This window comes from Rhineura floridana, chromosome 15 (genome assembly GCF_030035675.1).
Source record: "Rhineura floridana isolate rRhiFlo1 chromosome 15, rRhiFlo1.hap2, whole genome shotgun sequence".
NCBI classification, from domain to species: domain Eukaryota; kingdom Metazoa; phylum Chordata; class Lepidosauria; order Squamata; family Rhineuridae; genus Rhineura; species Rhineura floridana.
In genome coordinates this window covers 31,762,971-31,814,228 of record NC_084494.1, presented here as the reverse complement: position 1 = coordinate 31,814,228, position 51,258 = coordinate 31,762,971, and the positions used below count along the sequence as shown (strand labels likewise).

The 51,258-nt window shown below is 48.1% G+C and overlaps 2 protein-coding genes across 10 annotated transcripts; both read left to right on the top strand.

Annotated features, from left to right (window-relative positions):
- Nucleotides 1–10,916: 10,916 nt before the first annotated feature.
- LIPE (lipase E, hormone sensitive type) lies at nucleotides 10,917–34,124 on the top strand. 8 transcript variants are annotated; one of them, XM_061597098.1, is made up of 12 exons: nucleotides 10,917–11,057; nucleotides 15,601–15,664; nucleotides 19,109–19,191; nucleotides 19,343–19,875; nucleotides 21,135–21,225; nucleotides 21,903–22,048; nucleotides 22,810–22,995; nucleotides 24,213–24,507; nucleotides 25,974–26,201; nucleotides 28,229–28,399; nucleotides 31,269–31,633; nucleotides 32,703–34,124. In XM_061597098.1, the coding sequence occupies exons 1-12, from the start codon at nucleotides 10,964–10,966 to the stop codon at nucleotides 33,231–33,233; spliced, it is 2,787 nt and encodes a 928-aa protein (XP_061453082.1). In that variant the 5' UTR covers nucleotides 10,917–10,963; the 3' UTR covers nucleotides 33,234–34,124. The 8 variants fall into 8 exon arrangements, with proteins under 8 accessions (XP_061453082.1, XP_061453083.1, XP_061453087.1 ...); XM_061597100.1 differs by having other exon boundaries at nucleotides 11,022–11,057; nucleotides 15,601–15,739; XM_061597101.1 differs by lacking the exon at nucleotides 10,917–11,057 and adding an exon at nucleotides 11,064–11,152 and having other exon boundaries at nucleotides 15,601–15,739.
- A 5,736-nt stretch (nucleotides 34,125–39,860) lies between these two features.
- On the top strand, nucleotides 39,861–45,058 carry LOC133370967 (zinc finger and BTB domain-containing protein 26-like). Of its 2 annotated transcripts, XM_061597967.1 has the most exons (3): nucleotides 39,861–40,113; nucleotides 43,053–43,177; nucleotides 43,292–45,058. In XM_061597967.1, exons 2-3 carry the CDS (start codon nucleotides 43,064–43,066, stop codon nucleotides 44,240–44,242), a joined length of 1,065 nt encoding a protein of 354 aa, XP_061453951.1. In that variant the 5' UTR covers nucleotides 39,861–40,113; nucleotides 43,053–43,063; the 3' UTR covers nucleotides 44,243–45,058. The 2 variants fall into 2 exon arrangements, with proteins under 2 accessions (XP_061453951.1, XP_061453950.1); XM_061597966.1 differs by having other exon boundaries at nucleotides 39,862–40,113; nucleotides 43,053–45,058.
- The last annotated feature ends 6,200 nt before the right edge of the window (nucleotides 45,059–51,258 follow it).

Below are 51,258 nucleotides of genomic sequence, written 5' to 3'. Positions count from 1 at the left end.
GCTGGCTTGTGCAGCTGTGGCAAGCTGAGCAGGCCCTAGCCAGCTGGGGAGGACTAGTCTCAGAGGGAGGCAATGGTAAACCCCCTCTGAATACCGCTTACCATGAAAACCCTATTCGTAGGGTAGCCATAAGTCAGGATCGACTTGAAGGCAGTCCATTTCCATTTCATGAATGGCTACTAACTCTGATGGCCATGTTCTGCCTCCACAGCTGGAGTCAGGATGCTTCTGAATATCAGTTGCTGGGAATCACAAGTGGGGAGAAGGCTATTGAACTCATGTCCTGCATGTGAGCTTTCCATAGTCATCTGACTGGCCACTGTAAGAACAGGATGCTGGACTAGGTGGGCCACCGGCCTGATCCAGCAGGCTCTTCTTATGTTCTTGTCCTTCATGAATTTGTCTTATCCCCTTTTGAAGCTGTCTAAATTAGTAGCCATTACTACATTTTGTATATTGTGGCATTGTATATTCTATAGTTTAACCATGTGCTGTGTAATTTAAGGAGTTATCCTTTTTGTAGTTTGTGAAGGATGCTGAGAGTTGTTAAGGAGACCCCTATTCCCCTCACAGAGCTACAATTCCCAGAGTTCCACATTTGCAAGGTGAACCTAGAGGCCCAGAGTTCCAGGAAGTAATACAATACCTTTTATTTGGTTTGACAAACATCTCTTTGGACTCTCGCTCTGATTTGGCTCTGATGAAGTTGGCAATTCATACCTTTTGCAGACCGCAACTGTCAAGTACAAAAGGCATGTGTGTGTGGTGGGGGGTGTATGTGCGGGGAAGTTCACCTTTCTCACAGGATGTATCTCCTTGAAACTTTTGAAGAGCTCTCCAAATAGCTCTCCAAATAAATAAAGGTAAGGTTACAGGAAAGTGTTTCTGCACCAGCTACCGTGGTGATTGCTCTGAATTAATCCTTTTCTTCTCTAACCCTTCCTGTAAATGACATCAGGCGAGAGACTTAAGGAAGCAGCCCAAGCCGTACCACAAGTGGAGGAATCCCTCATTCTCTAAGGCTGGGCATCACAGACATTTGTGGATGAGGCTGCTGCTGCCATGCACAGATTCCGAGCCTTGACCCTTCTGCTGTTGTCACTCAGCATCATTTACTGCTTGGCTAAGGAGAAAGGTGAGCAGGAAGGGTGGGAGTGGGAGAAGGAGGAATCGTGGCACCGGTTCTTCCCATTTCGTGGAAGACAGGCACATCCAGGTCTGATAGCCACACGCCCATCTCTCCAAGCACTGAACTTTCAGGGGTTCCAGTTAGGGCTGATGGGAGGTGTAGTCCAAAACATTTGGAGGGCCTCAGGTTGGTGACGCCTGTACTACCATGATGGGAGAAGCTATACTTTGCATGCCGGGGCCCTACGAAGATGAAAAAGAGCTGGGTGAGTACACAGGAGACATGAACAGTCCATCAGTTGAGCGGTGGTTAGCAGTTTATTGGTCTGCTTGACGGAGAAAGGAGCATCATGGCAGAGCATATGTTTTGCATGCCAAAGGTTCCAGGCTAGTCCCTTGCATGCCTGCCTAAGAAAGGCTCTTGGGTAGCAGGGCTTGGGGTATGCCTCTACCTGAGGCCTTGGAGAATTGCTGCAGGTCACTCAGAGTACACCAGCCTTCCCAACCTGGGGCCCTCCAGATGTAGGACTATAATTCCCATCAGCCCCAGCTGACAGGCTGAGGCTGATGGGAATTGTAGCCCTAAACATCTGGAGGGTCCCAAGCTAGGGAAGGCTGTGGTAGACACTAGCCTTCCATCTCCTTTTGATATTTGATGCTCTATATATTGCAGAAGTGGATAAACTTTATCAGTCGATGGTCACATGCTCTGGCGGAGAACCTTCATGAGGGCTACATGTTGACAATGGGCAGGGCCAGAGCAAAAATCAGATATTTTTTCTATACACTCTATATGTGCCCACTTGGCTGCTTAGATCTGCTGAACTGGCACTTTCACGAGCACCACAGGTTTGTTTGTTCCATGCCTGCCTGCTGATATTTGGCAAACGCCTTCACTCCATTGTTTTTGGTGCCTGCTAAAACCTTTCTTGTTCCAGGAAGCCTGCTTGAGCGTGCAATTTTAGCAGTGTTCAGAAATTACAGATTTTGTTTTATATTTTCATTTCCCCCCCCCGTGTACCTTGTTTTCAATGTTTGTTTCTTATTGGTATTTTTAAATAAATAGTTTAGACAGTCTGTTCTAGACCACATAGAGATCTTTTGTTCTAGTAAGTGGCGTATACATTTTCTTAAGAAAAAAAAATATCACCATCCTCCACCAAGGCAAGGAAGAAGCATTACCATGGTTCAAAGAGACATACCAGCCAGGCAAAATCACTCAAGGAGGGCGTTGAGCAGGATCAGTGAGAGGCATTGCCTGTGGAAAAGGAATGGCCTAGGAAGAGTCTTGAGGGCCACATCTGTCCCCTGTGTCTGAAGTCCCCACCGATGATCTATTAGAACCTAAGGGCCCATCCATACGACTGTATAACCTGCTATGTATTAGCTTTGTGTCCTCGTTAATTCACTGTTGTCCATATGATGTTGCAAGCTAGTACGGATTGTCAGGTTCACAAATCTGCATTAGAAATAGCACCAAAAACCAGATATGCTTTCCTAAACTGATAATCAGTTGCATTAACATCCATGCACCCGGATGCAATGCTGCAGACTTTCCTGCAATAGGCAGTCCATGGGTGTTCCCCCCAATCATTTCCCAAGCCCCTTGTCTCCTTCCCATCCAATAGCACATCCACAAACCATGCATGGGAATTAAAAAAAAAAAGATATACGTTTCGGGGCTCTTCCAAAAAAGCGCGCAAAAAGCAAACGACTGTTATGGACCGATCACTGAAAAGGGATGGACTTAGGGGAGTAGCCAGTGCTAAAGCAATTCAGACCAAAAAACCCCACACCCCAACGTATGGATGCTTGATGATTGGGTTTTCACAATAATCCGACCACAAACAGGACATGTATGGATCTTGAGACCATCAACCGAATATGGAAAATGCAGATTTTGCGGTTAGGTATGAATGGAGCCTACCTAAGATAAGAAACTTTACAGAAGGAAAATGTCTTGTCCGCTTCTCCCCCCCTCTGCAGTCACCTATACCCCTCTCAAAACCTTTCCAGAGGGTCATGTGGGGGAGGCTCCTATTCAATGAGAGATGAAGCATTAGAAGCTGCTGTGATAAGGTGAGGAACTTCAGAGAAGTTAAATTTTCCATCTCCTCCTCCAGCAGGCCGGGAGCCCCGACCCGCACATTGTTCAGGAGGGGACCTTGACCCTCCAGCAACCTTTTTCAGAGGGCACGGGGGGGGAGGAGGCAGGAAACACTCTGTAAGTGACCCTCTTTAAGTTCATGTCTCAGGATCTAAATCATTATGTAGAAATAATTTGCCTGAACTCCTGAAATACCTGTGTTGCCTGTTTCACATGCCATGCATGCACCATACATTTAAAGCACCTTTAAAGTCCATAGCTGTCTCCAAAGAATCTTGGGAACTGTAGTTTACCCCTCAGACAGCTACAATTCCCAGCACCCTTAACAAACAGCAGTTCCCAGGATTCTTTGGGGGAAATCATGTGCTTCGAATGTGCTTCAAATGTATTTATTTAACAAAAAGTGTATACCACTTGATTGTAATGAAACCTCTAATGCAGGGGTTCCTAAACTGTGGTCTGTGGACCAGCAGTAGTCCACTAGCTTTGTTCAGGTGGTGTGTGGTCTGTCTTTGAAGAATGGTGGAGCAGCAGCTGTGAACGGTGGGGGCAGTGACTGCTCCGTCATTCTTAGAACCCAGCAGTCCAGTCCAGTCTGCTGGCTGCAAGATGAGCAGGATAGACTGGAAGCGACGTGGGGTGGTGATGGTGGAGAAAGAGGCACTTGGAAAAGGTTCTGTGGAATTTCAATTGTAACACAATAAAGTACAATATACAAGAAAGAAAAGAAGAAACAAATACATTTAAAAACCAAACAGCATCTATCACAGTGCATTACAACTGCTAACAACAGGCAGAAAAATCATTAGGGCTGCAATCCAATACACACTTTCCTGGGAGTAAGTCCCACTGAACCCAGTGGATCTTACTTCTGAATGTACTGGATTGCACTGTAAGTGGTCCGCCAAGACCATCAGCAATTTTCAAGTGGTCCCTGGGGGAGGGGAGGGAAGGATAGGAAGGATAGGAACCACTGCTCTAATGTATGGCAGGGTCAGAGCTGTTCAGCTGGTCATTCTTTCCCCTTTTCTCTTTCAGATGGTGGTTTCCATTTAGGCCGCAAGGAGAGGGAGCTGAGCAGACATCAGCCAGGCCGGCATGGGCATGAACCCTGCAGTTGCGCTGGTGAGACTGTTTCCCCACAGTTGCAGTTGAGCAAAGGGAGGTGGAGGAGGAAACTGCCCCATGTTCTGCTTTCTGTTTCCTCCACAACAGCTGGCAGGATTTGTTAGTCATTGAAGTGTAGCACTCAACTCCTCCTACAGGTACCTCTTGCGTAATATTTGGTGCCAACCATTATGTGAAAGTCACAAATGAAACTGGAACCGCACCCCCACCCCACTGCAATCTGATTCTAAAATTTTCCAGTGTAATAAAGTGAGGCCATTATTATTATTATTATTATTATTATTATTATTATTATTATTATTATTATGTTGGTAATTAATATTGTCACAATGATTAAGAAATGGCTAGTCACTGATTAATGTACTATTTAATGCCGAAACAGGCTTCTAAGTGGTTCACAAGCATAGAAACCAGTGACACAAGCATTGAAATGTACACATTCATAATTCAAATACAACATGAAACAATCCCATTAAAATTAAAACAGAAAGCCTCCATAATTAAAAATTGCAACAGAGCTATTCCATGAAAGCAACACAGGAATTAAAGCAGGAGACTTGGGTGCAGAGATCAAAGGAATGCCTGTATAAACAGGTAAGTTTTCAAAAACCAGTGGATTCAACTAGGGGTTTTTCTAATTGCCATTAGTGATTGTGACAATAGATCCAGCATGGTGTGCTCTGGATTAATTCAGAACATAAAGGTATGGCCTTGTCCCAAGCCAAGGGAAGGCGATACTGTTCCTGCTATGGAGAACTATCCTTGGCAGCAGCTAACCTCTGGCCCTTCAGGTGTTGCTGGACTACAGCTCCGATTGTCCCTGACCAGTAGCCATACTGGCTGGAGCTGATGGGAGCCCAAGTATATCTGGAGAGCCAAAAGGTACTTCAGTCACAGCATGGAGAATTAGGAAATGATTTTGGGGGTGGGATTGCATGTGGTCTGGCTAGCTTGCATGACCCATCTCTGCAGCCTGCTACCCTAACCCTTGCTGGTTAAGCCTGGGGGAGGGCACATAAAAGGTCACTCCCCAAATCCAGCACCTGCTTCTTCCCACTACCACACATACATACGCTCACCCTCAGGGTGGCTCATGTCATTTCAGACTTGCGTGGACCCCAGAAACAAAAGAAACATGGGCACATGTGTCCCTGTGACGGCATCAGTAACAATTTATCTCTGCCAGGTAAGAAAACGTCATTAGGCATGGCTGATGATGAAGATAAGATGAATGGGAAATATCTTTCCCCCCCCCCTTTTAGGGAGGAAGGATAATTTATTTTTGTATCCTAGACAACTGGAAGGTCATTGATGGGAGGGAGAGAGCAGTGGTCATCACTTGAGTTCCCTGCCAAGATCACCCTCTCGGCTCTGCAGGGCATGGGCTTGCATCCTGTTTGTTGTTCTGTAGGCTTAAAGCAGCCGTTCCTAACCTTGGGAAACAGCCATAGCTCATTCGTAGAGCATCTGATTTGCATACAGAAGTTGCCGAATACTAAGCTTTATATGGAGTCACACCATTGGTCCAACTAGCTTGTCTGCACTGAGTGGTGGCTGTTCTCCAGGGTTTCAGACAGGAGATGTTCCCTGCCTTACTTGGAGATCCAGGGATTGAGCCTGGGACCTTCTAAATGCAAAGCAGACACTCTACCACTAAGCTACAGCATCAGAAGGGGAAATATAAACTGGCCTGTTTTCTTCTTCTTCTGTAGAACAGCCCCATCCTCATCGCCATGGCAAGACCAAGCGGCACCATAAATGGCACCAGTGCCAGATGTTCCTGAGACACTGCTATCTGAAGCGGCTCCACATTCCGCTGTAGCTATCTCTGCCCCCAAGCGGGGGATTAACTCTGTGGGTTATCATTAAAACAAATCCCTCTTCTTGGGGTGAAAGACTTTCTGTTGTTTGTCTGTATGGGGTTCAGACCAGAGGCATTGCTAGGCACTTAAAAGATTTGGGGCACACACCCATGATATGCAAATTTGCATGAAATTTGCACGTGCAAATTGATATGCATAGATACCCTTTGGCAAATTTTTATTGAGCATTATTTATGATTTGTGCTCACGATGTTACTGGAAAGATTACAGTATAAGGGATCACGCATTCAGTGCCATTTGCACCTGCAAAAGTTTTGGGGCAGTCGTACCGCTGTGTTTGTAATAGGCACTTGTCTTGCCGTTTCCTGATGAAATCTTGTAACTTTTTATATCACAAATGTTTTTGGGGGTGGGGAGAGGTTGTCCTGCTCTTGTTGCACTATAGTGGGCTCCTGCTGGGAGGAAGGGTGGGATATAAATATAAATATAATAAATATAATAAATATAATAATAATAATAATAATAATAAATGCCCCTCCAAACAGCAATGATGGGGTAACATTGGGGAAGCATCACCGAACTAATAAAGCAGAATGATGTGCGGACGGCCCTGTACAAATCCAACAAAAATGCACTAATATTGCATCAGTGACATGTTGCAGAATACACCGTTTAAAAAAAAAAAACCCTTTGGAGGGACCCAACATTTTTAAAGTTTTTTTTTTTAAGTTTTAAGAAATGAGGGAAAGGGACAGAATACACACACACCTTCCTGTGTGTTGAAAGAGCTACGGGCCACGCCAGCTAGTTCTGTAATCTTGTCATTCACCCACTCCGTAGCTACATCCCACATTTGGCCAGCTCTTATGCACATACAAAGCATAGTATAGGACCATACTGGTTGTCAGCCTGCATGATCCATGCCTACAGGCTCCTTCCTTTCAAGCAGGGAGGCTTTAAAGACTGCCAGAAGACACAAGTAACATTTTATTGTGGGGCCCCACTGATAACACTGAATACCAGTTGCCTGGGAGAGATCTATTGCAGGGGTTCCCAAAGCATGGTCCGCATACCACCAGTGGTCCAAGAGGTTTGTTCAGGTGGTCTCTGAAGAAAAATGGGAGCAGCAGCTGTGAACAGCAGGTGCAGCAGCAACGCCGCCATTCTTAGAACCTGATAGTCTGCCTGGAAGGTGAGCAGGAAGGAGCAGAAATGAGGGTGGGGGTAGGCACTTGAAAGGAGAGGAGAGGATTAGCAGTCAAATGGGAGGCTAGAATTAAGATGTTTCTGTTGTTGTTGTTATGTGCCTCCAAGTCAACTACGACTTATGGCGACCCTATGAATCAGCGACCTCCAATAGCATCTGTCATGAACCACCCTGTTCAGACCTTGTAAGTTCAGGTCTGTGGCTTCCTTTATGGAATCAGTCCATCTCATTTGGTCTTCCTCTTTTTCTGCTCCCTTCTGTTTTTCCCAGCATTATTGTCTTTTATAATCTTTTATGAAAGATTATTATTATTTTTTATAATCTTTTATAAGACATTTCATCTTGATTCAATTAAAAACCATTCAGCATCTAGCACAGTGCATTACAATTGCTTCAGCAGGCAAAAAAGTCATTAAGTGGTCTGCCAAGACCCTCAGTAATTTTCAAGTAGTGGTGGTGGTGAGTTTGGAAACCCCTGGTCTATTGCCTTGCTGTCTGGTTGTGAGCTTACCGGATGCGTTTGACTGGCCAGGGTTGGACACAGGATGCTGGGTTTGAAGAACATAAGGAGAGCCCTGCTGGATCAGCCAAAGGCCCATTTAGTCCAGCATCTTGTTTGCACAGTGACCACCTAGATGCCTGTGGGAAGCCCACAAGCAGGACCCGAGTGCAGCAGCGCTGTCCCCACTTGTGATTCCCAGCAAATGGTACACAGAGGCATATAGCTTCTGATATGAAGGGCCTTTACTCTGATCCAACAGGGCTCCTCCAGCAGCATTGTGGCATACTTATGTGCAGGGCTGGATTACCCATTAGGCCCCTGCATTAGTGCCTATGAAACTCCTACAGGCCTACAAGAAAGTTTGGGTTCTACAAAATAATTTAATTAATGCAAATTATTGTCTGATGTAGCAGTTTACTCAGCCTTTACCCAATGAACAAAAAACATATGTCTTAAGTAAATGTAGATTAAAAACTCATTTTGCAGCTGTTGTTTTTAGCAAAATCACAGATTACAATAGAGGAGCACAAGCCAAGATAGCCATGAAGCATTCTCAGTACATGAGATTTTGGCGTGAGGGACAAAATGATAAAATCTGACAGCGAAGCAGTTTGCTTCTCTTCAAGATACCCAGCTTATAAATGATGAGTAATAAAAGTAGAGCTCAACCCACAAAAAGAGTGACTGGACAACCAGCCAGATGGGCGACTAATAAATTTAATAAATAAATAAAATAAAGGCAAGGGTTATAATCTACGTTTTGAAATCATGACCCCATGACTTAACCACGGGAAATGGTGAAGTAGTAAAACTGGACCTGCAACCTTTAGCTGCTTTTGTAGGTTGATTAATGGACTGACAAGGGCAAAAAGAAGTGAACTGCTACTCTGGGGCTAGGGAATTTGTGGCCTTCCACACTTTCCTAGACCCCATCATCCCTAAGTATTGGCCATGGTGGCTGGAGCTGATGAGACCTGGGGTCCAAGGGAGGGCTACAAGTTCCCCATCCTGTATTAATTTAGGGCAGCCCAGCCTAAAACTCTCAAGGAGGTGCCTTGTGATATAATTATTGCCCACGAGGAAGGGATTTTGTCACAATGCTCCAGGCAGTCTATTTTATGTCACCAGGCCAGGTTCAAGGTTCTTGTATTTATTTACAAGGCCCTTAACAACTTCAATCCAGGATAAGAACCATCTGATCCCTTACGCTCCTGCCCGATCACTGAGATATTTGGAGGGAGTCTCTGTTGGTGGTCCCCCATGACTCAGATGCACGGCTTGTAACTACTGGAAGCCGTGTATTCGGTGTTGTGGGCCCAAGCCTGTGGAACTCCCTCCTGAGTCCTGACTGAGATAAAACTATGGAACTTCCAACTGAGATTAGACAGGCACTCTCCTTGCTGAAATTCAGGCACATGACTAACACTTTCTTTACTTCTCTGGCTGACTTAGGCTGGTTCAGCAGCTGCAGCCCTATCTAAAGAGAAGCTTCCTAGCCACAGTGATGCATGCCTTCATTATGTTCAGGTTAGATTACTGCAAACTGCTCTACATGGGGATGCCATTGAAGATGGTTCAGAAATTGGTACTTGTGGGAGCTGGGGGCTCAGATTGCATAACATTTATTATATATTGGTTCAGTGAGCTGCCTGTGCATTTCCAGGACCAGTTCAAGGTGCTGTTTTTCACCCTACATTTGCCCTACATTTATATGAGCCTGCCCAGCCGTTGATATCAGGGGCTAATATCCCTGGCATGTTAGCAAGACCTTTTAGACTGGTGAGTACGAGGGCTTTTTCAGTGGTCAGCACTTACCTTTGGAACTCCTTCCCCAAGGAGATCTATATGGTCTCATCACTGCTGATCTTTAGAAAACCTTTAGAAAACATCTGAAGACATATTTATTTAACTCTGTGTTTGGCTGTACAGGAGAAAAAACTTTAGCTGGGGATTTTCTTGGCTGTTCATTTATTTTTGTACTTGTATTGTTATGTGTTTTGTAAGCTGCCTTGTGAGGACGAGGTGGCCTGAAATGTGAGTTCACCAGATTCCAGCTGATTTGCACTTACTCCGCCAGTAAGTCCCATTGCAGTCAATGGGGACTGACTTTCGAGTGTTATTATTAATTGCATTTATATACCACATTTTCTCCAAAGAGCTTAAAATGGCATACATCTCCCTCTCCTCATTTAATCCCCACAATGACCCTGTGAGGTAGGTTAGGCTGAGAGGCAGTGCCTAGCCCAAGTGAGCTTCATAGCCGAGTGAGGATTCAAACCCGGGTCTACCAGGCAGGGATGGAAAGATCTGTGTGTTTCAGTTCTCTGTTTCTCATTTTTCCAATGTTAAATTCAGTCCTCTACATTTCTACAGAGATCTGTGATTTTTTTAAAAAAAATCCTCATGAAAATTCTCCACCATTTTAGTGTGAATTTCTCCAAATTAAGCAAATTTTTGTAGGCCATTTTGACAAAGGTGCACATTTTTGCAACCCATTTCTCATCACGTCATGCCTTTTTGCCTGTTATTTTCACTCATATATTCCTTTTTATGCCCACTTTCCCCTAACATATGCATTTTTGTAAATGTTGTTTAGTTGGCGAACTGCATCCCAAAATTCTAATAAATGCGAATTTCAAAGGAAGGCACTGTTTCGGTTCTCATATTGTTTCAGAAATTGTGGATTTGATAAATTCTGCTTGAAACGCGAACTGAATCGAAATTTTCACCCATCCCTACTACCAGGTGGCAGGTCCTAGTCGGTCCTAGTCCAACACTGTTAACCATTACACCACACTGGCTGCAGAGGATTGCACTGTCCATATATCAAAACACAAACGGAAAAAGAAACCAAACACAGGGATATATCAGGTGGAGGAAGACGGGAAAATAGTTGAAGTTACTCCGAATTCAAACTCCTCGCGCTCTCTGGCCCAACCCACTCCGAGCACGGCCGGAGACAAGCGGAAGTAGGGAGCCAGGACGCCGTTACCTTGGGAACCGCCTGGGTGACGTTACAACGGAACGACCCGTCAACCCCATCTTCGACTCATTGGTAGGCGCCTGTCATGTGGCGCTTCCGAGCGTTTGTGCCGAGGCGGAAGCCGGTTTGGAAAGGGGCTAGTAGGGGGCCTGCGGGAACAGAAGACGGAAACTCGTTGGGTAAGTGAAGGGCAAATGGGAAGAGTTGTCTGACGCACTGACATCCCCCACTTCAAGGTGTAATGGTTGGGGCTGAGTCCATTCTACCTCCTCCGGTGAGCGGGAGCTTCCATTGAGGAGTGGGGAGGACTAGTCATATACCTCTGAAGACGTTAAGTTAGAGGCCGATAAGGGTGTGTGTGTGTGTCTCTCTCTCGGTCTATCACGCGAACCTGTGGAGAAACGTAAGAGGAAGAGGTGTTAGCCTAACTTACAGGGGTGGGGGAGAGACAACAAAGAATCTTGTGATACCTTAAAGATTAGCTCATTGTGTTACGGCTTTTATGACAGTTTCATCGGCTGCGTTGTTGATCTAGGTAGGGCTGAGAGAGAGGGAGAGCGACTAGCCCAAAGTCCCCTGACATAGGAAGCTGCCTTATACTGACTCAGATCAGTGGTCCATCTTGCTCAGTATTGTCTACACTGACTGGCAGCAGCTCTCCAGGGTCTCAGATAGGAGTCTCTCCTAGCCCTACCTGGAGGTGCTGGGGATTAAACTCTGGGCCTCGTGCATGCCAAACATGTGCTCTGCTACTGAGCTAGACGGGTTTAACCGCTGGAGTCGGGACTTGAACCCAGGTCCCTAAGTCCTAGTCTGGCACTCTTAATTACTACAGAGCTGATGCATGGAGTATTATCCTTAATGGAGATTTATACACACCGGGTTGTAACGGGTGAGGGAGTTGTAAACAGTATGGTCAGAGGCAAATGAAATGCAAGAAACACAGGGAGTGATAATTCAGTTAGAATATGCACAAAATAAGCACAGTGACCCTTTACAGCAGCAAGGATGGGTAATAAGCAAGTTGGCTATGCTATGAGGAGACGGGATCCCAAAGGCAGTAGGTGGTTAATATACATACACCTTGGCCAGGGTAGTAGGTGGGAGAGATTCTGTGGAGACCTCCTCTGATGGAGGCCTTTCATCAGCAGTGGGATGGGGGGAAGAGGATCCCCAGGGTGCCTCAAGTCCTTTTTGCTGGAAGTGTGTCAGTGATCAGTAGTATCTTGGGAGAGGGTTTTTTTATGATATTGCATTAATATCCTAAGACACTGGAGCTCCAAGGGAGGAACTTTGTGCGTGCATTATATTTGCTTGTGGAAATTCTCACTTGGATTCTCAAATATCAGCTGAGCATATCTGACAATCCAAAGGGATGGAGGTGAATTTAAACTTTGATATTGAGGCTTTAGGAATCACTATGTAAGCTTTCAGGTTCTGAGATAGATTTAAGCTGCTGGCCATCTGTGTGCGTGCCAATGGCATGACAAAGAGTAGTTCAGCTTCATGTCTAAAGTAAATTTTAAACTCTTAGGCTGTAATCTTATACACTGTTACTTGGGAGTATGTAACTCAGTAGGACTTACTTCTGGGTAGACATGTACAGGACTGCACTGTAAATGATGACATTTCTCTGCTGTTAAGACCAAACAGTTGTGCAAAGTCCACTTGCACCAGGATTTCTGCCAGTGTTGAAGTGAATTTTGGATGATAGCTTCTTGCTCCAATTCTAACATGTTGGAGTTTGCTAAACTTCTTACTTATATTTTTACATATACTCTCAATAGTAAGGAGGAATGGGTTTATATCCTACTGTGGCGTGTGGAGGTGAAGCCCTATTGTTGACCTGAGATTGTCAAAACTGGTGCCTTCTGTTGGTACAAGTCCAAGAATTGATAGACGTTGCCATATTCTCTGTTACCGTACATTGTGATTCTGTCTCTCTTCCTCTGTTTGGCAGTAGCTACTAATTACTTTTTAATGAGCCACCTTTCCACATACTTGATAGCCCTGATAAAATGGCAGTTGCAGTGAGGTTATTTTCATCCTCACATTTTGTGGCTTGGTATATGTTCAGATCCTTTCAAAGTTCACTAGATTACATTCCTCTCAGTCTGCGGCTCCAATTAGTCCATCCTGGTTCTGAGACCTTCTTTATATAAAAGCAGGCATTCAGGCCATAAGAAGTACTCTAACATAGGGCAACCACTTTTAGTGCTGCCAAAGTTTTTCAGATAACCATGAGGGCTTGATCTCCCTCTCCCTCCCTCCCTCCCTCTCTCTCTCTCTCTCTCTCTCTGTGTGTGTGTGTGTGTGTCTGTGTCTGTGTCTGTCTGTCTGTCTGCCTGCATATTTTGTTTCTCAAATTAATACCCATCATGTAGGAGTACTACAAAGATTGGTAATTCATTTTAGCATATTTATCTGCCACCCTACCCTGCAGGACCTGAGCAACCTACAGCAATTTCGTCAAAGTTGTTCTGTCACTTTCCTCAACAGGTTTGCATATCTACATAATCTCAGTGAAGTGGTTTCAACACTTGTAAAGGGTCAGGTAGATGCTGTTGCTGTTTTTACTTCTGTCTCAGTAATGGTAGCACGGGAGTTAAGGGTTCACCGAACTGTGGTCAGGGCTTGTGAGTGCATTGCCTATCGCATCGAATTCATTCCCATACTGTGTATACACCATACATTTAAAACAGATTTTAAAAGCACATTTAAAGCACATGACTCTCCCTCACCAAGAACACTGGAAAATGTAGTTTGTTAAGGAAGCTGGGAATGATGGCTCTGTGAGGGAATAAACTACAGTTTCCAGGATTCTTTTGGGGGAAGCCACGTGCTTGAAATGATTGGTGTATACGCAGCCCCAATTTATGAAGCAAAGAGTGTTGCAGAAAACTGGGCACCCTTCTGCTCCTAGCAAAATCTCTGTCCAACCCCCACTTTCTCCACCTCCACAATTCTGTTTTAGTGCCAAGGGTAGGGAAGAGGTTGGCACCTCAGCTGGGAGCCACAAAGAGAGATTTGTGTACAGTGTGCCTGGCACGGCAAGTGGTTGCTCCCCAGAGGGGCAGCCTCCCGTCCCTTTTGACACGTTGCCTGATGATTTCAATTGAAGTGGGCATTGGCAAAGCCCCATGAGATACTGCTTCTTGCTGGTCTGTGTTTTTGCTAGAAGCTGTAGCAGCATCACTAGAACACGTGGGGTGAGATGAGTTGATGGGTGAGTGAGGAGGGGAGGGATAGGCCAGGAAAAGGGTGCAGGTCTGTCCACCAATCCTGGAGTGCATGGGTATGGTGTGACAGGGAGGCCTGGCTTTTGCCATTGATCCCAGGCATTCCATAGATTAGTAATTCCTTGCGCTGGTTCCCTCTCTCTCCCCTCTTCACAACAGAGGGCAAAGGTTTCACCCTCGTAGCTGCAAAGAGGGGGAGAGAAGGAAGCCCGTTGACTCAGTTCCTCCTGCTGCACCCTCTTTTTAGGCTGGTGTGGACTGTTCTAGTTATGAGGCTGCTGCCTGCCCTCTCTTCCAGTCCCCTCCTTTCCCTCTCCTTGGCGTGCCCCCTTTGCTACCCGTGCCCCCTTCCCTGATCCTGCCTTGTGGCCTCAGCTGCGATTGTTGTGCTTCCTAGTGTTCCTGAGTAATATACATATTCCCCCCCCCCCAGCTGCCAAAGTAATGACTCAGCCAGCCAAGTGCCAAACTCCACATCTGGGGAGGGAGTGGTAGAAGCCTGGGTACATTAGGGAGATTAAAGATTAGATTTTGCCGGTCATTCATCTGATAGTTTTCTGGAGCTTTAAGCTGGCCAGAGGTTTTGCCTTCCGCATTCCGCCTTTGGAATTCCAAGTAGTCCGTCTTTAGCATTCCATTTTGCTATAGAGTGCAGGTATGATTTCCTTTCACTACCAAAAGGAAAACCGAAGTGTTATACTGGATCCTGGAGGGATGCATTACTGTATGTTTGGTGTGTCTTACGCCTTCCTAATATACAAGGCAGCCCTCTCCTCCTTCACGCTCAGAGGAATGCACCCAATGCCATATTTATTTATTTATTTACTAAATTCATATCCCACACTTTCTCCCAGAAGGAACCCAGAGCAGCAAACAAGCAATAAAACACAAGAAGCATCTTTTAAAACCTCTTCAGAACAAAGCATCTTTTAAAAAAAATCTTAAAAAGCAATTCCAACATAGACTGGGATAAGGTCTCTACTTAAAGAGGAAGGTCTTTGGTAGGCACTGAATACACAATAGGCACAATAGAGCCTTTGGTAGGCACAATAGAGATGGCGCCTGTCTAATATTTAGGGGGAGGGAATTCCAAAGGGGAGATGTCACTACACTAAAGGTCTGCTTCCTGTCTTGTGTGGAGCGGACCTCCTGATGAGATGGTACCTGAAGGTGGCTCTCACCTGCAGAGCGCAGTGATCGACTGGGTATATAAGAGGTGAGACGATCTTTCATGTATCGTGGTCCCAAGCTGGATAGGGTTTTGTACACCAAAACCAGCACCTTGAACTTTGCCTGGCAGCTAATGGGCAGCTAGTGATAATGGTGAATGTTTGCTAGTTAATAGCATTGATAAAGAGGTTTTAACACTTTATTATTTAAAATTTAAAAGGACATTGCATGCCTCTTAGAGTGTGGCCAGATATGCAACTCAAGATGGTCCGAGGTGGGAGAGAAAGACTTCTGATGCCTCTGTTCCCCCTAGATCTGCTACCAGAGGCTGTGAGAGACCGCAACAGCAGCACACTTAGGAGGCTGTGGCCTGTGAGGTACTAACATCTGGCTGCTTCAGCAGCAAGGTCCAGGCCAAGAGAATCTACTGCAGAGTGGCAGTCGGAACATGGGTGAAGTAGAAAATTAATATGCACCTCTTGGCTCACTTTAGTAACTATTGCATTATTGTTTATTTTGTTGTATGGTAAACTGCTTCAAGATTAAATACTCCAAATAAATAAGGTGGCTTGAGTGGTTGAGGTACCCCTGCTGCACTGTGTAGAGACGTTTCTGTTCCTCTCCAGAGTCCAGCACCATGAAAACTGGTTCTGCCACAAAGTTATAGAAGCTGGCTGGGATCAGCACAGTGCTGATTGGCCGGCTCCAGTGACGTTACAACCCCACCTGATTCCTGGGAGGTTTCATAGCTATTAATTTATTTAAAAAATGAAAAGTGAAGTGATGACAAACTTTGACATGAACAGTCACCCAGCCTTCAAAACAAAAAAAATGAGAAAGACATTGTGGAATGGGCAAGGCAGATGATTCAATCAGCATTCAAAGTGCTGATAGGCAAGTCTATCAGGATAGGGGCAGGATAAGTTCATTTTGTGGGGGGGGGAGAAAAAATGAGAAAAACACTGTGTAAAGGTGTGTTTGTCTGCGCTCTCATTGCACGTACCTTACCAGTGCTTGGAGTTTTGCTCAGTGCTTCTGTTTTGTGTATGCAGAATTTAGAACCGATTTTTGTAAGAATCTGGGTGGAGGGAGTAGGCATAAGGAAGAAATTGGGAAGTGTGTTTGTGGGGCAGGCATAAGAAAGAGCAGAAACTGGGTGGAATGAAGAAATCCTATATCTGGCTAATAGGAAGGAAAGGAAACCTCATCTAAGCCAATGTTTTTGACCTATAACAGAAGTGACAGGTACGCTGTCCTCTGTAACTTGGAATAGTCTTTTATTTAGCCTCTTTTTAAGCAGGTGCTGTTGAAGTCTTATGAGCTAAATTAGCCTTCCCCAACCTGGTGCCCTCCAGATGTTTTGGACTACAACTCCCATCAGCCCATGTTTTGTTATTTTGCTGTTTATATAGTATAACAGCATCAGTGTGCGTGGCACTTTGCAGGATAAAAGACAGCCTTCTGGAATCTGGTGCCTTCCAGATGTATTGGACTACAACTCTCATCAGGCCAATTGTTGATGGGAGTTGTAATCCAAAACTTCTGGAGGGCACCAGGATGGGGAAGGCTAATTTAGATGGAAATCCCAAGACCTTTTGCCAAGGCTGACTATCTGGGATCACTGTTAGTTCTTCTGCTCTGACCCATTGAATACAAGTAGGCCTTAGTGCTCTGTACAAAGGCTAATGCTCTACAGCAGCCCCAGGCTCGCATTTACTTCCAGATTTAGCTCCGAGGAGCATTTGGGATCTGATGGCATGGGATCAGCATGTCCCCTTCTGGAAAGAGTTGGTCTAATTGGCCTGGTTCCATTAGAACTCTTGTTTGAAAACATGGTCACAAGAGTTTCATAAGCAACCAAGGCTCACTGCCATATGTGAGGAAGGGTACTGTTGCACTCTGGCGCAAATAGTTTGATTCCTCTGTTATGGAACCAACCAGCTCAGTTCCTGCAGTATCAGTTAAAAATTAAACCCAGTAGATCTGGGGAGTGAGGGGCATGGTTTTAGGAACCTGGGTTGCCACGCTAATTTGGCAGATCATGTACTATGAAGAGGAGAGGACTGTTAGAATCTCAGCTTCCTTTTTTTAAGAAAAGGTGGTGATAAGTTTCTAGCCCTCATGGATTGCAGAGAAAGAGACAATGTCTATGTAATTCCAGCTGGAGGGGGCTGGGGGGTTCCAACAGTTAGAGGACTGAGACCTTGAGAGCTGTTTGCATACAATATGTTTAAAGCAACACACTCTCTCTATCTCTGTCCTAGGAACTATAGTTTGTTAAGGGTGCTGGGAATTGTAGCTCTAGGATGGGTAAACTATAGATTCTTAGAGGGGGGATGTACTTTAAATGTATGTTGTGTATGAAACCAACTCCATTCACCACAACACTTAAATTTGTTCCTTGGGCATTCCCTCTTAATGCTCTCCGTCTCCCCAAATTTACCTGTTGCTGTGTCTGTATTTTCCTCACCCAGATTTCTCCTCCCCCTCCCAGCAAATGGTGAAGCCTGCAGCTTCCATCCCGCCCCCCAAATTTTGTAGTTGGGACCAGTGTGGTGTAGTGGTTTGAGTGTTGGACTACGACCAGGGAGGCCAGGGTTCGAATCCCCACACAGCCACGAAGCTCACTGGGTGACCTTGGGCCAGTCACTGCCTCTCAGCCTCAGAGGGAGGCAATGGTAAACCCCCTCTGAATACCGCTTACCGTGAAAACCCTATTCATAGGGCCGCCATAAGTCGGAATCGACTTGGAGGCAGTCCATTTCCCAATATTTCTAGTTCAGAAAACAATATATACACGCCACCTGGGCCTGGTTTATTCCAGTCATGGGATTTAGGAGAGAAGCTGGCAACGGAACTGGAATTTTGATCCAGTGCCCCAGCATTCCAGAATGCTGAGGAGACAGAAAGATGAGTTGAGTGTCAGAGAGGAGAGAATCCAGCCCCTCTTGCCCTCCCCACCAGACCCTCCTTTCCCTCCTAGTTAAAACCCAGGCAGCCACTCAGCCCTCAGTGCCCCCCTCCTTCCTTCCCTCCGCATAAAGCTAGAGACCAAACCCTCCCTCCCCTTTCTCTGGCTGACTCCTCCTTCAAGGCGGGGTCAGCTTGTCCACTTCCCCAGCCGTCTTTTAAGCCGGCCGGGCTGGCTGGGCAGGCAGCCAGTGGACATATCTCAACTCCGGACAGCATCAGGAAGCCGCAGCCCTAGTCCTTGGGCAGCGGTGGGTGAGTACCAGCTGCACAGCCCCTCTGCGAGGGTCTTGCAAGCAGCTTGGGTGTCAGTTGCCTCACCTCCCTCAGCCTCCTCTGCAACCTGTGGGTAATGACACTGGCCTCCCTTGCAGAGCTGTTGTAAGGATTGTGGAGAATGTGAAGGGTTTTGAACGCCAGACATGTTGGTGGTTCTTAACTCATTGAATGTCTGTCTAGTGGATGGGTTGTCTCTGTGGAGGGGGAAGGAGTGTCCGCTGCTGCAGATTCCTGTCAGTGAGGGCTGGGCCTGCCAGTGTTGGGTGGGGTGGCAGGGATTTGCCCATACTGCATCAGGGTCCAGTGAATGGCAACCCGGGGGCTGGGTGCGTGGGAATCAAGGATGGACATCGGAGACATCACTGAGGTGTGGGCTGCCCGTGCTCCCTTTCCTGCTGGTGCCATCCAAAAAGAGCTGGCTTGATTCTCACTGGCCCCGCCCCTTCATCCTGAGTGAGGTTCCTTGGTCACACGCGCGTGACGGAATGTTGGGAGAGTGGGACAGAAGGCACCGGGAACTGCTGCTTCTAAATGTGAATGTTGTTTTAAGTGATGCCTGCTCTGCCTCACAGGGCTTCCCACCTGCACAACGGAGACATGGAGGCAGAGGGAGCAGGGAACGTGGAGCGCGTAGCTGAGACAGTGACAGGGGAGTGTAAGTAAGGGGCAGGAGGTTCAGCAAAGGCGCTCCCTTCCTAGCTCTCACTTTTTCAAAGGCTGCTTCTGCTTGGGGCCGTCTTCTCTTCCTCCCCCCCTTTCTCTTCAGGGAGCCCCTGTCTCAGTCTCCCACCTTCTTCCTCATGCAGGCCCCCCGGTTGCGGATGCCATGGATTCACGGCCTCTGTTCCAGACCCTGCACATGCTGGCTGAAGACAACGCCGCCTTCTTCCAGGACAGCACCAGCGAGACGGGCCGGCGCTTTGTGACGGCCTTCACGGCCATCCGGGAGCACGCCCGGTGCCTGGAGCCGGTGCTCAACCACTTCTCCACCATCTACCACATCTTCGACCTGGACGAGCACACGCCGGCCAACGGCTACCGCAGCCTGGCCCAGACGGTGCGCTGTTGCCTGGCCCACATCATCCACAAGAGCCGCTACGTGGCCGCCAACCGCCGCAGCATCTTCTTCCGGACCAGCCACAACTGCGCTGAGCTGGAAGCCTACTGCGCCGCCTTGACTCAGCTCCGCGCCTTGGTCTACCTGGCCCAACGCCTCCTCACCCACAACCCCCCGGGCTACCTCTTCAACCACGAGGACCGCAGGCTCTCGGAACAGTTCCTCCGGGAGTATCTGGCAATGCACAAGGGCTGTTTCTACGGCCGCTGCATGGGCTTCCAGGTGAGGGTGCTGCAGGAGCAGGGCCTCTGGGGAGGGTGATAGGTGCAGCCAGCATGGAGCTTTTTGGAGTCTGAAATTGGCCTTTTGCAGGTCCTTGTTCTTATTCCTGGGCGTTCCCAGCCTCACATGGAGGCGACGGGGACTTGACCTGGGACCTTTTACATGCAAACCAGATCCTCTGCCACTGAGCTACGGTCCTTCCCCTCCTCCCTCGGAGCCCCAAACCAATTACTTTTGTGAGCCCCGTGACTTCATCTCCGTTCCTAACTGCAACTTGACTGAAGGTAGCATAAGTGCATTTGCTCACATTCATCCCTTGTTAGCCTGGCCTGATCTCTCCGTCTGTTGTCTCTTCCAGCTCTGTTGACATTTAGACTGTATCCTCCTTGGGGCTGGAAGCTGCCTTTTCATTATGTTGCTCTGTAACGTTTTATTAATATTTTTTAAACGTAATGACCATGCCATATAAGCATAGTAGTGGCATCGTATTAGCTTCCCAGGAGACATCAGCATCCGCTCCTCAAAAGACGTCTGCACTCCTCCCAAGAAGCTAGACCTGTGCGCCACAGAGCTCATGCTGGTCCCTGCCAGCTGCATGGCTTCCCGATCTGATTTCCCTGAAGGAGCCTGTGTAGTGAGACCAGCTTGCCATGGACCTTAGTCAGACCTTCCCCATCACAGGAAGCCAGCCCTGGCCTTCCCCTTTTCTTTTCTCCACTTTTCCACGCAGGCTGCGGCCTTGGCATCGTGTCCCTGACCAATGTGTCATGCAATCACGCAAGTCTCTGTAGCCCTCCTCCTTCTCCTCCTGCCTGTCATCACCCAGTCTCATTAGAGAGGAGTTTCCCAGCTGACTTTGGATCTCAATCGGCACTCTCTCTCCAGACCCATCGAGGGCCCTTGCAGGCAGGAACATCAGAGTGACTTTGCGTATCACTCATTTTCCTAGCTGTGGTGGAGAAACCTGCATGTTTGGTTCTCCCTGTGCTTTCTCTGAACAGTCTCTGCTTTGTCTTTTTTGCATGTTTGGCCCAGGCTACGGGAGCCAGGCCAGGCCTCGGGTGCGAGCAGAAGTTCCCCAAAAGGCACCTCCTGTTAACCGCCTCCTTCTGTTTGGCAACTCTGGCTACAGATGTCTTGCTCGTTCCACTTGCCTTTTTCTTGCTCAGAACCAACAGTTGCACTGGAAAGCATTGCTGGGCTCAGGAGGAACCCAGGAGGTTCCTCTCTTGCTTTAACGTTGACTTTTTCCCTCGCAGTTTGCTCCCTCGATTCGGCCCTTCCTGCAGACCATCGCCATCAGTCTCGTCGCCTTTGGGGAAAATTACAAACGTCACGTGTCTGGCATTGGTGAGTGACAGGGCCCAGGCATATCTCAACACATTAGCAACCTGGTGACTGTGTTCCTCTCCCCATAACACCTCCCCCCCCCCCAGCATCACAAGACTTGTCGTTCCCTACCCATAATGCATCACTGCCTATTTTTCCAGATTGCGTTGCTGGTTGGCTGGGAGAAATGCTGTTCTTTTAATTAAAGTACAGGGCATATATCTCCAAGGGCAGAAAAGGTTGCCAGATACATTCCTAAGGTGCTTGTGGCTGCACATGTTTTTCAGTCAGCTTCATCTCTAAACACGGTTAGCCTATCTCAAGTCAGGAAAGATTCCATTTGCTGTAGAAGCAGCATGGCACAAGGCAGGAACGAGCAGTTTTTGCAGTGCATAGTTCCTGCATGTGTGTCTTGCCCCCACTGTACACAGGAACTCCAGTGGCTCGGCAAGATGCATTGTTGCAGATAGCTGCTTTTGAGCTCACTATCCGCTACTAGCGTCATACTTTTCATACACGTATGATAGCAGCTCTCTTTGATTTTCCCCTCTTTTTCTGGAGTGGACATGCCGAGGGATGAAACCGTAGGCAGCTCCTTTCTTGAATCTCAGAGCGGGATCTCTTGCCCTGGGCAGTGGCTGTCACCCACCCCTGTGATCTCTCTCTCTCTCTCCTGCCCCTTCCCCCCTTTGGTGCAGGTGTGGCAGCTGGTTCACTCTTCACCAGTGGGAAGCTTGCTATTGACCCCGAGCTGCGGGGGGCCGAGTTTGAGCGCATAACTCAAAACCTGGATGTGCACTTCTGGAAAAGCTTCTGGAACCTCACCGAGATGGAGCTGCTGGCCGTGAGTCTTACTTGAGGGGAGGCAATAGGAGGCCAGAGTTGCTGAAGGGAAGGGGCCTTAGCTTGCAGGCGGCCCCTGCACATGTCAGGGGGAAGATTTGGGGAAGGAGGGATGTGAGGATGGCAGTGAGGCCAAGGCGAGGGTGGCGTTCTGAGAGTTGCAGCACGTGTGAACAGTGGACAAAGCGATAGGTTTCGTAGAGGAGCCTCTGTAGTCTGTTAACGATGTGGGCTATCTGCAGTTGCTGAGGGCACTGTGCCCCCATTCCTGAAGGGAGTACCATGTGCCAAGTCCCATGTGGGCAAACTGCCTCAGATATTCCTGCGGGGAGCTGTGCTTTGGATGTTAGGTCCAAAAGACCACCTTGACTGCGGGTGTTGCAAGACCCTGTGCCTGCTGGCTGGCCTCTTTCCACCTGGGCTGGCAGGGCAGGGACCTAACAGATTCCAGCCACGAAAGCTGCTCCTACCAGAAGATGCTGGAGACCATCGGGATGGTGGGGCTGGAATTCTGGAGGTCAGTTATTTTTGCTGTTGCTGGGATTATGTTTTTGCATTCTAATGTCATACCTTATTACAAATTATAAGGGTATTGCTTCAATTTATTGCATATTGCATATTGTATATTGACGGAGGGAGTTAGTGACTTTTCTTCTTTCATGTTGTGAGCCGCCTTGAGCATGGATTACTATGGAATGGCGGCATACAAATGCAGTGTGATGATGCTGAAGGGGGCTCATGTTGCTTCTGTCCTCTCTGCAGTCTCTGGCCAGCATGGCTTCCTCCCAGGTTCGGTTATCCCGGGCGTTGCTGGTGCCGCCACACTCCTTCGATCTGCCTCTGGTTGCTGACCCCAAGCTGACTGTTACCATCACTCCCCCAGTAGCCCACACTGGACCGGGAGCTGTCCAGATGAGACTCATCTCCCACGAGCTGCGGGAGGGACAGGTGAGGAGGCGAGAACAGCCACGGGAAGCCTTGGGCCTTTGATGAGCGTGGCAGGCCTCGAGGTGGGGGCTTCAGCGAAAGCTGAATGCTGGGCTTTCGTCTTAGGCCCAGAGACCTCCTGGCAGACCTCCTGGCCTCTCAATCTGGCTTTGGGACTCTCTCTAGGCCACCCCTCTCCCCAGCCTTGCTCCACCCCCTCCTCGAGTGCTTGAATGTGTCCTTAAAACTGTAATAAGACCTCTTGCTTGCCCAGAAGGCGAGAGTTGTGTGGAGAGGAGCGTAAAAACACCTTTGACTTCTGCCTGGTTGGAATGTAAGGCCACTGTCGCGTCCCTCACACCACCCTCTTTTGCATCCAGTCAGAGCCACCGCTGGCATGGGCTGCAAGAAGATGGCCCCCAAGGGGATGTGTCCCTTGGGTCAAAAAATGTCCCCTCCCCCGCTCTGGGCAAATGGTCTCACAGCGTGGCAAAACTGTTCCTGGATGGATGAGAGGGACGGCTGTGTAACAGAATGTTCTCCCACATGTCAAATTTCTTGAATGTAGAAAACCCGATGACAGTGACAAGGGAGCTGGGATGCAGCTTTTTAATTACTCAGCTGACATTGACTGCTGCTGCTTTGCCTATTATTATTAGAATGGCTTTCATTGTAAGTCACTTGGGATATTATTTTTAATAGAAAAGCAGCGTAGACACATTTTAAATACAAGTCTGTCCTTTTCAGTGCCCTGGTTCAGAGGTCACAGCAAACGTCAGGCTTCTCCCCTTCCTCCATCCCTGCTCCCCTTCTTCCCTCACTTGCGCCAGCTACCTTCCTCCAGGGGGCAAGAGCAAGCCAGAGTTTGCCATGGATGACGAGGAGAACCGTGGTTTGTCCCAAGGCAGGAAACTGCTGTGCACGAGGGGGAGGTCGAGCTCAAGGTGCCTCGGGGGCTTGTTTACATGGTGGCAAACCAGGGCTGAGGGTTACCTGAGTGTACTGGGTCTTTTCTTTTGTTTAAAATGGACAAGCGTTCAGCCGTGCAACTCCCTGCTTGCGTTCTGGAGTGCGGCAGTGCAGGAACAAATGATGTCCTTGTTTGTCAAGAGAGCCTTTGAGATGTTGATGGCCCAGGGACTGGCACTGCCGGGCAACGCAGGTGGATGCCAGCTGGGCCCTGTTTGCATCTTGGGGCCTGGCACCGCATTCTCTGCTTCTGCTTCTCCCGTTTCTAGGACAGCGAGGAGCTGTGCAGCCTTATGCGGCCGGAAGGCACCCTTGCCCTGGAGCTGCGTTGGAAGACCAAACCGTTGCCTCGCTCGCCTTACCTGGTGGTGCATTTTCACGGCGGTGGCTTCGTAGCCCAGACCTCCAAGTCGCATGAGCCCTATCTGAAATCTTGGGCTCAGGATTTGGGCGCCCCCATTCTTTCCATTGACTATTCGCTGGCACCGGAGGCGCCTTTTCCTCGGGCCTTGGAGGAGTGTTTCTATGCCTACTGCTGGGCCATCAAGAACTGCCACCTGTTGGGTGAGCGATGAAGTTGGGGCTGGGAGATTAGATCTGAGTTCTGCTCAACATTTTCTGTGAAGAGCTAGTTGCTAAGACCCTTCTCGGAAGCTGACTTTGTCTGCCTAGCCCAGTGTAGTCTGTGCCAGGCATGGGGAACTTATGCCTTTCCAGATGTTGTTGGACTACATCTCCCATCATCCCTGGTCATTGGCTATACTGGCTGGGGCTGGTGGGAGCCAAACAACATCTGTAGGACCACAGATTCCCCCTCCCTGGCCTATGCTTCATGCTACCTGAGTCCCTTTTAAACCAAAGTTGGGGACCTTCTGCATGCAAAACGTGTCCTCCTGCTAAACCATTGGCCTAGTACCAAGGGAGTGGATTCTGGCTGCAGTTTGTGGAGGGAGACTACTGCTAAGACCTTGTTTTGGCTCCAGGGTGAAGGGATCTTTCGTTTCTCTGCTCCATGGTCCATTTTGACCACCTCTTCCTAAGGAAGCTGTGCAACGCTATAGCCCCAGAACACCAGAAGAGCCTGCTGGATCAGGCCAGTGGCCTATCTTGTCCAGTGCTCCGTTCTCACAGTGACCAACAGATACCCATGGGAAGCCACAAGCAAGACCTGACTACAAGAGCACTTTCCCTCCTGTGGTTTTCAGCAACTGGTATTCAGAGGTCTACTGCCATCGACAGTGGAGGCGGAACACAGCCATTGTGGCTAGTAGCCGTTGATAACCTTATCCTTCATGAATGTGTGTAGTCTTCTTTTAAAGCCATCCAGGTTGGTGGCCATCGCTGCCTCTTGTGGGTGGGAGCAAATTCCATAGTTTAACTATGCACTGTAACCGCATCTGTTACTTTTTCCAGGGCCCTTATTTAAATAAAATAAATAGCTATAAAGCACCGGTTAGTTTTTGCACTGTGCTCTCTTCCAGGCAGAAAGAACAAGAATTTCCTTGGTGAATCAGGCCAAGGATCCAGCAGTATGTTTATGCTTCCAATAGCATGAAAAGAGAGAGAAGAACAAGCTCTGGTGTTTACTGGCACAAGACTTTTGTTTTAGCTCTAAGTATTTGAGGGTGAAATACTTCTCCTTCAGCGGCTTGACAGGCTTGCAAGGTCTTTACATTTAGAAACGTATTGTTCTGAACTTCAGAACCACCTTTGAACAAGGCAAAAATGTTCTTTCCACGTCTCTGCACGCCTTGAACAACTTGTTCGCATAGAGCTAAAAGAAAAGTCTTGCACAGGTAAGCACCGGGGCCTGTCTTGATTCTTTGTGGTCCTTTTTCACCTCTTCCTACGTGCTACATGCTTCCATCAACAGCCACCGGCCAGGAGCCCCTTAGTGCTCAAAGCCAGGGCCTTCCCACGTTGTCTGTCCTAAGCCACTAGTATTCAGAGGCATTCTGTTTCTGGGTTTCAAACAAACACCCTCTCCCATTTGTCCCAAATAGTTCTGGCTTCTCTCCACTCCTTGGCAGGTTCCACAGCCCAGACGGTGTGTCTTGCGGGAGACAGTGCTGGCGGGAACCTCTGCATTACGGTCTCCATGCGAGCGGCTGCCTTTGGGATTAAGATGCCGGATGGGATTATGGCGGCATACCCGGCCACCCTCATAGAGGTCTCGGCCTCGCCCTCCCGCCTCCTCACCTTGCTCGACCCGCTCCTGCCTCTGAGTGTGCTGTACAAGTGCCTCAGTGCCTATGCTGGTGAGGAGATCTTGGGGGCAAGAGGTGTAGCTCTCTGTGCTGCAGAGGTGGGAGGAGGGAAGCAGTGGGGGTGGGGGGCTGTAGCTTGAAGGTGAGTGGGACTGAACCCAGGGCTACAGGGGGATGGGGATGGGGGCTGAGAAATTGTTGTTGTTGTTGTTGTTGTTATTATTACACTTATATCCCACCTTTCCTCCAAGGAGCTCAAGGTGTGTACAAACATAGTTCTCCCCCTCCTGATTTTATCTTCCCAACCCTGTGAGGTAGGGTAGGTTAGGTTAGGCTGAGAGATTGTGACTGGCCCAAGGTCACCCAGTGATCTTAGTGGCTGAATGGGGATTTGAACCCTGGTCTCGCAGGTCCTAGTCCGAACCTCTAACCACTACACCACGCTGGCATGCGGTGATTGTTTCAAGAGGGCAGTGGCGGCTGGTAGCTCCATGTCAGTGGGACAGTGGAATCTATACTGGTTTTTAGTCTGAACGAGCTGTCCAGGGTGCTTCAGCAACTTGAAAGTTTGGACTAAAACCCGGAGCGGATTCCACTGCCCCACTGGCATGGAGCCACCAGCCACTACTGCAAGAACAGAGTTATCCAAACCGGATTGATTCGAAGGAAGCTTACTCACAGTGTTAAACAAATATCTTCTGGGATTGACAGCGTTTCTGAGCAACCTTATGTCCATGTAGATTTGAGATCTCTATATATCCAGTTATGTGCTACATGCAATTATTTTCACTGACTTTTTATCACTTCAGTTTTTTCTCTTAATTATAGTGTGGCTGACTGTTTTTGCCATTACATATACTATCTCACATCATTATTTTTTTTGGGGGGGGGCGGGAGGGATTTCTTGCACCTACGTTTTGGCACTCCTTTCCTCCTTGTATTTGTTCTTGGGATACATGAAGTGGCATCCCTAGCTTATTCTGGCCCTGTGTTGCCTGCCCTCCTCGTCAGCTCTCCTGCAGTTCGGGCAGGGATGCTTTCCGCAGCTCCCTCCGGCCTGAGGTTGTCCATTGGAGATTCCATGGATTGAACCTCGGGCTGTGTGCTTGCAAGACGGATCCTATGCCCTCCTCTAGTTAGGGGAAGGAGGAGCAGGTGACGTCAGGTCCCAGCCAGCGGAGTTCTCATCACAGTCCTCCTCGGAGAAGGAAGAGCAGGGCGCTCGGAACTTGGGCCCAGCCCTGCCCTGGGTTCCATCTGAGGGCGAGAGGCCAGGGTCCTGTGACGTGGCCCAGGAGGGGCTGTCTGCACCAGGGGCAAGTTTGGCCTCTGACATCGAGGCTGAGCAGGCCCTGAGCCCGAGGGAGAGGTGTCGCCTCTGGTGCCAAATAGAGACCCGGCCCATCCGGAGGAGGGCCTGACTACAGGCCCAGATTCATCAGGAGTAAAGGACTCCTCAGGAGTAAAGGTCTGGCTGCAGGTGATGGATGGGAGTCAGCTGAGGTTTGGGGTTCAGCAGCTCCAGCATGAAACCCCAGCGCTAGGCTGGCAGGGCTGCAAGAACAACGCCTATGCACCAGCTCTGTACCTGACCCACCTGTAGATTGCCCAGGGACCCCGGACCTGTCTTGCCCCTTGCCTGCGCTGCTTGCAGGCTGCTTGGCTTCTGACCCCAGATTCCTCCGGCCCGGATTCTTGCCTGATTCCCCCCTCTTCCTTGGTGTTGAGGTAGGCTCTGGACTCTGATTTTGGACTGACCCCGGGTGCTGCCCTTGTGCTGCCCTCATTTGTGTTTCTGTTGGGGAGTCTGCGCCTCCTTGGGAAGCATGGGGAGAACCGGACAGGTGAATGGAGGCCGTTCGTGGTCTGGGGAAATGGAGTTTGGGGCACCTATCTGAAGGAGCGGGGAAAGGAGCAGGAGGGAGAAAGAGGAGTGTTTGGCTGGTAACCAGGAAAACAGGAGGTGACAGGTGTAGGAAGGGGAGCCAGAAGATTTTTTTTTTAAAGTACAAAACATGAAAGTAAGGGGATATTTCTAGGCCTTACTACTTTTTCCTCTCCTTTCTCTGGCCACCAAGGGATGGAGCCGGAGCATTCTGAGGACCCCACCCTGGAGAAGCTGAGCCCTGTGAACATAGTGCGCCGAGACACGGCCATGCTCTTCCGAGACTTGCGCCTGGGCGCCTCTGCCTTGTTCGGTTCCTTGCTGGACAACACAGGGAAGATCAATGGGGCAGATGCACCAACAGGTAAGAATCATGCGCCCCCTGCCCTGTGTTGCCAACTTTCTTGCTCTTCCTTTCCTGCTATCCTCTCACCTGCCCTGTCTCTGCAGGGCGCAGCCCCTTCTCCCGGTGCCTGCGGGGCTACTTCAGGGGCCCTTTGGCCCAGCTGTGGTCGATGTTGTCCCTGGCGAGACTCTTCCCATCCCAGGGCCCAGCTCTTACTAACCCGGCAGCTGGTAGGAGCCACCTCCTAACCCTCATGGCATGCGATCCTGCTTGAGGCAAGAAGGGGGGGGGGTGAGGCTGCATCATTGGCATCCCTCCCTGCTGAACAGTCCCAGGTGTGAGTCCTGCTTCTGGCTTGGTTGACCTGTGCACTGGGATCATCCCAGCAGGGTTCCCGTATGGAGCCGGATGGCGTCCTTTGGCTGGCTCTGCATGGCATTTGTGGGATGGGCGGGATAATGCTTTAGGGATGGGGAATCTACAATTTTGCATGGCTGCCATTCTAATTCTGCAGTTGGGCTGATTGCCACCCCCTCAAATTTGGCATGTTTGTGTGAGGGCCTTTCAGCTCTCTTTCCGTTTTGCTCTTTCAACGACTCTGTGAATAGGCAGGTTGAGATGAGAAAGTAAAAGAGAGAGCAGGCACCTGAACCTGCCTCTCTCCTATCAAAACCTGATATTTCCTTGACTCACTTCTCTTCCACCACAACCTGATTCAATACGCTGACCTTGTTTGCGCCAAATTCCTGGTTTTGAAGACTTGAGCAAAAATGGTCTCCCTCCTCCCTCGCCTTGCCTGCTGCAGTCTTGAGGGCTAGAAACTTGTTTCTTTCCTTTCTCCCAGCCATCTCTTCATGTGAAAGCTGAAACTTTTTGAAATTCAATAGGCCGTGTTCCCTACAGTGGCAATCCTTGGGAATTCCTGCTTGCACAACCTGAGATAGTTATGGACTGTTAGGCTGGATCAGGACTGTATGCTGCACGGGCCCTGCCCAATGCAGACTGGCATTGCTTAGCACATGTTCACAGCATGGCACAGGGCATCAAGGAAGATTGTCTTGCTTCCCATTGACTCTTCACCAGTGTAGGAGAGGTGCACAGAGGGAAGGGATTTAACTGTGGAAGCTGTTGGAAAAGTAAGCAGCAAAAGAAGATGGGGGCAGGGTTTAGCTAATGATACAGATTGTGGCCGTGGATATTTGCATACTCATAGGGAGGGGCCATAGCTGAGCGATAGACCCCATGTTTTGTGTGCAGAAGGTTCCAGCTGTAGTCCCAGGCAACTCCAGATAAAGGGATCTTGGGTAACAGACATGGGGAGGTCCATTGTCTGAGGCCCAGGAGAGCTGCAATCAGAGCACTGGGCTGGGTTGATCAATGGTCTATCTTTGTATTTATTTATTCTTAAATTTATATCCCGTCCTTCCTCTCAGAAGGAGCCCTGGGTGGCAAACAAAAACACTAAAAACACTCTAAAACATCTTAAAAACAGACTTTGAAATATATTAAAAACATAACATCTTTAAAAACAATCCGCTTCAAAAACACCTTAACAACCAATTCCAACACAGACGCAGACTGGGATAAGGTCTCTACTTAAAAGGCTTGTTGAAAGAGGAAGGCCTTCAGTAGGCATCGGAAAGATAACAAAGATGGTGCCTGTCTAATATTTAAGGGGAGGGAATCCCAAAGGGTAGGCGCCACTAAGCTAAAGGTCCACCTCCTATGGAACAGACCTCTGATAGATGGTATCTGAAGGAGGCCCTCACCTGCACAGCACAGCGATCGACTGGGTATATAACGGGTAAGACGGTCTTTCAGGTATTTGTAGAAGGCTGCTTTCTATGTTCTGTGCAAAGGCGGCTCTGGCCTCACTGTTGGAGGCTGTATGCCTCTGAATGCAATGCCAGTTGCTGGGAATCTCAGGTGGGGAGATTCTGCTTTCAAGCTTCCCTTGGGCATCTGGTTGGTCCCTTCTGAGAACAGAGTGCTGGACTAGATGGGCCTTTGGCCGAATCCAGCAGGCTCTTCTTGTGTCCTATTCTCAGAGCAAGGTCTGCCCTTACTTCTTATAGGATGTCCCAGTGCTGCGCTTTATTCTGGATTTTGGAGGGGGTGATTGTGTCGGAAAAAGCAAAGCCGTAGCAAAGGGGGAAGTGGGGAGCAGTTGAGGGGCCCATGGCAGGGAGGACAGGGACTGGTGGCCCTCACAGTCTCCAAACAATGTGCAGACGTTCTGCCCCCTCTAAACTGGAGCCTTTTATCACAATCCCGAGGGATGTCTCCTAGATAAGATGCTTGGAAATCCACACCCAGGTATCACATTCTCTCTGTTCAATATCGGGTTTTGCATAAAGTAGTGGGAGATCAAAGCAGCTGTGGTCGTGAACGTGGAGAAGAAGGGGGCAAGTTTATCCCTGCTCATCCTAAACTTATAATGACGGAAAGTTGCAACTGGGCAGATATGGAGAGGGAGAAAAGAGCCCTTGAATTGGGAGCAGAATTTTGGCTCTGAAAGAAGTAGGGTGCTGGTGGAGGGAAGAGAAACATAAGAACATAAGGAGAGCCTGCTGGATCAGGCCAGTGGCCCATCTAGTCCAGCATCCTGTTCTCACAGTGGGCAACCAAATCCCTGCTCTGGGAAGCCCACAATCGGGACCTGAGTGCAAAGTGCACTCTCCCCTCCTGTGGTTTCCAGCAACTGGTATTCGGAAGCTTACCGCCTCTGACTATGAAGGCAGAGCACAGCCATCATTGCTAGTGGCCATTGATACCTTATCCACAATAGAGCTGAGTCCCACTGTGGTAGAAATGGGGGACTGGGGGAAGGGACGGTGACTGAATGGAGCAGGCCCTCATTTTCTGTTCCCCCTGCCCTGGCTCACAGAATCGGTGAGGAAGAGCGTCTCTGAGGTGGGTCTCAAGTCCAAGTCGCTCACGAGTCACAAAGACTCCCGCAAGAGCCAGACCTGCCAGAACCTGTCCTGTACCTCTGATGCGCCTCTGGACCCAAGCCCTGCCCCTGGCCCAGGCCAGCAAGCCAGCTTCTTTCTGAGTGACATCGAACACAAGGCCACATCCTCCAGCAACGACAATGGCCTGACTTTTCCCGATGGCTTCCAGCCGCTGCGCTGCGGCCAGCCGGCCTCTAGCCTGCCCACGGAGCTCTCGCCCATCGTCAAGAACCCGTTTATGTCACCTCTTCTGGCCCCCGACGGAATGTTAAAGGGACTGCCGCCCATCCATATAGTGGTGAGTGAGCCTTGCGGGGGCGACGGCAACAGGGCTGGCCGACCAGCGGCCTTCCAGGTGCTGTCAAGACTGCAGCTCCCATCATCCCTGGCCATACGCCATGCTGGCTGGGGCTGATGGGAGCTGGAGTCCAACAACAACTGGAGGTTGACAGGTTAGCCACCCGTGCGCTTCCAGGATTGTGTGGTTGCTTGGCAGGGGGTGGGGAATGGAGCAAGTTTCAGCAGTGTGTGTTAAGGCAGCCTTTGCCAACATGGTGCCCTCCAGACGTTTTGGGCAACAACTCCAACCCACTCGAGCCGGCTTGGGGCTGATGGGAACATGGCTGTCCTGGCAGGGGCTGATGGGGGTTGTAGTCCAAACATCAGGAGGGCAGCAAGTAGGTGAAGGCAGTCTTAAGGGAAGAGGCTCCAGTGCGCTTGCTGGGGTGGCACAAAGCAGAGGTGAGGACAAGGGCAACTATGTTGGATCTGACCAGTTAGTCCACCTAGCTTAGGATCCTGCCTGCCAAAAGCAGCTAATTGGATGCCTCTTGCACCATGGGAATATCCTTCCTCTCTTACGAATTCCCATTCATCTGGTGATCAGAGAGATGCTGCCTCTGAATCTGGAGATGCCACTCCTCCATTTCATGGCAATTAGCTGCTGAGAGACCAATCCGGTGGGTGCCGGGGTTGGCACTGCCAGCGAACTTGCTTGCAGCACTGAACCGGCTCCACAGCATTTGCAGTTTGAAAAAAATACAGCTCTTGGTCACATCCTGCAGTCAGTCATCTATTTCCGTGTGCATGTAAACTTTAAAAAGTGTCAACTGGCTTCATAAAGACAACAATCCTGTCCTCAAAAAGAGAGGTTTGAGCTCTTTTTTCTCTCTCCTCCTCCTCTCATTGCATCCATTCTCACTTTCCTTTTCCCCACGCTCCTCCTTGTCCTCCGGACTCCTCCGCCCTAGTGAAAATTAGCTTGAGGGTCACCTGCGGCACTTGAGTCACAGGTTGCCCACCTTTGGTTTACAGGTGATAACTGCTATCTTGAATTAACGCTGCCACTTCTCTCTCGCGCACGCTAGGCCTGTGCCCTTGACCCCATGTTGGATGACTCTGTGATGTTCGCCCGGCGGCTTCGGGCTCTGGGGCAGCCGGTGACCCTGCGGGTGGTGCAAGACCTGCCCCATGGCTTTCTCAGCCTGTCGCAGCTGTGTCGCGAAACTCGCCAGGCCTCGACTCTCTGCACGGAGCTCATTCGGGACATTCTGGTTCCTGCGGATCCAGCCTCTCAGCAGCCCCTGCCGGCCTCCTCCCTCCGGAAGCATCGCAAGCTGGAGCGGACCTCCCTCACTGGGGCCGCCGATCGAGGGGCCAACCACACCCCTGTGCAGGAGAACAGCGCGGGCGCTGCTGAACAGGCGGGGCCGAATGGCTTGGCCACAGGGGGTGGCGCTACCCCCAACTCCGAGGTTGAAGCAGCTGCTGGCGCTCAGGAGCTCCGACATGGGAGTGGTTCCCCAGGAGACCAGCAAAGGGAGTCCAGAGACAGGTCTGCACCCTCTTTGGATCCCAGCCCCCCAGATGGCACAGTGGGCAGGGGGGTGGGTGCCTGACCCCTGCTCTGCGTCACTGGGACAACTTGGTTTGAGAATGTGTGGCGTGACTTCCTTTTGCAGTGGAAATCCCTCTTGGTGCTTTTTCTCAGTTGGTGATGCCCAAGTACAGTGGCCCAAGACCCCCTCCTGCCATTGATTGGGGGTCTCCTGTTGCTACCAAAACCTGGGGGTCACATTGCTCCCAAATATGCATTCTTCCCATCTCCTGGAATGCTGTTTTTATACATTTAGGGCTTTTTTTTAAAAAAAAGGAACTGCGCAGAAGTCTGCAGCTGATGTCTCCTTGAGGTCTCGGAGTTTGTGTCCTTTTTTTCACACTCTCTTGCACAGCCTTCAATACCTCTGCTCCTTTCTTTGCGCTCAACCACCCCTCCTTCCCACCCATAACTCTCCAGTGTCCCCCGAGTACCTCCAAGGGAGGATCCGTGTTGGGTGTGTGATTTAGCACAGCGAGCACAAGTGGTCGTCCTCCCTTCTCAGTTTTGGGAGGAAGGGGAGGGGGACAAGCGTCGCTCTTCCAGGACTGCCTAGCGCTCCCTTAAAAGCACTGTGCACCCTGCCTCACTTGCACAATAAGTGGTAAATAGCCACTGCCCAGCTGACTGGACCACCACTTCTCAACATTAACCTTGTTCTGGGGAACACATTCCATCGCACTGTGACCCTCCTATACAAATCTGCTTTCTCCACTACTGCTGCCACCTCGCACACCATCTCCTTTTGCCTTTTATTGTTGTTGCTGCTGCCATGAACCAAACAGGAGGGGAGTTGAGAGGAGATTGGGTGCTTTTCCCCTCCTGAAAAGGGCTATGGTATTCCCTCCCCACGCTCCTCCTGGGGGCAAAGAAGGGGACAAACTATTTTTGTAAATAAAAAAAGTCTGTTTGATGTTGAGTGTACTATCCTCTGTACTTGGGATCCAGGGCAGAGCATGTGTGTAGGTGTGTGTGCCTGTGTTTTCAAGCAGTCCTGGGTAAGAGAAGAGGCAGCCCACAGGCACGATAAAGCTCCCAAGCTAAAGGACTCTGCTTGGCGACCAGGATATCATGCGATTCAAGACAGCAAGGGAGCAGGTGGTTACATAGACTGGCTACGCTAATAACACTGCAGAAGTTACTAGCCCATAACATTTTATTTAGAAACATAGGAAGCTGTCTTATACTGAGGCAGACCAATTGGTCCATCTAGCTCAGTATTGCCTACACTGACTGGCAGTGGCTGTCCAAGGTTTCAGGCAGGGGTCTTTCCCAGCCCTCTCTGGAGATGCCGGGGATTGAACCTGGGACCTTCTGCGTGCAAGGCAGATGCTCTACCGCTAAGCTATGGCCCTTTTCTATGGGTTTGTGCATATCTGTATGGTCTAAAAGAGGGTGAGGGAGAAGAACTGGATTTATACATTTCCCCTGCTTGGTCACCTGGAGGGGTCACACACACCCCTGCTAATTAGGAGCTGGATGCAGGCAATGAAAAGGCACCTTTCTATTGAGCTGTACCTATGATTCCTTCTAGCCCAATGCTGCCTGCTTTACCTGGCAATGATTCTCTAGCTGCATCTCCAGCAAAGATTTTTCCTACACTGGTTTAGTGAGATTCTTTAGAACATGAGGTGGCAGGGATTGAAGCCAAAACGCCCTACTTTTGCTTTGCCAACTGTAACGGAGTGAAGGGTTGCAGCCCTAAAGAAATTGTGCAAGTGACTGTTGCTTTGCATCATGGAGTTTTGCCTCCTTATGGTATGAGGCAATTTATTATTATTTTTGTAAGAGTGGGTTGTGAAAGAAAATGAAGCATAGGAGTGGGAAGAGGTTGGGGAGCAAGAGGAGGTGCGGGAACACCTGATTTTGAGGGTGGGGACATACAGTAACCGAGCATTTGTGAGAAGGGGAATGGGTTTCACAAGTCACTGGTTCTTCTGAGCCTTCAATCACAGTTTATATGAAATCCAGGCTTGCAGCGACTTCCGGGTCCTGTGGGTTTGGCCTCTTGCAAAAGGCAGACAATTTCTTTTATCATTTGGGTGGGAGTGCAGTAGAGATCCTGAGGGCATCCCTCCAGTAATGGTGGGGTTTTGCTGGAAATCAGGCTTATTAGGACATGGGTTTATCATGCGTTCTACCCCCTCCCTGCCCCCAAACCACCTGTGAGGATAGAATGCCATGCCAAAGAGACGGGAGTGGAGAAAAATGTAAAAAAATAAAAAGATGCCTGCAGAACCATAGAGGCAGCTGCCTCTGCAGTAAGCCGTGCAGTATATTCAGGCCAACCTCGTCTTAGCAAGCCTCACAAAAGTCGAATGGTTTGAATAGACTCAGCCTGGGCTGAGGGGGTTTCAACAAGGAAAGGTTTAGTTTTTACTTTAATGCTGTTGCACACATGCTGCCTGTGCCTCCTGCGAAAAGGAATGGATACAAATGTGATAGATACACCTCTTTAGCTTCCGCAGTACATCATCTTCTGCCACATTGCACACAAAGGCAAATTGTCCACTCGAGGTCTCTGCATGATACAAGCCCTCTGTCATCATGGTGGCCATTTTCCTGGAAAAATGGACTGCTTCAAGTTGATCCCGACTTATGGCGAACCTATGAGTAGGGATTTCATGGTAAGCAGTATTCAGAGGAGGTTTACCATTGCCTCTCTCTGAGGCTAGTCCGCCCCAGCTGGCCAGGGCCTGCTCAGCTTGCCACGGCTGCACAAGCCAGCCCCTTCCTTGTCCGCAACTGCAAGCTGGGGGGCAACTGGGCTCCTTGGGACTATGCAGCTTGCCCACAGGTGGCAGGGCATGTAGCCCCTGAGCCACTCACTGTGCGGGTGATCTTTAGTTGGCCCTTGACACCCAGGAGACATGAGCGGGGATTTGAACTCAGACTCTGGACTCCCAGCCAGGCTCTCCCCACTGTGCTATACCAGCTGTCTTGGCCATTTTCCTAGCTGACCTATAAAAATCAGCACGGCACACCCTCCAGCAGCTGATAATGGGGATGTGAGTACACCCCTTATTCTCATATGAAAGATCATTGGAACCTAGGAAGCTGCCTTATACTGAGTTAGACCAATTAGTCCATCTACCTCAATATTGCTTACACTGATTGGCAGCAGCACTCCAGGGGTTCAGGCAGGGGATGTTCCCAGCCTTATCTGGAGATGCCAGGGATTAAACCTTGGACCTTCTCCAGGCAAAGGATATGCTCTACTCCTGAACTATGGCCCTTCCCCTGCCTGAACATTACCTTCTTATGTGTTGCTGAAGGCTTAGCTCTATCTCTTGTATGTATGCAGATATGTATGCGTCAATTACATCTTGCCTTGTCTTCAAGAAGCTCAAGACAGCACAGATGATCTTTCACTTCCCCCCCCCGCTTTTATCCTTGCAATAACCCTGTGAGATAGTTATTTCCAAAGGGAAAGCGGCGTTAGTCTCTTGCAGCAGAGACAACAAAAAATAGTGTGACTGAAGTTGCATACACACCACATATTTAATACCCCCCCCAAGAATCATGGGAACTGTAATTTGCTAAGAGTGCTGGGAATTATCCCTCTGCGAGGGGTAAACCTAGGGTTTTTTGTGGAAAGCATTGCCTGTGAATGTCTGCTGTGTACGCAGCCTAACAAATTTATTATGTTTATGCCATAGTAAATGTGTTACGATTGCAGTCCATGTTAAACTGCTCAGAGCCGACCCATTGAAATCAATGGGCCTAAGTTAGTTTAACTAGGTTGGACTGAGAAAGTTGAGAAAGAACTCTTAAGACTTCAACTTGCCCCAGGGTTAAGCTGAGAGGTAGTAATTGGCCCAAGGTCACCCAGTGACCTTCATAGCTGCGTGGAGATTTGAACATGATCTCCCAAGGCCTCCTGTGACAGTCTTGCAACAATACTACACTGGCAATTCCCACTCCTCCCTTTTCTGTTCAGCAACAAGTTATGTATTTGGTGATGGGTAGAGGAACAATGAATTCCAGTTAAGGTGGGAGACAGTTTCTCCCCCAGCTCCAAATAACGTCACATGATTCTCTCCTGGAATATGATAGCAGCCTGATAAAACCTAACAAAGCTCTCAACATGTTATGTGTCTGTAAATGTGGTGTTGTGTGTGCCTATTTCACACAGGAGGTCTGCAACAGTGAGATTTGACTGGTATAATGCAGATCCCCTCCCCTGAAGGCTGCCAGGTGTCTGGCTTGCTGCAGTAGGAACAAAAATAGGCTGCATTGTCAGGAATGGCTTTCCCCCTAGTTGTATCAAATTCAGTATTAAAATAATAAGCAACACGTTGGCATACAGTTGCTGGACTCTGATTCTAAATTCTTTTTGTCAGAGGTCATGTTAACACAAGACGGGGTGGGAGGGGGGAAGTCTTTCCTTTTCACCCACCCACTCTTCCATCCTTCCTTCCTCTCAGTTTCCTTAGGTCTTCTGTTGCAGTCAGAAAAGGGCTCTACGTACACAAAAAAAGAGGGGTGGTGGTCCTACAGTATACAAACCAGCAAGCCAATAGTATGATCTTAATGAAAATATTGGTGGTTATCTGAGTTTCACTAATTTCAGAATTCTCGCCCCCCCCCCCCGCTTACCCCAGCTGATTTCTTCCCGGGAGCCTCATTTTTTAAATATATTTTCCTTATTTGTATCCCCTGCTCCAAGGAGTTTAGGATTGCCTACAGGGGATAATGCTCATTTTATCCTCACAACAGCCACTGTAAGTTTGGAGAGGCTGTGAGTGATGGTGACTGTCCCAAGTCTGCCTAGCAACCTTCATAGCTGAGGACACATGTGAACCAAGGTTTCCATCTATCAATATTGCCATGCTGGATCTCATGATGTTGGAAGTGTAGGATGAGCTCTATAGAATTAAGAGACAATATGGTCCTAGATATGCAGGAATTTCTGTTTGAAAAGCTTGTGGCCTTATGTTTGCATATAGGAATCGTGGTAATGCTTTGGGGCCATGTGTGCACAGAGCTATCTTCCACAACCTGGTGCCCTCTAGTAGTTGTTTTTGGACTGTAACTCCCATCAGACCCACCATGCATGGCCAATGATCAGGGATTATGAGACTTGTAGTCCAATGATGTCAGGATGACACCAGTTGAATGAAAAACCTTGTTTGCAATCTGTGTAACTCAGGGTTGGGGAACTTGTGGCCCTCTGTTGTTGGACTACAACTTCCATAATCCCTGATCACTGATCATGATGTCTGGGGCTCATGGGAGTTGTAGTCCAACAGCATCCAGAGGGCTGCAGGTTCCCCATCCATGTTGTAACTTCACCATGTTTTATTATTTTTCATGTTTTACGTCTTGCACCTCCTCTAGGATGCACACCTTAATGTGGTGAGGGGGTTTGAGGGTGTTGAAGAAGCGGAAAGCAATGCCGTCAGGAGTCTAGACCAAGAGGCTAGATTCCTAGCAGGGTCACCCAAGGCGGAACGGTCAAAGCTGAGACACCAGACGAAGGAAGCCACAGACCTGAACTTACAAGATCTGAACAGGGTGGTTTATAACAGATGCTGTTGGAGGTCGCTGATTCATAGGGTCGCCATAAGTCGTAACTGACTTGAAGGCATATAACAACAATAAAATGTCTTGCAACCGTTCCCCCATTGTGCCAGAGTTTAAACCATGTGCCTGATGGATATCTACCTGCTTGTTAGCCAATGAAGGTCACAGAGCAGGGGAAAGGTGGCAACCTGGAGTCTGGTGGGGAGAGTTCATGACTGACAGGTGGCATCTAAAAGAACAATCGACACACTGGAGGGGGGGAGGAAATGTTGTGCAAAAATTAACTGAACAGGGAATGAAGACACATTGTGATGGTGGTACTGCAACATTGAACTTTTCAAGGATTATGAATATCTTGCTGCAGTCCTTAAACCAAAATAGAGGCAATAAAAAAATCAGAAGACTAGGACTGAGGAGGGCAGCTGTGAGAGAACTAGAAAAGTCCTCCATTGCAAAGATGTATCACTGAACACTAAAGTCAGGATCACACAGACCATGGTATTTCTGATCTCTGTGTATGGATGTGAAAGTTGGACAGTGAAAAAAGCAGGTAAGAGAAAAATCAACTCATTTGAAATGTGGTGGTGGAGGAGAGCTTTGCACATACCATGGACTGTGAAAAAGACAAATAATTGGGTCATAGAACAAATTAAACCAGAACTATCGTTAGAAGCTAAAATGATGAAGCTGAGGTTATCATACTTTGGACACATAATGAGAAGACATGATTCACTAGAAAAGACAATAATGCTGGGAAAAACAAAAGGGAGTAGAAAAAGAGGAAGGCCAAACAAGAGATGGATTGATTCCATAAAGGAAGTCACAGACCTGAACATACAAGATCTGAACAGGGCAATTTATAATGCATGGTGTTGGAGGTCACTGATTCATAGGGTCACCATAAGTCGTAATCGACTTGAAGGCACATAACAACAACATTGTGAAGGAATTCTGAGGAAGAAAGTAACGGGGAGAGGAGGTATGGAGTGGGGCTGACTACTTTTAGGAGAGTATATGAAGGGACCAGAGGCTCATGTGGGGGTGAGGTGGGGGTAACAACAGGGGGTCACGTTTTGGACTCTTTCCCGGCGGAGGGATACGGTGTCTTGTGCGACCCTTCACTCCCCCACCGCCTCACTGCGGTCCCCCTTGTACTGAGCCCCAACGGCGGGTCGCTCCGCGGAGCAATCCCTGCCCTTGCCCGCCTGGGGGAAAAAGTCCCGGACCCTCTGAGAGGCGGACTCCAAGATGGCGGCGCCGCGGAGGTTCCGCGAGGAACCTTAACGGAGCCGGCGTGAAGCAGCAGCCTCCGAGGCCCTCAGAAGTGGAAGTGGCCCTTGAAACGAGAGAAGAAGGCGCCAGACGCTACATTCTGGGTGAGTAGTGCAAGGAGCGACGTTTACGTAACTTACGTTCCTCTGCGAAGAGGAACAGAGGAGCACACATTAGGAGAGGAGCGTAGCGGGGGTCTGTGCATGGCGGGCTAGGCGACGAGGAGCTACGTAAATAACGTAAAGGGAACATCAAAGCGGCCTAGAGGGGTCGCTGCCTGAGCAGCTTTGGAGTTGGAAAAGGCGCCGCGCTAACAGCGCAAGCGGGGAAGGACTGAGACGCTAGTGCGAGAAGTCGGAACCGCGTTACGCAAACGGAATAGAACGCTTTCGGGAATAGTAGTAAGAAGGCACATGGGGGAATCGATATCCTCGCTGCCTCACTGGGGTTTCATTGTGTTAGTGAACAAAACAGTATGAAACAAATGATACATAAATGCCAAATTAAAAAGTACCCAAGCGTTACCGTTAGGGCACACTATATCGAGAGAAACAGACTTTTTGATACTCCTTTTCCATTCGAAATCCCTCCAAATTAGAGAAATAAATAATTTCATTTATAAAGGGGCCTACTATTCGATACACAAAGAGATACCTCGTAACGTCAAACGGGGACCAGACATCATTTAGCTATACTGTAATCTCCTAGTTATGCCAACCAAACGATCATGATCGCAGCAGCTGCTACATTCTACAAAATAATATTGTTTTGAGCTGATGTCTAGAGAGGTTTCTCAACTGGAGTTTGGGAAGAGGGGTTTGTGCTGAATCAGCGCTGGTCGTACTCAGAGTAGACGCATTAAAATGAATGGGCATGACTGATTTAGATGCATTAAATGTCAGCGAATCCCAGAACTTCCAGGTATTCAGCTTGATAGATATGTCATTGCTACTTGACGCAAGATAGTTTTACCTGTTTGTTGATGCAACTTGTTGCTTTTCCTGTATACTAAAATGAGCCTTATGTTTAAGCCCACACTTGTAGGCATAGGCAGCAAGGAAACTGCGTATACACAGTTATATCAGGCTTGTGAGTGGGCCGGCGGAGGGGAGATAAAGCACTCTACCCCTGCTTCGCACCCAGTATAGAAATGTGGTAGGCTGTTGCTGGGAAAGGGGGGACAGCTCTTCATCCCTCCGCTGCCAGCCCCCAGCAGGCTAGTTACATCTTTTGCAGGCTGCTAACTTTGGTGGGTTTATTTGCAAGGTTGACTAAAACAGCTCATATGGCAGCTTGCAAGGCCAGATAAATCCAGTGGATCTATCCACTTGTAACATTAAACTTTGGTTTACTGCCATGTGTACCCATGCTGTCCTCGCTCCTTCATTTGGCTGACTGCAAAGAGGAGATTGTGAGCTTTTGCTTCCACTTTTGTTTTCAAAGAAACCAGTGTTCCTTGTTGCCTCCAAGCGTGTGGGATCTTTGGTTGATTTAAACAATGGGTTGGTCAGACAAGCCAGGAACTAAACTAAACTAGAGTTCCTCATGTTTGGACATACTGAGAAACTCTAGTTAGTTTACTTCCAATTTTCTTTTAGCTGTCCATGGAGAGGAGAGAGCATGGGCTAGCTGTGCCTCTTGCTCATAGCACCAAAATATAGCATTGCATCTGAACCAAGCCAATACAAAAAAACAACAATAGCAAATTAAACAAGCTAATAGCCAATTAATTTTAATTTATTTTATTTAAATAAATTTTAATTTCAGTGTAGTTAATTAAAAGCTCCAGCAAACAGGATGGGCTTACAGTACAATCCTATGCATTTTTTCTCAAAAGTAAGTCCCACTGTGTCCAATGGGTCTTGCTCCAGGTTTAGTATGTGGTTAACCTCCAGATGTTGTTGGACCCCAGCTCCTATCAGCGTCAGCCAGCATAGCTAATGGTCAGAGAAGATGGACATTTATTCCAGCAACAGGTTAGCCACCTTAGCCTGGTGTCTGAAATATAGTAAAGATAATGCCAGGCAAATATGCAGAAGTAATCAGCCCCCTGACCAATGCTGTCATATTACTGAATTACAAATGGTACATTGTAATTTCATTCTGTATAATATTTTATTTGGAAACACCGAAACTCAAAATCAATAATTTTAAGGTGATACTGGTTTTATGTTGGGAAATGTTTGTAAGAAACATAAAAAACAAACATGTTGCTTGCATAAGTATTCAACCCCATGTGCTGTGGAAGCTCCCAGTTTACACAGGTGAAAGAAATTGCCCTATTGAGGACACAGTTCCCTTACCATTGGCCTCCACCTGTGAACCATTAAAGTTGCTGTCACATTGTCAGGATAACCCCCCCCCCACTCTCTCTCTCTCGCTCTCTCTCGCTCTCTCTCGCTCGCTCGCTCGCTCGCTCGCTCTTTCTCTCTCGCTCTCTCTATCTGTTGAAGGTCAGGCTGTGAATCTGAAGGAGAATGAAGACCAAAGAGCATTCTACAGAAGTGAGAGATAATGTAATACAAATGCATAGATTAGGAAAAGGGTACGAAATATTCAAGTGTTTGGATATTCCAGTGAGCACAGTTGGATCAATAATCAGGAAGTGGAAGCGGCATCACACCACCCAGGCACTGCCAAGAAAAGGCTGTCGAACAAGAAGAGCACGCGAATGAGTACATCAGAATTTCACCCTTCCTTTCAAAGTATCTTCTGAATACCACAATACTTGATGTCATTGTAGTGGCCTTATTTTCAGCATGGAAATAGAGCCTAAACTTAATGCTTTTGAATGTTCTTATTGTTCTTATTGAATGTTCTTTTTATGTGCTTTCTCAAACGAAAACTTTTGTTCACCCTAGTCTCCTTCTTTCTTCTGTTGTATCAAATATAATCACACTCAGAAACTGAAATACTGCTGCCTGAAACACGGATCAGATACCTCCGAGTTCAGATACATGGATATAGAGGTGTCTGTTTCCTTTTTAGTGTATTGTATGCAATTCACTTCTCTCCCTCCCATGTCTTGCTCCCCTCTTTCCAGGCAAATAAAAAATGGCCCCAGCCTGTGAACGGCTGCAGTTTCGTTTTCCTGGATACGGTGATGGGGTGTTGCACCGAATGGACCAGTTGCGGGAGCAGAGGCGCTTCTGTGATGTGACGGTACAGGTGAACGAGCTGCGGGTTCCTGGGCACCGTGTGGTCTTTGCTGCTTGCTCCCCTTTCTTGCGCGACCAGTTTCTGCTGAATGACTCACAAGAGGTGTCTGTCTCGCTCTTCCAGAGTCCAGAGATTGGACGCCAGCTTCTGCTCTCTTGCTACACAGGATGCCTTGAGGTGCCCATCAAGGAACTGGTCAGCTACCTGACAGCTGCTTCCTTCTTGCAGATGGGCCATGTGGTGGAGCGCTGTGCTCAAGCAGTCTCCCACTACTTAGTCCCCAAGGCAGATGCCCTGCTGCGGGAGGAGCAAGGAGAGGGGAGCTATCTAGAGCAGGATGGGGAAGAGCGGGAGGAGAAGCAACCTTCTTCACCCACGGCAGAGGCAGACTGTGAAGAAAACAAAGCGGAGGGGCCTGAGTTTACCCCACGCAGCTCCCGTGGCCCCTCCTCTCCCGCAATCTCACTCTCCCTTATCAACTCCGCTGTGGAGATCACACGCAGCTACCTGCAGGGTTGCTATGATGATGACACAAGCAGCGAAGGGCTTCCTTTCCCATCAGCAGCTCCCGCGCCCGCCTCCCAGTGGAGGAACCACCCATTGCATCGCCATCGCCACAGCACAGCTGTGGCATACAGGGATTGGAGGACGGGCAGTGGGATGGCGGCGTGGAAGGTGCCAGGACTGGAGCGTCCCTACCGCTGCCCACGTTGCAGCAGTGTGTTTCAGCAGCTGGGAAATTTTGTGAGCCATGTGCAGGAGCACAAGCTCTTCCTGTGCCTTCGCTGCGGCAAAGTCTTTTCGCAGAAGAGCAACTTGACTCGACACATCCGGGTGCACACAGGCTTCAAGCCCTTCCAGTGCCCCATCTGCCGCAAGTGCTTCACCCAGAACGCCACCCTGCAGGACCATCTCAACCTACACAGTGGCATCAAGCCCCACAAGTGCAACTACTGTGAAATGCATTTCACCCACAAACCGGGCCTGCGGCGCCACCTCAAGGAGATGCATGGCAAGAGCACCGTCCAGAATAGCCACGAAGAGATTGAAGAAGTCACCATTGACTTTGATTGATGTGAGAGAAGGGTGGGAGGAGGGCAGCTACAAACGGAGTAGTAGGTTCTTCCGTGAGGCCAGGAGGAGTCTTCAGGCCAAATGTCCGTTCAGTAGGAGAGGGGCTGCATGAACAGGGCAGGGGGCGCGCTGCAGACGGAGACAGTTGATGTAGTGATGCCATAGGCCGAAATCATTCCTTTTCTAGTAGTAAGGCAAGTGCTGTGATTAGAGTGTTTTCTGTGAGAGAGCACAAAGAACAAAGACGGAACCATTTCCTGCAAAGGAGACGGAATGCCACAATGCAAAGGGAGGCCGTTGAGTGAATAGAGAATGTTGGGCCTGCGTTGAAGGTGGTTTCACATGAAGTGGAGTGAAGCACCTGCCTGGAGCAACGGATTTGGAGTGCTGTAAAGGGCAGCAGAGGGGAGACAAGATCTGGCTCATGAGACACAATCCGCTGGGACAGTCACCTGTACAAGCCACAGTGAAATGAAGGGGAGCAATGCAAGGAGAAGGTGGTACTTTCGTATAGCTCCTTTTCGGTTCATCAGGGTTTGTGCAGGAGAACTTCATGGTGCATTGATGTGTAAAGGGAGTGCCGTTTAGATTTTCTACCTCATGCACTTCCATGTTTTGCTTTGGGCCTGGTGGGGCACTGCAGAGTCAGCCATCTGATTCAACATCAAAAGAACTCAGTCAAGTAGAGGTGACAGGAGATGAAATGTTTATAGCTGATTGACAAATTAACATCGTTGAGTCCAGACAGCACATACCCAAGAGTTCTTGAAATGTAAAATTGCTGATCTCACAATAAAAATATACATGTTACTAAAATTGGCCTGCTTACAAGAAGATTGGAAAGTAGTCAAGATGTTGCTGATTCTTTAAAAGGGACCCATGGGGGAGGCAAGAAATTACGGGCCAGTTAGCCGAAAGTCTGTTCTAGGTAAATTGAGGGAACACATTCATGACAGAATTATTAAGCATATATAAGAACAACTCTTGCTGAGAAATAACCAACATGGCTTCTGCAAAGGGAAGTCCTGCCTAACCAACTTTATCCTTTTGAGAGTGTCTGCATGCATTTGGGTGGGGATGATGTAGTAGACATTATATATTTGACTTCCAAAAAGCCTTTGCCAAAGACAGAGTCCCTCATCAAAAACTCCTGAGTAAATCTAGTCATGGGGCAAGAGGATGGGTCCTCTTGTGGAACAATAACTGGTGAAAAAACAGGAAGCAAACCAGGAATGGGGAGGCCAGCAGCATTTGGAAGGTCACAGGTTCCTCATCCCTGATTTAAACTGGAGAAAATTGAGCAAGTTGCAAAGAGCTCCAAAAAGATCTTTTCAAACTGAGTGAATGGGCAACAAAATGGCAGGTGGTGTGTAATTAAGTGTATATTGGGGCCAAAAAAAATCCTAACTTAATTATACAGCCATGAGAGTGGCTGTATACTATAGCCAGCATGGAATTTTCACATTCTGCCATGTTAAATTGAAAATACCTTCCCCCATGCCATTCTGCTGCTTCCCATAAGCTCATTTCAAAACAAAACCTTACAAAACTGAAACGCTTGCTTAACAACCCTCTAAGTTTTTATGATGAGACATAAAATACTCAGAGAATTGAGAGATCAAAGTGTAAAACGAGGGGAAAACCCAACCCCTTTGGGGCTTTTTTCTGTCAGCGTTCTCATAATTTGTTGAAATTAATTAAAAACCAGCCATTTCACAGAGTACCTGTAATCCTATTACTGACTTTGCCCCATACTCTGACCATCTTCTGGTGATTAAAAGTTTTTAAAATGCCTGGCGATTTTTACTTCATTTAAGAAATGTAACATTGAAGTCAATGATAAGCATGGAGATGCTCAGTAAGAATCAGTAAGAACTGTCAGTGTTCTAAAAGCCAGACTAACAGCTGTTTGGCTTGGCTGATTGGGGCCACACTCATGCCAGACATTTATTTCACTTCAAACAGTCATGGCTTCCCCCAAAGAGTCCTGGGAAGTGTCGTTTGTGAAGGGTACTGAGAGTTGTTAGGAGACTCCTCTTCCCCTGACAGAGCACAAGTGGCCAGAGTGGTTTAATAGCCAGCTCCTCTTCTGAGTATTGCAGCTCTGTGAGGGGAATAGGGCCTCTCCTCTCCTAATTCTCTCATCTTTGGAGATGTAGTCCTGATTGCAGGTGTTGCCAATACTTGCCATATGCTCAGAGGGACATGTTACCAAATTCTTCCAAGCTACACAGGAAGTGGATTGAAGTGTGAAAGACCAACCCAAATTTTGTTTGCATTTTTACAAATTTGTAGGGCAGCACAATATCTCAGAGAGGAGGTCAGGTCTCCTGCTCCCCTGGTGCATTCACTATAGCTGCCCAACTTCCCTGCTTTTTAAAGTTTGATAGAAATATCTGGTGGCTGTAGATATGTTGTTAAACTTCAACATAAAACAGGCATTGGAATACCATGTATAGTCCTGTTTGCACCCTCAGAACAGGGAAAGGTGCATAAAAGAGCAACCAGAATAAGAGCACATCCTGAACAAGGAAAGACTAGAGCATTTGGGGATTTTAGTATGTTGAAAATATGACTGGAGGGTGAGCATGTTAAGGGAATTGTAAATTGTGATGGTGAAGTAGATAGATTTCCTGCCTCATAATACTAAAGCTAGTGAAACTGATGAGTAGGAGAGTTAAGTAAGGGGTGAAAAACAAAACAAAACAATGGGCTGCCAGAGGAAATGCAACAGGCCGCTGGTGAAGGCAGGGAGCTCTCCATCCCTCCTCTTCCAGCCTCTGGCAGGCCAGTAGTTTATTTTTATTTCTATCTTTGAAGGCTACTAACTGCTGTAGGCTTATTTACAAGGTTCTCTTTCATTCACTGTTTTTGGCAGCAAAGACTTTCGCCAGGCCTATGCTTCAAAATCTAGCACCACACAAGATCGTGAGCTTCCCATAGGCGCCTGGTTGGCCACTGTGAGAACAGAGTGCTGGACTAGGTGGGCCACTGGTCTGATCCAGCAGGCTTTCCTTACATTCTTATGCTACAGGGAGTGCAGGCTCTCAAATCGCAAATGAAAAATCATAACTCAGGGACTTTGAGAGCTGCATGATGGCAGCCATAATTCTGTCTTCTTTGTACATCTTACCTTTCCCACAATGCACTGCGAACACTGTCAAAGCATGAGATTAGGGCAACACAAGCTAAAGTCTTAGAAGAACTTCCCTCATGTTGTGTGGCAAGAAGTTGTAGAAGTACAGCATAGATCCTGTTCTGGTTGGCTTGGTAAGGCCTCCAGTTAAAGAACACCCTGGACTGTATGTTTGGAAGGGGACAGTGGTACGGGCCCAGGGAGAGTGAAAGGCTTGCTACACATTTGAGCTCTGGTGACTAAAATGCCAATGGTCGTTTAGGCTGTGCCATCATTCTATTAGAACAGGAAGGCAAATGTCTGGGCAGCTAGGCATTTTAACCCAGCTGATGTGACCCTAAAGCAAGAAATTAACCTTTCAGACCTCATAAAATGCAGTCCAAAATGGAGATGGTTCAGTGGGGTAGGGGAGGAAGTAAGATAGTCCCACAGTCACCCTAAGGGTGCCAAAGAAGAATAATCTGGATGGGAGAGGAACCACTGGTGATGCTATTAGGCCCCAGTGTGCTTATTGGTACAATTACTGTTTTTTTGTTTCTAGCTAAGATGCATTCTGAGGAGCGGAGGCGGGGGGTAAAAAAAGGGTTGAGACATGCTGGCAACTTTCTGCATCTCCCTAAGGAATTCTGTCTCGAGTTTTGAGAACCTTTGTTCTAGACTAAACATTTCTTTCCTAGGGCTTCTATAACCCATTACCTCCTATATGACTTCTGTGCCCCATTGCTCATGTGATTTTGTTGAGAGTGTGTGCTGTTTTGTATTTAAGCACCCGCAATCTGATATATCCTGTCAACAAATGAAATGACTCAGAATGCACCAAGAATAATCATGTGAGGTGAATTTCAGGCAAAAGATGTGGCATCAGGGTTATATTCCCATCTCTTGGGTCCAGGATATATGGTGGAAAATCCTGGGAATCCCTCTGTCAACAACCAGAGTGTTAGGGTACCCTGAAAAGCAACATTAGTCAATTAAAAAAACCCAGCAAGACAATATCTTTATTACAGCCAACCTGAAAGTCACAAAATAGTGAGCAAACGTTTGTGTTTTAAAGAACTCTTCATCAGATGGGATGTTAAGCAAGGGAGGCAGTGCAGGGAGAGAGGGGTGGAAATCTGACTTGGCATTCAAGCACAAAGCGCATTGGTCTTCTTAAGACAGAGCACAGGAAGAGGTAACAGACTTAATTGGGTTAGGCCCTCCTAGATGTTGTTCAGATATCAAGTTACATCTAGGGATGCTGAGGCCAGGACAAAGAAACAAACAGCGGCTGATTCCCCATTTTTGAAAACATAAAATCCACTGATTACCCAGGACTGTCTCCAGCCTTGGCTCCTTCACTGGAGTGGTGCAGGGAATTGTATGGTTCCCTGCCTTGAGGCTCAGTGATCCATCCTACCTGCAGCATGGTTTGATCTTACAGATGCCCCAGTCAGTACCAGAACTCTGGCCCAGCAAACCTTTGTTGCCAGAATCATATGCCATACAAGTAGACTTGTAGCACCTGTTGCGTCTCCTTTGTTTCTTATAAAGATACAGTATTTCTATTTTGAAACTTGTGGTGCCTATGTTACCTGTTTTGCTTCTGATGTAGGGGAAGAGAAGGCCTAGCAAGAGAGAGTATGAAATCCTGAAATAGCATCTGTTTCCTCCATCTGCCAGTTTCTCCTTCTGGCCTACCTGATCTTGTGGCTGCAGCAGCTGTGCCAGTCAATCTCTCATTGCTGGCACCCCCAAAATGCTTTCTGTCCATGTTTCTCAGTATGCTTCATACAGCAGTCCTATCTTGGTGCTCACCTGCCCTTGTTTTGAACTCTTGCTACACACTGGATTCCTTGCTCATCTCTTCCTTTTGTTGCCATCATTCCTTGTTGGTTAGCCTCTTGTTACCTGCTGAAGCACTGGGTGTCCACTTCCCTTTCAGTGTCTGATGGGTGCTGGAATACTGTGCAAGAGTTTCAGTGCTAAACTGCTAAGCTAGCATCTTTATTAAAATCTCACTAAAGTCAGGTCAGTCTCTTGCTCAGACAGGGACTCTTGAAAGGGAGAAGCTTTACTGCTGGGGGTTCTTCAAGCTTTCAACTAGAGGGGAATAGTCTTACATGACATGCCACTAAAGTCCCATATTGTATGCCAAGTAAATTTATGCCCAGGGTTTTGCTTTGACAGATATTAGAACTTCTGCCAAGATTCATATTTTCAAGTTTTTTCAAAGAAATGAGTTGGCTGGAGAGGGTACCGGGGAGGGTGGTGGTCCGTGATAGGTTGGTTGTGTTGTAGATAAAGAAGCAAGATGTTCCGTGGGACTCTGGACACGCAACCTCTGGTTCAAAGCCTTTTCACCCGCACTGAGGATTAGAATTGTGTTTATAAAACCTGGGATTCTCAGCATAATAGTTCCCCATGACCTCTGAACTGATGTAACCTGCCATCAGGGGAGCAGTTAATACCCATGTCTGCCATCCCCTTTTGCCCTTAACACTCAAGGGCATTCTGTGGTACTGGTGCAATAGCTAGCTAGCTGAATGGAGCCATGCAAACAAAGCAGTTCTCTGACATTTACAAGTCAGAGCAACATGACAGAAGTGTATAAAATGTATGGTACAGAAAAAGTGGATAGAGAAAAGTTGTTCTCCCTCATAACATTAGAATTGACATTGAATAAAGCTGAATGTTGGAAGATTCAGGACAGACAGGAGGACGGATGGGATATAAATCTAATAAATAATAAATAAAAAAGTATTTCTTCATGCAGCACATAGTTAAACTGTGGAATTTGCTTCCACAAGAGGCAGTGATGGCCATCAACCCAGGTGGCTTAAAAAGAAGATGAGACAAATGCGTGTAGGACATGATTATCAATGTCTACCGGCTACGATGGCTGTGCTCTGCCACCAGAGTCAGAGTCAGTATGCTTCTGAAACCAGTTGCCAGAAGCCGCAGGAGGGGAGAGTGCCATTGCACTCAGGTCCTGCTTGCGGGCTTCCCGTGGGCATCTGGTTGGCCACAGTGAGAGCAGAATTCTGGACCAGATGGATCACCGTCTGATCCAGCAGGCTCTTCTTACGTTCTTATTTTGTCTCTTGCTGGTGTTGTGTGGTACCCAGAGAACCTGTCAAAGGAAGAGTTAGAGCCAGGAACGGTCAAAATGTTTCACATATGCCTACCCACCATATAGCATAGGTGGAAGTTCTGTGCATTTGGAAGTTTGGAAATCACGTGGGAGACGTTCCCGCACACAGCTCAGGTGATGCATATAAATTCTGCAGAGGACAATGATACATATTTAAGTGAATTTGCATTGGAATGTCTCTTAATGGTGAAAGGCGCATCAAACTTGGGGCATCCATCAAATGTATCTTTGCTGCACAGAGTAGTCTGAGCTCTCTGCCAGCTTTATTCACCCAGAGACATGAGATGAACGCAAACAAATTGCTTTTCAGATAGATTCTGCCGGTCTGTTACAACCTTCTTCAACCTTGGGTCCCTAGATGTTGAATTCCTGTCATCCCAGCCAGCTTCGCCAGTGGTCACGGGTCATGGGAGTGTTAGTCCAACTACATCTGGGAACCCAGGGTTGAAGAAGGCTACTTTAAATGCAAGCTCTTGGAGACAACAACAAAGTCTTAAAGACTAGCAAATTCTTTATTGTCTTCCATTTTATATCCTACCTTTCTTCCATCATGGAAGCCAAGGCAATGTATATTTGGTTTGCAGGCAGTCACCTATTCAGGCACTGACCAAACCCTGACTTGGTTGGCTTCAGGAAGGAAGTGGTCTCACATGCTCTCCCATGTGTTTTCAGGCCATGCCAGGTAAGGCTGGGAGACACCCCAGTCTGAAACCCTGGAGAGCCACTGCCAGTCAGTGTTGACAGTAC

Excerpts from the sequence above, each read along its gene's own strand:
- LIPE (XM_061597098.1), top strand. The coding sequence starts at position 10,964 with ATGTGGCGCTTCCGAGCGTTTGTGCCGAGGCGGAAGCCGGTTTGGAAA. Across the intron at positions 11,058-15,600 it reads AGAAGACGGAAACTCGTTGG|ATCTGCTACCAGAGGCTGTG; the intron begins GTAAGTGAAGGG and ends TGTTCCCCCTAG. Across the intron at positions 19,192-19,342 it reads TGAGACAGTGACAGGGGAGT|GCCCCCCGGTTGCGGATGCC; the intron begins GTAAGTAAGGGG and ends TTCCTCATGCAG.
- LOC133370967 (XM_061597966.1), top strand. The coding sequence starts at position 43,064 with ATGGCCCCAGCCTGTGAACGGCTGCAGTTTCGTTTTCCTGGATACGGT.